At 50.8% G+C, this 69249-nt stretch overlaps 4 protein-coding genes across 7 annotated transcripts in view; 2 read left to right on the forward strand and 2 right to left on the reverse strand.

Annotated features, from left to right (window-relative positions):
* Positions 1-7020: 7020 nt before the first annotated feature.
* Positions 7021-12984, forward strand: LOC142859673 (N-sulfoglucosamine sulfohydrolase-like). 2 transcript variants are annotated; one of them, XM_075989908.1, is made up of 3 exons: positions 7021-7112; positions 9686-9872; positions 12313-12984. In XM_075989908.1, exon 3 carries the CDS (start codon positions 12477-12479, stop codon positions 12870-12872), a length of 396 nt encoding a protein of 131 aa, XP_075846023.1. In that variant the 5' UTR covers positions 7021-7112; positions 9686-9872; positions 12313-12476; the 3' UTR covers positions 12873-12984. The 2 variants fall into 2 exon arrangements, with proteins under 2 accessions (XP_075846023.1, XP_075846024.1); XM_075989909.1 differs by lacking the exon at positions 7021-7112 and adding an exon at positions 7773-7821.
* Positions 12985-14345: 1361 nt separating this feature from the next.
* Positions 14346-40273, reverse strand: Card14 (caspase recruitment domain family member 14). Its single transcript, XM_075989907.1, has 21 exons — positions 40218-40273; positions 38164-38383; positions 34786-34923; positions 33730-34055; positions 32314-32481; positions 30851-30970; positions 30191-30316; positions 29562-29711; positions 28350-28466; positions 25991-26133; positions 25763-25851; positions 23782-23842; positions 23401-23593; positions 20493-20619; positions 19970-20207; positions 19502-19565; positions 18772-18883; positions 17509-17682; positions 16004-16125; positions 15110-15225; positions 14346-14556 (listed from the first exon to the last, which is right to left on the reverse strand). Exons 2-21 carry the CDS (start codon positions 38372-38374, stop codon positions 14349-14351), a joined length of 3003 nt encoding a protein of 1000 aa, XP_075846022.1. The 5' UTR covers positions 38375-38383; positions 40218-40273; the 3' UTR covers positions 14346-14348.
* A 14008-nt stretch (positions 40274-54281) lies between these two features.
* On the forward strand, positions 54282-65237 carry Eif4a3 (eukaryotic translation initiation factor 4A3). Its single transcript, XM_075989912.1, has 12 exons — positions 54282-54534; positions 56962-57034; positions 58474-58540; positions 59098-59160; positions 59943-60075; positions 60237-60317; positions 60649-60790; positions 60994-61132; positions 61599-61714; positions 64600-64707; positions 64786-64913; positions 65013-65237. The coding sequence occupies exons 1-12, from the start codon at positions 54366-54368 to the stop codon at positions 65027-65029; spliced, it is 1236 nt and encodes a 411-aa protein (XP_075846027.1). The 5' UTR covers positions 54282-54365; the 3' UTR covers positions 65030-65237.
* Positions 65238-66247: 1010 nt separating this feature from the next.
* The window catches only part of Gaa (alpha glucosidase), a 17097-nt gene continuing 14095 nt past the window's right edge, over positions 66248-69249 (reverse strand). For all 3 annotated transcript variants that reach the window (XM_075989913.1, XM_075989915.1, XM_075989914.1), the window contains exons 18-20: positions 68915-69079; positions 68287-68439; positions 66248-67992 (exon numbers count right to left, since the gene is read on the reverse strand). In XM_075989913.1, coding sequence (XP_075846028.1) covers positions 67933-67992; positions 68287-68439; positions 68915-69079 — 378 coding nt within the window. In that variant the 3' untranslated portion in view covers positions 66248-67932. The remainder of the gene's footprint in view (positions 67993-68286; positions 68440-68914; positions 69080-69249) is intronic.

Here is a 69249-nt window from a genome sequence, read left to right on the forward strand (position 1 = left end):
CTCTGCTAAGCTATTGGCTGAAACAGCTTTATTCATTAGCTAATAAAAGCAACACATATACAGAAACATCCTGAATCAGAACATCTCTCATGTGGCCCTGGACAGACGTGAGCAAATATCTATTCACCCCAGAAGAGACACTGAGAAAAGACCACAGTAATTACTGCAACATGTCTACCTTAGGGACAGACACATGGGTGCATCACTGAAATACTCAGCCGGGCTTGAGTAACAAGGTATCAAAGCCCTGCACCCCAAGGCTCACAGTTGTCTCTACAAGTGTCTGCTCCCCCAGCAATTGGAGCAAATTATAACCTTGGGGCAAGTCTATAAGCCTTGGGACTCTGTGTGCTTTAAGAGCCCAGTGGGTTTCCCCTGAGCCCCCAGTGCCCTTCAGGAGCCAGTGTTCAGTTAGGAGGGAACAGCTCCACAACAGGTGGATAAAGTGTTGAAGGTCAGGCTGCAGAAGCAGCTGCGCCCAGAGGGGTGCTTGCTCAGTGGGCAGGAGACCCAAGGCCCTGGTTCTATACCAAGCAGGCAGAGAATAACATGTGTATAGCATTCTGCACTTTCTGCTCCCTCAGCTTGCTAAGTCAACCTGGGGCGAGCATTCAGGATCCACACACAACTAGAAAAGGAGCACGAGGCGCTGCACAGCACACTAGTGTTTCATCTGGGCTACAATGGGGGGGGGGGCGGAGCGCAGCCTCTACAGCGGAGTGGGGGACGGGGCGCAGTCCCTACAGTGGAGTGGGGGACGGGGCGCAGTCCCTACAGCGGAGTGGGGGACGGGGCGCAGCCCCTACAGTGGTCCCCTGCTCGGGCTGCTCCTGCTGGGCTTCCTTCCCAGGCAGAGGGACCCAGATCAGTGTTCCTTTCAGTCAGCACCTCAGCCACGACTTCCGCAGAACCCACAGCTGCTGCCCCATCTCCCCTGGCAAGGGTGGCTCCCAAACACCAAATGCTTTCCCCGGCCACTCTAACAAAGCCAGGCTGGCGTACTGGGTACCGGTGCTGGCCCTCCGGCCTGCCACTTGACCTCTCCACCCTGCAGCTTCCGCCTCTGCAAAACGCCTTCTGTTCTGTGGGAAGAGAAGACAGAGCGGGTAAATAAAGCACAGTGCCTGCACTCAGTGAGTCTGGAGGAACCGGGCTTTCTCTCCCCTGGAAACAGCTAACTTTCAAGGTCCTGCCAGTTGTGTTAGAGGAAGCCTTTCCCCAATCACAGACTCAAGTTTGGTCTAACCTCGTCTTTTCTATTTCCCTCGTGAAAGGTATCTTCAGACTACACGACTTAGGTGTACACGTCTGAACTCCCCTGGTGACGGGCAGCCCATGTCACCCCAACCTCAGCTGCTGCCTCACACGCCACCGCACTCCTACCCTGGGACATTTGTGCCTGTTGTTCCCCCTGCCTGCCACACTCGATCCCTCTCCTTTGATGAATTCTGGTCCTCTCACCCCCCACTACCCTCTCTCATCCCTTCCTCCCCAACTGAAACCCGTCTCCCCAACAAGTCTTCTACTTGCCCATGTCTTTTGTGTGTGGCTGCTTGCATGAGAGGGGGTGGGAGGTTATTTACTGAATCACGGGCAACTTAACAGTGGCCATGCCACTGAAGAAAATGACAATCCATGCCCGAGTCCACGGAGGAGTGGGGCAACCTTCAGGTCCCCTAAGTATCACTTCACACAGGCCACCCCACCTCCCGTTCAAAGTCTTCCCGAGTGTATTTACTATTTTCCCGCACACCAGCACAGCACAGTGGCAATACCTTCCCAACTTCTTGTTCCCAGCTTATCGCCAGCATCTACCACAACGCAGAAAGAGCAATGAGGAAGCACTGATCTAAGAAATAAAACAGGGACCGTCTATATCCAAAGGAAGGGCCTTAGATTTGCTCAGGTTCACCAGACCATAACTAAGCACGAAGTCCCAAGCCCAGCCCTTCCAGGTGGCGCCTGCTTACATAGGCTCTTTAACTTGTCTTAAGGGAAACTAACAAAACTGCAGTCCAGAGCCGGAGAGATGATTCAGGAACTAAAGTGTGCACTGCTGTTTCACAGGACCCAAGTTCAAGTCCTAGCACCCATGCCAGGAGGCTCAGTCTCCTGTGACTCCAGCTCCAGGGTTCTAGCTCCTTTGGACTCCGCAGGCACCTGCACTCATGGCAGACTTCCACAAATAAAAATTAATCTGTAGGGGCTGGAGAGATGGCTCAGTGGTTAAGAGCATTGCCTGCTCTTCCAAAGGTCCTGAGTTCAATTCCCAGCAACCACATGGTGGCTCACAACCATCTGTAATAAGGTCTGATACCTTCTTCTGGCCTGCAGGCATACACACAGATAGAATATTGTATACATAACAAATAAATAAATAAATATTAAAAAAAATTAATCTGTAAAAATCTCCAGTCTGCTGAGCTCATATCATGAAAAGGGAGGGACACACATTACATACGGTTCCGTGTCCTGAACCAACAGAATGGGCATTTGGGTGAAAGACTCTGTATCAGACACAGGAAGATTATACCCTCAAGTGCTCATCCCGTGGGGAATTAATGGGGCAGAGGAAGTGAGGTTAGGAATAGAAAAACTACAGTTCTGCACCAAATCGTCAGGCATTAGGCAATTTTGGTTTGTTTTGGATTGACTCCCTGGGGTGGCTACTCTTGGTTTTCATCTTGACTCTATCTGGAATCAACTAAAACCCAGGCAGCTTGGCAGACCTGTGAGGGACTTCCTTGACTGGATTATCCAAGGTCCAGAGACCCACCCTAAATCTGGACCACACCTTCTGGTGACAGCCTACATAAAAGGAAAGAGAAGAAGGAAGCTATTGCGTTTGCTTGCTAACCCTCACTCTCCATGGTCAGTTCTGAATCTCCTTTGTGTATTTTCATTTTATCTGCTCTGTTCCCCTAGAGAACCCTGACTAATTCACACCCTGGTCTGGGTCAGCTATGTATGCCAACTCTGGCACAGGACAGCTTCCCTTGCTGCTCTCAGAGACCCCTGTAAGCTCCGCCCCTTGTGACCTCCTGAGGCCAGGCTCCATCCCTGACTGTTCTGCCCTGACCCCTCCAGAGGAAGAGCCTGAGGACTTCTGAAGGCCAGGCCCCTCCCCAGACTTCTCTAACAACCAGTCCCAGCTCCTCTAGGGGAGAGAGAGAGAGAGAGTGGCCAGGCCCCTCCCCAGACTTCTCTAACAACCATTCCCAGCTCCTCTAGGGGAGAGAGAGAGAATGGCCAGGCCCCTCCCTACAGAAAAATAAAAATCCAACCAATCCCAATATCGCGATAGCCTCTCACGCCCCCAGAAATCCCTTATAACCCCTGTCTTCTGCTCATATCTCTGTTGCTTTTTACTGGAGCAGAGGCAGCTGCCCTCCTGAGTTTTCTTCTCCTCCCAATAAATCTCTTATGCGAGATTAGCTGTATAGTGTGACTCTGTGGTATTCCTTGGCTCCTGAAAGCCCAGGTTACCCCACTGCAAGTGTTATAGTTCTGCTCAGCCGCCCCCTCGCCCGTATGCCTGTCGCTGTGGTTCCCTAAAACAGCGTCAAACACTTGCATTTGGGTGCTCCCTCCCCCATGGGGCAGTCATTCCCCTCAGACCTGTAACACTTACAGTCCGCAAGAGTGTTTTATGTACTTAATTTGTTTTTTCAAGACAGGGTTTCCCTGCGTAGCCCTGGCTGTCCTGGAACTCACTCTGTAAACCAGGCTGGTCTGAACTCAAGAGACCCGCCCCCCTGCCTCTGCCTCCCCAGCGCTGGAATTAAAGGTGTGTGCCACCCTGGCCCGAGAACCTCGCGTTCCTTGATCTTTTAAATTGTTATTTCGGCCTGAGGGCACCTCGCAGCCGACATAGCTGGGGAGAATCTACAGCAAAGGTGTCCCCTCTTCCTTTCCTCTAAAGGTTACAGAGAGGCAGTCTGCTCAGCGAGCTGTGCCCGGGCACCAGTGCGGACCTGATGCAGAGGAACCACAGCCAGAGTGCGGCCAACGCTAGCCTGGAGGCCAGAGGCGCATGTGAGCAGCGACCACGGTAGGGACAGCGGCCTGAGGAGCCTAGACGGCCGGTGCTGCGGCCTGCGTTTCCGGTCCGCACGTCCGGTCGTGGAACGATTTCCTCCTTCATCCTGGCTTGATGGGCAGAAAGGAGATTGGGGTGGACTGGAGGGCGGCCGCCCAGAGGGTCGGGCTGTCCCGAGGGCCCTGAGCTCGTTTCGATGTTTGTGCCCTGCTAGGGAACAAGCCCGGCTGAAGACGCGTGTGGCGGCCCGGGACACGGAGGCCTGGCAGCGGGACCCCACCTTCTCGGGCCTGCAGAGGGTCGGGGGCCTGGACGTGTCCTTCGTAAACGGGGAGAGCTCCCGGGCCTGCACTTCCCTGGTGGTGCTGAGCTACCCAGAGCTCGAGGTAACCGCTCTCATAGGCTGCGCACCCAAGGGGTCTGGATCCTGAGACAGTGATCAGAGCCTGGGTGCAGTTGTGAAAAAGTTTTCTTCTCTTCTCCGCCCCCGCGCTCTGTGGTTTTTAGATTTTTTTTTTCTTTTTTGATGCTAAAAAGCCTACCCAGGACCTTGAACATGCCACGAGATTTGATACACTTTCACTTCATTTATAGAATTTAATGTGTAGGTTGGAATGTATTTCTAAAAGGCAGAAGCTCAGTAAATAGGGTAACTGTGAAGAGTCAATGTACAAAGGGTTGGTGAGATGGTCAGTGGCTAAGAGCGAATACTGTTCCATTTTAAATTTGTATTTATTATATATTCAGTGTTTAGTCTGCATATGCCTTCAGGCCTGAAGAGGGCATCAGATCTTATAGGTGGTTGTGAGCCACCATATAGTTGCTGGGAATTGAACTCAGGACCCCTGAAAGGTCAGCCAGTGCTGTTAACCTCTGAGCCATCTCTCCAGTCCCCTTGAACACTGTTCTTGGGGAGGATCCAGGTTGTTTCCACTCTCACATTCTGCTGCCCCCAAACTCCAGCTCCAGAAGACCTGAACAGACTTCTGGCTCCTGTGGCTCCAGCGGGTTTGTGCTGTACACAAATTCCCACCAGTCCATGCACAGTTACACAAAAAACAAAAATTAAAGGTCCACACCTTTAATCCCAGGGTCTCTGAGTTCAAGGCCAGGCTGTCCTGGAGCTAGTTCCAGTACAGCCAGAACTACACCGAGAAACTGTGTCTTGAAAAACAAACAAAAACCCCCAGAAAACTATTTCTTAAATTATCAACAGTCCTGTGTACAACAGTCAATTCTAAGTCAGGGTGTCCTGGGTTGCTCATCTCGGGCCCACAGCACGCACTACAGGTTGTCCAATCAGGGTTCCCAGCCTTCCTAGGCCTCCTTTTGATCTTGTCTCACACTAGCTCCATTTTTTAAAATTATTTTTGATTTTTTGAGCTGAAACAAATGTTTTCCATTGTTTTTTATCATACAGGATTTTCATTTTGCTTGGTTCATATTCTCCCCCACACAGTACTCCCCATCTTCCCATTTCCGTGTCAAGTGTTGGTGGAATCCGTCCCCTTGTTTGCCTCCCCTCTGTCTTTTGCATGCACATACCACATCGTCCTTCCTGTAGGATACTGATATGTGTGTCCATAGGCTCCCTCCCTCAAGTGTTGTTCCTTGGTCTCCATGGATAAGAGAGCATTATTCGTAAGAAGCAGGTGCCATCCAATCACAGACCTTTGTAAAACTTTCTGGTGGGCATGATGGTGTACACACCTGTAATCCTGGCACTCAGGAGGCTGAGGCAGGAGGAGCAAAAGCTCAAGGCAAACCTGGGCTGCTGAAGAAGCTGTCAAAACAACTGCACAGAGCTTCAATTCCACACCCACGATCTAGCTAATAAAGTTCACATTGCTAATGGGGCCTCGAGGCCTGTTTTGTGCTGTTCCCTGCTTGATGTGACCCTGTTGGTTCACCATCCACCACTGCCCTCAGTCATTCCTAAACACTGTTCCTCATGGCTTTAAATCCCCCAGCAGGGTTCCGATGGCCTTTCATGCCTGCTCTCTGGAGTGATCCTCACCTGGCTGGCTCCAACTTCCTGAAGAGCCCAGTTTAGACAGTACTTACTGTAACGAGCCTTCTTCATCCCACAAGACCAGAGTTGTGTCTTACTGTCCTTCTGCATTCTCTGTCTGATAGACCAGAATGCATCAGGCTAAATAGAGTGTAAACAAGGGTATTTCTCACACTTGTGAAAGCCGTAAGTTCTAGATCAGAGAGTCGAGGAAGACTTCTGGATTCATTAGGCCCTGGTATATGTAAGATACTCAGATCCTGTCTACATAGATCATGTGTGTGCACGCATGAGCAGTCAGCCTGTAGTTCATACACACTCAGCATCTCAGGAAGCCTTGGCCACACCCCAGCCTTATGATATCATAGCCTATGAATAACGAACTGTGTCTGTCTGTAATTCTGTGTGTGCCACCATGAACTTTCTGTAGGGATAAGCCCAGCCCATTAGCGGGCATGTTCGCCTCGGGCTAATGTTTACATATAAATCTGGCGAGCATGGTGAGCCCCGCCGGTCTCTTTTTGTATTTCCTGCTCACCCACTGGATTGCTGGTGTTGTAAGATATCCCTTTATTAAAATTTGCTGTTTCATATTAAGCTACCCTGGTTATTACGCTGATTACAGACTGGCGCCCCACGTTGGGTGCCACTCTGTTGAAATAAGAGATACAGGGCAGCTCCTCTCAGATCCAGATGCGATACAGCCAGCCGCCAGGTCAGACATGCTGAATCTTTCCCGGTAAGCGCACCTAATGGTGCTCCACAGAATATTAGAAATGTGTTAGATCAATATGTAAGAGCTAGCCAATAAGAGGCTGGAACTAATGGGCCAGGCAATGTTTAAAAGAATACAGTTTCCATGTAATTATTTCAGGGCGTAAGCTAGCCAGGCGGGTGGCCGGATGCCAGGGACGCAGCCCTGCTGCTCTTATTTCAACAGCTCTCCCCTAAAATAGCCACAGGGTTCTCCCACAACTGTTGCCAGTGTGCTCCTCATCTGTTGAATACTTTTGTTCCTGTGAATTGACAGGAGGATGGCTCTTCCCATACTGTGTAATTTTGGTGAGTAAAATATGCTTTTTTAGTTAAGTCTTTGTTCCACAAGATGGTGAGAAACTTAGAAGCCTGTTTTCCATCATTAGCTAGCTGACAAGACAGTTGAAGACAAATTAGCCAGACTGGGTGTCCCTGTGAATGGATTGTTAAACTTTCACAGATGATACGCAGGGACAGAATTGCAGGTGTCTGGTCTGTTGAATCAGTCTTGTAGACACAAAAGCAGCCGAAGACTGCTATGCCAGCTTCACTTGCAAGGTCTGGCTGATAACACGGACCAATGACACTCCCTACTCATATTCCTTAAACAATACTTTGTACAAATGTCTAACCTCAATTCATGGTATAAGATTTTAAGAGTCAACTGTTTGTGTTTTAGCTCAGAATATTATATAGGTAACAGGAAAAAGCCATTAACCAAGTCCAGAGAAGAGGATCCCCAGTCATCTCAGGCTGCAGGAGAGTATCACGCAGGTCTTGTGTTACCCATCTTGGACCAGAGCCTCCCCAACGGGGCCTGATGGAGAAAGGTCATTGGTTAAAAAATAAAGAAACTGTTTGGCTGGCCCTCATAGGTTAAAACATAGGTGGGAGGAGTAAACAGAACAGAATGCTGGGAGGAAGAGGAAGTGAGCTCAGAGGCCATGCTCCCTTCTCCCAAGCAGATGCACGTGATGAAGCAAGCCGCCAGGTCAGACATGCTGAATCTTTCCCGGTAAGACCTGTGCTACACAGTTTATTAGAAATGGGTTGATCGGGATATCAGAATTAGCCAGTAAGGGCTAGAGCTAATGGGCCAAGCAGTGTTTAAATGAATACAATTTGTGTGTTGTTATTTTGGGGCATAAGCTAGCGAGGCAGCCGGGGTGCTGGAGACGCAGCCCTACCGCTCCTATTACTACAAAATGGCGCCCAATGTGGGGCAACTGAATCCACTAAAAGCCTGAGAAGGCTTGGGAAAGAGTAAAGAATGTTTTCTTGGTAGCAACAATTTCTCAGGTCTACTCTGCTTGCTAGAGGTAAGCAAGTGCTCTCATCTAAGAGAGGCTTCCTGACTCAGCTTTAGCTGCAAAACACTGCAGCTCATTAAGAGGTCCTGCCACGAAACACTTAAATGGTGTTGATGAAAAGCTGAACACATGCTTTTCGGTTTTCAGCCGTAGCAGGAAAAAAGCTGCGCTGTTTAAAAATGCTGGCTTTCTGGGCTGTCCTGCCAGGGCAAACTCTGACTCTTTTACGCAGGCGGTTCGTGCAGTTTGCAAGCACAGGCTGCTGAAGCTCGCTTGCTGGCAGGGACCTTAAAATGCCATAGAGTTGTGGCAGTAAACATGGCTACAGCCAATACCTCAGCCATGAGGCTGGAAAGCTAAGGAATGGGCTGGATCTAGCTGCCAAAGCCATGGCTTTAATCCCACCCATATTGCTCAGTAATTTAAAGGCTCGTGTGGTCAGAAAAAGAGAGATATACAGTAAAGAGAGATTCAAAGACAAAGAAAATTTCTAAATGGTTTACTGTGTGTTAAAAATATCTGCAGGCTAAAAGTTCTTAAAGTAAAAAAAAAGGAAGAGAGTTGTTGGGTGTGGTAGTACACACCTTTAATCCCAACACTTGGGAGGCAGAGGGAGATTGACCTCTGTGACTTCTAGGTGTGGTAGCACATGCCTTTAATCCCAATGCCTGGGAGGCAGAGACAGGCAGATCTCTAAGAGTTCAAGGACAGCATGGTCTACAGAGTTATTCCAGGTCAAAGATACAGAGAACCTGTCTCAAAAAACAAAAAATAAAAATAAAATAGAGATTAAAATAAAGCACACAAAGATAAAAAAATACACAGAGAATTTTGATACTGTATGCTATTATGCTATGTTTAAATTGTTTAAATGCTGAAAAAAGAGCAACAGCTGCTAAAAGATATTTGTTTATAAATGCTGCTAAACTAATCCAACATAGATATTTTAAAAATGCCTTAACTTCAAAATTTGGATCTAAGGACATGATGCTTTGGAAAGGAGTTTCTTACTTTGTTTTCACAGAGGGTGAGAGTCTGTGGATTGTTTCTATTCCAATATGGTATGATGGACCACGCCCTCCTAAAGGGTTGCTGTGAATACCTTCAGAAAATTGCTTCGCTCAATTGCCAACTGAGATGAAACTAGCACACAGGTTATACCATAAAAGACCTAATTAACAATGCCCCCATTCAACAGAAAGCAGTTTGGAGAAAAAAAACTGCACCCATGTTCCCAAATACAGTTTATAAATGTTTTTTTACATTTAAAGGGTGATATTATATAGGTATGAATAATTTGCATTGATATGGATTTTGCTTTAATGATATAAATTTAAGGTCAATTTTGTTATATGTATATGTATTTCTGCTCTTGATTAAGGTTTTGTGATTGTGTAGTTTATGTAAAAATGTAATGTATATAGGTTGTTAATAGATAATCATAATAGTCAAGTTTGTAGTCATGTTAGTTAAAATTTTCTAGATGTACATAGATATATTTTAGATAGGCATTCTTTATATCTTTCAAAGATTATAAAATATGACATTTTAAATGTTTTAATAACTTAGGGCTTTTCATGACAATGAGACACTCTGCTCCTGGCATCACCAATCTACTTCAAGAGGAAGATGGGCATCGAAGAGGATCCTTATGGAGTTTGATAGATATTTGGGCAAAAAATTGCTCTTGCCTGGACTGATGCATAAACTGGACACAGAGAACCTGCAGAGAGAGGACTGCTAAACTTGCCTAAAGGTGAGATGGTCTTTTGGGGTTCCTGATTCATAAAAGAGTCTGCGAGACATTCTGCAGGACACAACAGATAGTGACTGAACTGCCTTTGAAATGTCCTGCTTCAGAGAAATGTCTGCTGAAAACTATGGGCCTGTAGGCCAAAGATGGATGCCCCAACGGTACAGAGAAACTTTGGGTGACTGTCCAGGCAGCGAGATGTCTTTGTCATTTCTAGAGTTTAAAAGTTGCTTATTTCTTGTTTGCTTAGGTAATATTGTATCTTTCTGGAGTCTTTGATGGAGTTGAAGAATAGTTAGTTATAATTATAGTTTTCCTTAGTTATGATAAAGATAAAATAGATGTAAATATTGTAATTTTTACTTGATAACCATTTTGTTATATGTAATTTTGCTATGTTAAAGTTAAAGCCTTCCTTTTTTTGTTTAAACAGAAAAAGGGGAAATGATGGAGGAAGGTCATTGGTTAAAAAATAAAGAAACTGTTTGGTTGGCCCTCATAGGTTAAAACATAGGTGGGAGGAGTAAACAAACAGAATGCTGGGAGGAAGAGGAAGTGAGCTCAGAGGCCATGCTCCCTTCTCCCAAGCAGACGCACGTGATGAAGCAAGCCGCCAGGTCAGACATGCTGAATCTTTCCTGGTAAGACCTGTGCTACACAGTTTATTAAAAATGGGTTAATCAGGATACCAGAATTATCCAGTAATGGCTAGAGCTAATGGGCCAAGCAGTGTTTAAATGAATACAATTTGTGTGTTGTTATTTTGGGGCATAAGCTAGCGAGGCGGCCTGGGTGCTGGAGACGCAGCCCAGCTGTTCGTATTACTACAGGGGCCCGTAGTCAAGGACCCAGGAAAAGCTCCACTCTTTTCTTTTTGTTTTTTTTTCTTTTTTTTAAAAAGATTTTTTTATTTATTATCTACAGTGTTTTGCCTGCATGCATACCTGCGCCCCATAAGAGGGCACCAGATCTCATTATAGATGGCTATGAGCCATCATGTGGTCACTGGGAATTGAACTCAGGACTTATGGAAGAACAGTCAGTGCTCTTAACCACTGAGCCATCTCTCCAGCCCTCTTTTTGTGGTTTTTTGAGACAGGGTTTCTCTGTGTATCCTTGGCTGTCCTGGAACTATGTAGATCAGGCTGGCCTTGAACTCACAAAGATCTGCCTGCCTCTGCATCCCAAAAGCTGAATTAAAGGTGTCCTGACATGGTTTTGTTAACTGTTCCTCTTGTTGCTGTAAAGAAACAGGTTGTTTTGGTTTGTGGTTTTGGGGAACAGTCTGTCAGGGTGTGGAAGGCGTGTCAACAGGAGCAAGAGCTGCTCACACTGTCCACAGACAGGAAGCAGAGAGCTGCTCACACTGTCCACAGACAGGAAGCAGAGAGCTGCTCACACTGTCCACAGACAGGAAGCAGAGAGCTGCTCACACTGTCCACAGACAGGAAGCAGAGAGCTGCTCACACTGTCCACAGACAGGAAGCAGAGAGCTGCATTCTGCTGTCTGGCTGGCTTCCTCCTCTTCACCACAAATACCTGTGTGTTCACTTTTTGTCAACCCAATAAACTAGAGTCATCGCGGAAGAGGGGATCCCCTTTGAGGCCTGGGAACCAGCCTCCACCCCGACCTGCAGACCTCCTGGGTTTGCCTTATAGGGTGATTCCCTCCAGTGATGCCAGACCAACACAGGGGGAGATCTTGGAGATCCAAGTTTCTCTTAGGCCTCTGACCAAAAGAAGCCAATTTGATCAAGGTGGGGAGTTTGGGAGTTCAGGACCCTGGGCACACACAGACCCCTGGACTCTGCAAGTTATCTCAGGAAACTGTGCTTGGCTGAAGGGTCCAGTTCCCGTGGCCCTCAGTGTCCCAAGCCCTCGCTGGTTTGACCTTCTTATGGTGCTGTGGCCACTCATCTCTATGGGTCCACATTCTCTCCATCAGGGATTCGCAGAATACAAGAGGGCAGACACCAGAGGCACTGGTGCCCATCAGTCTAACTGTAGGGAGGGGAACTGGCACCAGACTCCCTTGGTCTGCTCAAGCCACTAGTTTAAACACTGTATCTCATCTGTAGTAAAATAAAGCTAAATTGTCATTCCCCGAAGACATGGCTCTGTAGCTATATTAGTTACTGTTCTCTTGCTATGATCAAACACCATGGCCAAAGCAACTTACAGATGAGCCCTCCCTACCCAGGGTTCTGACCCATAGGGTTTTAGAAGGGCCCTAGTTCTCAGCAAGCCGGATCCTCTGGTTACACCATTATGGCTCCACAGGCCAGAGGTGACCAATGACAAGAGGTGCAATCCAGTGTTGTTCCTCCCTGCTGGTGATCTGATCACACAGGGTGCCCGTGGGATTTCCAGAGAGGCTGGGGTTCACCCCTTCCGAAGGGCTCTGTGTCCCTCAGGGACCCTACTAAGGGCTATTTCTTTGCAGACCTCACCCCCACCATCCTGGACTGGTTCTCCATTCCATATCCCAGCTATGCCATCTTTGGCTCAAAGACGATCCAGCTCACAGGCCGATCCCTCCTGCCAGCGCTGGAGGCAGAGCCCCTTTGGGCCACTGTCTTCGGCAGCCAGAGCCACCACGAGGTCACCATGTCCTACCCCATGCGCTCGGTACACCACCAGAACTTCCGCCTCATTCACAACCTCAGCTTCAAGATGCCATTTCCCATCGACCAAGACTTCTATGTCTCGCCGACCTTCCAGGACCTCTTGAACCGAACCACAGCTGGCCAGCCCACAGGCTGGTACAAGGATCTACACCATTACTACTACCGGGAACGCTGGGAACTCTACGATGTCAGCCGGGACCCTCGAGAGACACAGAACCTGGCCGCTGACCCACACTTCTCTCAAGTGCTGGAGATGCTGAAAGCCCAGCTGACTAAGTGGCAGTGGGAGACGCATGACCCCTGGGTGTGCGCCCCTGACGGGATCCTGGAGGAAAAGCTCACACCGCAGTGCCGACCTCTTCACAATGAGCTCTGACGGTCCCTGGGGCCGCTGCCAGCCTGCCTCTCCTCAGACGGGAAGGGAGGGAACACCCTTCTGAGGAGGGGCCCCTGGAATGTGGGATGCCACTCCTGCCTCCTGGAGAGGAGCTCAGGCATGCACTCCCGATGTTGTCACCACATCAGGACACTGCTGTCCTCACATCTGCGTGAACTGACCCAGGAGTTCTAGATAAAACTTGGGTGGGCAGAATCCCAAGTTGACCTCCAGATAAAGGGGTAAGGTCTGGGGTTTCAAAGCCCTCTGGTTCTGAAGTCCAGGGATGTTTTCAAGTCCTTCATTCTAATAGGAGCACAGAACTGTGTGCCCTGTGGTCAGTGGGTGAACCACACTGACTGCTGCAATCAGCGTTGGTGGAGAGGAAGCCTTAGGAGGCCCTGGGCTTGCTTTTGCCTCATTCTACCCTCTTCAAGTACCAGCTTGGTCAGAAATCTCACTGGTTCTCAGAAGTGATGAGTTTGATCCTGTGGTCTTTCTGGGCTCAGCTTGTCCTTTCTGAGGGTGACTGAGGACAAGGTGTGACAGTGGTCCCTCTCTTGCCCTTCATTCATACAAAGCCCCAGACTTTCCCTTCCTGCACTTGCCAAGGGTCAGAAGCACAGCCTGCAAACCTAGAAGGACAGGTTCTGTCCCCACCATCCCTCTATTGGGTCTGCCCCCACTGCCCCATCAACTCCATTCTGGGAGATGGGGAGAACCATGGGCCCTTGCATTGAGAAAGCTTTGTACAATAGTACAATAGTTCACAGAACTTTATAATAGCACATTAGATCTTAGACACTGAGACTCAAATATCCTGTCAAAATGACGCATTTATAGCTGGGTGGCAGCTTCACCCAAGCTGGTCATAATGCACTCCAAGAAGGATCAGAGGGTAATGTCAGTTTGAGATTCAGTTCTTCACTCAGGAAGAGTCTACTGGCTCTGTCCCGGACATCTACCAAAGCAACCTGGTGTTTGGGGTGGGCAGGAGGTCATGAGTCAAAGAGCCACTCAGGTCGTCTGCCATGGCAACTTGGTTTGCAGTTGTCTGTGGCAGTGTTTGTCTGTTAACAGTTCTGACGGGTCAGCCATGTCCTCAGTGCTCCGGAGTCTGTGCCCTGCCCTGGGCAGGGATGACTGCTCCAGAGAGCTTGCAGGATCCTTTGACATCGGAAATGTAAAAGGAGGGGACAGTCCCCACAAAGCTATCCTCATCGTCACAGGAGGTTGGGTCACAGGAGGTTGGGGCACTGTCCCTGAGCAGGTCTCGGGAAGGACCCCACACAGCAGAATGATCTTAAGTCCTCCATCAGCCCAGGCCATGCTGTGTGACGGTGGCTGCATCATTTATCCTCTGACAGCTGTGAGCTCGTGAGGTCAGACCCCGACCAGAGAAGGAAGTGGGGTTGTTTGCTGACAGCACCGACAGACACATGGAGGCCATCCACAGTCCCAAGCCAGGTCCGGGCTTCAGCAGGGGCTCTGCTCTGTCCACACCACTCTCTTCTGCTCATCTGCAATGGCCAGGCGCACACAACCGAGCAGACTCTCCGGGTCACTCCAGCTGTCAGGGGCCAGGCTGCTGTACAGACAGGGCACTCTGTCCAGTTCCCCCTCCTCCTGCCGGGCCGCCTCGAGGAACTGCTCCTCCGAGGTGCCAAGCCGCTGCAGGCCCTTCCTGAAAAGCACAGGTGGTCAGCATGAGGACAGCAAGGTAGCCAGCAAAGTGCACAATGAGACTTTTCAGTACAGAGCACTGCCGGGGTCCAGGACAGAGTCTGTTGAGGACTCAGCGTGCATCAAAATGCCATTGGGCATAAGCATGGAGTCCTACCCAGGGAAGCTCATAAAGATGTCGGGACTTGGCTGCAAGTGGCATCCACCAATGGGTGTGTAGAGCACATCACACTTCCTGAGCAAATGGGCAGCAAGATTTGTTTGTCCCCGTCAGATACCAAGTGATGAGGGGGCAGGGGGATCCAGGCACTGTGCGGCTTCATTCTAGTGGGGCAGGGGGATCCAGGCACTGAGCAGCTTCAGTCTAGCTGGGCAGGGGATACACAGGTTCTGAAGCTGGACCTCTGGCCAGAGGCTGTGGGAATACAACTATGGGCTGGGATAGATAGAGCTCTACTGTGTTCCAGAGGCACATGCCAAGTTTTTCCAGAGCTTGGGTGTCTGCTGAGACCCTGCTGCCCAGCACCACTGCCCAGCCCTCAGCAAGCACCCACCTGAGTTTCTTTGCCATCTTCTCATTGACAGAAACATGGATGATGATGGGGAAAATGTCCATCTTGTGCAGGACACAGACACTGTCCAGCCGGACATCCAGCAGGGCATGGGTGCTCTTTGGGAGGGCATAGAAAAGCAAGTTCAGCTCATGGGCCTTGGGTCTGGGAGGAAAGGCATAGAGCTGTGTAGAAGAGACCTGAATAGAGGAGATGAGCTTGGCACCCATCAGGGCACCTGCTGTAGATCTTAAAGGTGATGTCTTTTTTACTTGATCCTGGGAAGATCTGGAATTGCAAGCTTTTGGCACTTAAATAGATTTTGGATGGTGTGCAAACCTTAAGAATTAAACAGTGTGCGGGCTGGAGAGATGGTTCAGCAGTTAAGAGCACTGGCTAATTTTCCAAAGGTCCTGAGTTCAATTCCCAGCACCCACACAGTGGCTCACACCTGCCTGTGACTCTAATTCCGGGGATCTGACATCCTCACATAGATACATATACAAAACACCAATGCACATAAAAAATATCAGACAATGCCAGCTGTCACCCTCCATGGTGTGTGTGTCTCTGTGTGTGTGGGTGTGTGGGTGTTGTGCTTCCTGTTCCTTGTGTAAGTATGAACTTGACAGTTCATTGTGAGCTGTGAAATGTGACAGTCTTATTCCATTATTAACAAACATCTATTAAACATTCCAAATAAGGGAAGTGAGACAAAGGCCCACCCAGTGGTGGTCCAGCATCATCAATGGATGATGAAAACAGGGATGGGTCTTTCCGTGTCCCTCCTATAGAGCATGAAGCTGGGTATCTAGGGCCCCACAAGTGAATCCCCAAATTCCTCCCAAGTCTTGGAAGCCTGCCACCCCCAGAGTAGCTTCTTAACCCTTCCCCTACCGTATTCATGAGGGACTCCACAGCATGACGGGTGACCCAATGGTGGTCCCCTATCGACTCTCCCTCCTGGATGATATCCCCTCTCTGGGCCCAGGTGACATACTCCTCCTGGCTCAAGTACTCTGGTGATGACATTAGATGGGGTGATCATACACTGGGGTCCTGAGGGAGCCCTGCAGAGCCCCACACTGGAGGTCCCCCACCACATTCAGAAAAAGCTTCCCACAGCGGCCTCCTACCAGAAGTCCTGAGCCAGAAGCATGGAATGTATGAACTCTGGGGCAGGTGAGGTTTGGGGGAAGGATAGATGGAGGCAGGCAGACAGACAGATGGGCAATGCTCAGCATCACTTCTTAAGCTCCAGATTTATAGATGGATCTAACTCCTAACACTGAGGATTCCCACCAGCCCCTTAAGTCACTTTTTCCACCCAGCGTGGTCCTGGTCCCAGGGATACTGGGCAGTGTTTTGGGCAATTTTTCATTTTGTGTGTGTGTGTGTGTGTGTGTGTGTGTGTGTGTGTGTGTGTTGTGTCAGTGGTATTGTCAAGCACCCTAGAGTGCCGAGGACAGCTACACAGTAGAGAATTCCAGACAGCCTCAGATGGCCTCTTCTAAGGTGAAGAACCCAATCTGGACCTCCTGGGCAGCTCTCACGGCCCTGCCCTCTTCCTAGCCTATGTCTATCTGTCCAGGCACCCCAGCTATACAAATCTCGAGAGACCCCACCACCACCACTGCAACAGCTGGGAATCCTGGGTCCCCACGGTCCAGGAGTTGAGGCCATCCCCAAACCCTGGCCAAGACTTCAGGACTTTCAAGAAAGGTGTCCAAAGATCAAGCCTCAGTGAGGCTCCCTCTTTAAAAACGGTCAGGGTTTTTATAGAACTGGACATCTGGCCTCCATGCCCCTTGGCCACCGGAGTTGTGACTCCAGCCCAGTGTCCTCTGTGCTCCGGGCCTTTGCACATGCTGGCTGGCCAGCTGGACCACCTCGCTGCCTCTAGCTCCTGCCTCCCTTTCTTCATCCCCTGCTGGCTGGTTCTTCATCAACCCTGCTATGTACATCCTGTTTTCAGTGTGACTGTGTTGAAGGGAGAAATAATGACCCACCCCACTAATGTCCACCAGAACCCAGAACACACCGACTTTCTTTGGAAATAGGGTTCTACGTGAGACAATGCTGGGTGACAATGAACCCTAAGAAGGCCATTTGTAGACACAGACACATAGAAGGAAAAAGACCAGCAATGACCAAAGCCAACATGGGAGTGAGGACCTCCTGCACCCCTAAGGTCCTGGAAGAGCCAGGAAAGACCCACACCTGCAGCCCCCCAGAGACAGCAAGGCTCTGCTGAGACCCTGAGGGCATACATCCAGGGATCTGTGAGACAATCATCACCTCTCAGTGTCCTAGCTTCTGGCCCTCTGTTCTGATAGCATGGAACCTGCTCACCGCTACCCCAGGACCTACAGCTTCTGGCCACTTGACCAAGGAGCACGTACCTGCCGGACACTGCTTAAAGCCTTGGAGGAGGCAGAGCTTTTTGCTCAGGATCTTCCCAACTACTCTGGGCACGAAGATCACAGGCCGGGGCCGGGCAGGTCTGCGGGGGTGCACCAGGGTGTATGGGGCCAGGGTGAAGCAGCTCTCTGCCCAGAAGCACACGCTGGAGCCACCTATGGAGGAGAGGATATGAGCTCTGCCCAGCTGTGTTCCTGCCCCTCTCCCCGGGGAGGGACTGATACTGGACATTCCCTGCTTCAGTGCCGCCAATGCTAACTGTGCACACTGGCACAGCCGGCCGCATGCCAGCACAGCCGGCAGGCTACAGAGCTCGCAGCTCTTCAGGATGAGCCTCTGGGGGTAGCAGGAGCCTGGTTCCTCCGGAAGGAAGGCTGTAGCGGGGCCCTGTCTCTCACCCTGGCCCTCCCTCTGCTCACATCCTTTTCTCCCTTTCCCCACCAAGTCGTCCTGCCTTCCACTCAGCCCTGCTCCTTGGCCACAGGGTTCTCAGCCTGCTCCCCTCTGGACCCTCGGCTTCTCTCCTGGATTAGTTATGTTGCTCCTGTCTTCAACATCTGTCTTATATTTTGTTTTTATTTTATGTGTATGAGTGTTTTACCTGTATGTATGCTGGTTGGTAGCTTTTGTATAGTTTCACTGGGTCAGGTCTCAGAGGGGGGCATGGGTATTTAAAGGACATCAAATATGTTTCTTAGTTGCTGTCTAAAAAGGCATGTAGACATCATGAATCATAAAAAACAGCCCGGGGTGGGGCAGATGTTGGAGAGATGGTTCAGTTGTTAGGAGCATTGGTTGACTCAAGGCCACTCAAGTCCCAAGGGAATCTGATGCCCTCTTCTGGCCTCCAGAGGTACTACATGACATAGTGCATATAAATACTTGCAGGCCAAACATCCATACATAAGAATAAATAAATAAATAAACGAATAACTGGCAGTGGTGGTGCACGCCTTTAATCCCAGCACTCAGGAGGCAAAGGCAGGCCTGTGAGTTCACAGGATCTCTGTGAGTTCGAGACCAGCCTGCTCTACAAAAGCTACAGAGAAACCCTGTTTCAGAAAACCAAATATATATATATATATATATATATATATATATATATATATATCCAAAAAAAAAAAAGAAAAAGAAAAGAAATTAACAAATAACAGCCCCTGGCGTGAGAGACACCACCTTGAGTGTACTGCCCAGGATTGACCCCCATGCCCACATGGTCCCTATGCCAATCGGCTAGGTCTCACCTTCCTCCCTGCCTGAAGGAGGCTGTCCTTGGTCACAGGTCGGAGACAGAAGACTGACTCTGGCTTTGTCCACACTGACAATTCTTACTAACTTCTGCGGTCCTCTGGAAGGCTGTCACAGGAAGAACGGGGAGATAGGAGAGGCACAAGGCTCAGCCATCAACATTGGGCTTGGGGCCTGGCATCCCCTCCCTATCTTGGCAGCCTGCCCCATAAGCAAATCCAGAACAGCTTCTGAACAACCAGGCTGTGCCATGGAAAAACCAGGCTTCCCAAGCCCCACACCAGGGGGTGGGAGGCAGGGGAGGGGCCTCAGGCAACAGGGCTCTGCAGGAAGGGGTGCAAGGGGCAGAGAGAAGAGCAGGCCCCCTCCCGACTTAGCATGGCCATGCTCCAGGCAGGAACGTCCTAGCACCTTTCTCAGGGACAGGTGGGTGCTCAGAGAGAAAGGTGCTCTGTGTCCCAAGAGGACAAGGTGCCCGACCTCAGAGGAAACAAGAACGGGGAGGTAAGTTGGTGACAAGGGACCAGGAGAGTGAGGAAGGGCAGGAGCTGCTTTGAGAGTGGAGACGGGTGTGTTCACATGGCCTCTGAGGGCTTGGTGGTTACCCAGGGTCCAGATACTGCCCCGCTCAGCTCAGTGGTCCACACACCCACATAGGATTCCACGGCATCCACGCCCATCCAGCCCATCCGGGGGTAGGGGCATACTCTTCCACCGGAGCCTCACCTTGCGGGGAGCTGTGCACCGTTGAGTCATGTCCTGGATAAGGGCCAGGAGCTGCTGCTGAGCCCTGGGCAGATGGAGGAAAAGAAGCTCTGGCAGCCTGACTGAGCAGGCCAAGAGTGATGGGTACACAGGCTGGGAACAGGAGTGCTGCACCCCAGGGCTCAGAGACCGGGCCTTTGAAAATGACATGCTAATTTAATTGTCCCACACTGGTCCCTCTCCATGGGAGCTAATGAGCAACCAGGGCACATAACAGAGAGGGTACCCGCCACCCGGAGACCCCCATGTTTACATGTTAACCTTTCCTCCACTCTATTCTCGGGTAGATGCTCTGCTATAGGGCAGGGAAAATTCTGGGAGGTCTATGCTTCCTCCTGGGCAGGAGGGACCTCAGCGTGGAGCTGGGACAAGCAGGTGTTGTCCTTGGAACGTCTGTGGGGACATGGAGAGCCAGTGGCAGCTACTCACTGTGAATAGTTGGGGATGGTACCAGGCTCCAGGTCTTTCATGGTGTAGGGGTTCACGTGATGGGCATGCCAGCAGCTTTGGCCTTGGAACATGGTGTCAGTGACATGCAGGATATCATTGCAGTGTGCGTGTAGCGTTCCCCCTTCCTTCCTCTGCATGGCCAGGTTGACCCGGATGTAGAAAGAATCCCCAGAGGTCACCACTTTGGCATCTAGGTCCTGAATTAGGTTCTTATAACCTGATAAAAGACATCCGTGACTGATGATCCTACACAAGGGAACTTACACGAGGAAGGTTCTAGAACGTGAAAGTGGGAGGAAAAGTCATGAAAGCCACTTTGGTGCTTGGCCCAGCGGGATGGAGAGAAGTTTCCCGTTCACTGGAGCCTGGGGGAGTTAGGGGGAGCCTGGCTGAACTGTCTTGGCTCTTGGTAGCTATGGGCTCTGGAGGTGCAAACAGTCACAGGACTTGGGGTCACAGGAGGGGCCCAGAGAGCTGAGCAAGTGTGGGGCGGTGCCTGTACCTTCAGTGTTGATCTTCACAGTCAGGTAGCAGGAACCGTTCACCCTCCTGAGAAGCCCCACAGCCTGCTCCAGAGTCGTGTGCTCCAGAGTGGCTCTCAGTGATGGCTCCGTCGGCTTATAATCCACCTGAGGGCAAAGCACGACGGTGGACTTCTCACCAAGACAGTGTGGCAGCTGAGATGGGGTGGGAGTGGAGCCACCCCCCCCACCTTGGCCTGTCATGGCCTATCAGAATCCCTTGTCACGAGCTGTGTGTGGGGACAGCGTTGTTACAGCATCGGGCTGCACACGAGTGAAGAATCATCGTCCATGGACAACTTTTTCACTGTTGAGGATAGTCTCTTTGTCATAACCCCTTTCTGCTGTCAAAAATAGATCTCAGGACATTCCAGAACATTCTGGATCATTCTAGACCAGGCTTCTGTATGTTTGGGGCCCAACTCTTCCGTGTCATGGGGCTGTTAGGTGGCATCATGATCCTCACTCATTCAGTGCCAGAGTGCCCCACCCGTACCTCCCCGTCTGTGAGGCCCTGCCTGGTGGGGCTTCCGTGATGCCTCCCTCGTTCATATGGTTAAGTCTAGGGGGATATGTGTTTCTGTGTTACTGTGTGTGTGTATTATGACACGTCTTAGGACTGTCAGTCCAGCGTTGCCCCGGGATGATATGACTGTCTCTCAAATGCCACGGAGGACGTCCACAGCGTGAATGGCTCCTCAACAGCCGTCCGTCTCAGCACTATGCTATCATTGACCCTACATATACGCTTGTAAGGGGGCAGGAGACGACCTGGTATGAGGAGTGCATGGGCTCTTCAGGAATGGGGGGCTTTTGCTTCACTGTGGACACCCTGTTCTAAAGGGAAACGCCCACTCCCACCTTCTCTCATTGGGGCCAACAGGTGAGCCCAGCGATGGGGGTCAAACCCACCTGGCACGTTTGTTGATATTTTTAAAATGCTTAAAGATGGGGGTTGGAAATTCGGCTCAGTGGTTAAGAGCACCTGTTGGTTCTACAGAGGACCCAGGCTCAGTTCCCAGGACCCACATGGCAATTCACAACTGTCTGTGACTCCAGCTCCAAAGGATCTGATGTCCAGTTGTGGCCCCTGCGGGCACCTGTAGTCATGTGCACATTCCCCTCTCACAAGTAATTCATAATTCATACAAGTAATTAAAAGCAGGGGCTGGAGAGACGGCTCAGTGGTTAAGAGCACTGGCTGCTCTTCCAAAGGACGAGATTTGGTGCCAGCACCCACGTGGTAGCTCACAACTGTCTGCAACTCCAGTTTCAGGGCATCCAGTGCCCTCTTCTGCTCCCATGGGTATCAGACATACACGTGATACATTGTCATACATGCCAGCAAAACGCCCATACACATAATAAAAAATAATGTAAAAAATCATTTAAAAGGCTTAAAGTTGAACACTTCGGCTTCAGGGCTGAGGAGACAACTCCGTGGGTAAAGACATTTGCTGTGCACGCCTGACAGCTGAGTTCAACCCTGGGAATCTGTGCAAGCCTGGTGGTAATTTGCAATGTCAACACTCTTACAATGCGATGTGAGGTGGGGGAAAAGGAAGGACCCAGGAGCTTAGAGACTCTTGCACCGGAGAGCCTGGAGTAGGTGCTGTAAGAGGCAGACATAGGATAGAAGATCCAGGTAAGGTGGTTGGTGCATGCCTTTAATTCCAGCACGTGCAGGCAGATCTCTGTGAGTTTGAGGCCGGTCTGGTCTACATAGTGAGTTCCAGGACAGCCAGGGCTACACAGTGAGACCCCGTCTCAAAAACTAACCAACACACACACACACACACATACCATAGACCCTAGAAAGAGGAGGAGAAGAAAGACCCTAGGCATGGCCCCCATGAAGCTACCCATCACCAAAGACTGAAAACCCAAATTCAGTCCCTGGTACCCACATGGTGGAAGGAAAGAACCAATTCTAACAAGCTGCCCTTTGACCTCCACATGTTCTATGACACAGAGACAAATAAATAAACAAATGTGTCTTGTTTGTTTGAGACAGAGTCTCAGTTTGTAGACCAGGCTAGCCTTCCATTCACAGAGATCCACCTGCCTTTGTCCTCCAAGTACTGTGATTAAAGGTGAGAGCCACCACACCCAGCTAAATAAATGTCCCTGGGAAAAGAGAGGGGCTGCATCAAAGCAAGGTGGAAGAAGAGACCGTGACCCCCAAAGTTGTCCTCTGACCTCCACATGTGGTCCGTGCATCTGTGCACTCACACTCATACACACATCACTGACACATATCATACACGCACACATGTGTGCACAAAGCACACACATAACTGAAGAAAATCGTGCTGTTAGACCACATCAAAATCACCCTCCCCCACCTGTGTGTTCACTTAATAAGAATAATTTATGTTTTACATTTAGATGTATATTTGTGCTCTGTCCAGATTTGGACATTTTGCAATGAAGCTCAGTAGTTAAAATGGTGAATTTTATATCATGTACTTATACAAAGTGACAATGAGATCATCACAGTTAAAGAGAGACCACAGTCCAAATTTACCCCACTGGAGAGGCTTCCTCAAGCCTGGCCAATGCTGGGGTGCAGCTCAGGGCTACATCACTTGTGTGACAGCCACAAAGCCCCCGAATTTCACCTCCAGGACAACACCAAGGTTCCTGGTCAGAGTCGACGCAGTCCGGTGGCCTTCTCTAAGTTTCCGGGCTCTGCAGGATCTGAACTGCCAGGCTTGGGAAGGGGGCTGGGTTTCCCTTCCATGACCCTCATCAATAGATGTGGGCAGCACTTTCCGTCAGCCCAGAACAGAACTGAGACCCTGTTAGAGCCAGACCATGTCTCCCGCCAATCACCCCGTACCCTGGCCTGGAAGCCTGGCAGTGGCACATCTTCCCACTCTGGCTCACCATCATGATCTGGGTGCCGGGACGCAAGGCCATCTCATCAGCTGCAGAGCCTGGGGTGACTCGGTGAATGAAGATACCGGTGAGGTTCCCGCCAATGACACCTATTTGTTCCAGCAAGGCATCCCCTTTGAATGCCAGCACTGTGACCTGGCTCAGGATCTTGCGAGCTGGTCTCCGCCTCACGGGGACACTGCTGTGGGCAGACAGGCACAACCTGAGCACAGGGGTCAGAAAATCCCTGGGTTCTGGGAGTCTCTACTCTGGCCCAACCTCTTGGAAGTGCTGTGACCTCCCCATGGTGAGAGGGTGCAGTCACAGTCAGCTCTGTCACATCCAGGCTCTGTTTCTCCAGTCAGTGGGGTTCCCCGACTAGTAGCTCACCTCTCTGAGACATTTAGACTCCGTAAAGACTCCTGCAGGCTGTCCTCTGTCTGGGAGAGATCTGGAAGAAGATAGGAGGCTTGGCTGCCAGCACCTAAGGTCACCAGCTCCTCACCTCTCCCCAAGCTGCAGCCTTAGCCCTCCTGGGGCCTCAGTTACCACCCCCAGCCTAGCTCAGTCCCCTGCTGTGGCCCCTCCTTTGTGCGTTTTGATTTCATCTTCCTAACAGCAGAGTAACTGGTGAGAACTGCAAGCATCTTCTGCAATCCCTGAACAAGTTGCCAACATTTTAAGATAAGAAGGTTTCTAACATCTAGATTTCTGAATTCAATGAAGGATCAAATCTAAGGGTTGGAGAGACGGCTCAGCAGTTAAGAGCACTGACTGCTCTTCCAGAGGACTCCAATTCAATTCCTACCACCACGATGGCAGCTCACAAATCCAGTTCTAGGGGATATGACCCCCTTAAACAGAAATACATACAGGCAAAATACCAATGCACATAAAACAAAAAAAAAATAAAAATTTTTAAATGTAATTAATTTGAAACAGGGTCTCATTATATAGCCCTTGAAATCCTCCAAATTTCTGGGACTGCATTGTGTGTATCTATATCTAGAATGTTCTCTCTGTCTCTCTCTCTCTGTCTCTCTCTCTCTGTCTCTCTCTCTGTGTCTCTGTCTCTGTCTCTCTCTCTCTCTCTCTCTCTCTGTGTGTGTGTGTGTGTGTGTGTGTGTGTGTGTGTGTAAGCCAGCGGTCAGCTTCAGTTGTATTCCTCCATCACTTTCCGTCTTATTTTGTGAGGCAGGTTCTCTCGCTGAACCTGGAGCTCTTCATTTCATTTCAGCCCCACTGGTCAGAGAACTCCCAGATCCCCAGCCTGGGCAGATGGAAGCATGCTGCCATGCCTGGGTTTTACATAGATTCTGGTGATCAGGCCCTCATGCACACACAGTGAACACACTTCACCCTCTGGGCCGTTTTCCCAGCTCAGACACAGCATGCCGATTTGAAGTCAGTGACCTTATTCTGATCTCAGTATCGACTGGAGACCTAACAGGTGTCACCTATTGAGGACCTTAGCCCAGATCACAAGCAAAAAACTATCCGATTATCTTAAAAACCAAATTAAACTGAGGAAACAACCCAGGTGTGCTGGAGTTTGAGCCAGCAATAATGTGTGACCCTGAGACAGCAGCCAGCAAGGGGTCAGATTTCAGGTCACTTGACCCACTGTGCTGAATGCGGGGTACTCGCGCCCTCTGGTGGCTGTGGCGTGAGTTCTGGGTAGGAGTCAAACACCTTTGTGAGAGCCAGGTGTGCCCCCAGGTGTGAGGTGGAAAAGCGAGAACACCATCAGTGAAAGGCTCGTGGACTTCAGGACAAGGGAGCAGCTCAGTCACAGACATAGGGAACTGAGGGGAGTCGAGAGCCTTGGGGACAGCACCCAGGAGAAGGGATGCTCCCATCAGATACAGCCTGGACATCTCTGCACTGTGCCTGCTGTTCACAGGGAGGGCAGGGCACGGTGGAGGCAAACACCTATGTCTGTGGCTATCTGAACACATGTAAGAGGTCACCCTCCTGACCTCTACATGAAAAGTAAGAGCCGGGCGGTGGTGGCGCATGCCTTTAATCCCAGCACTCGGGAGGCAGAGGCAGGCGGATCTCTGTGAGTTCGAGACCAGCCTGGTCTACAAGAGCTAGTTCCAGGACAGGCTCCAAAACCACAGAGAAATCCTGTCTCGAAAAACCAAAAAAAAAAAAAAAAAGAAGAAAAGAAAAGAAAAGTAAGAAGATAACCGCAAAAAAGGCACAGCTGGGCTGTGGAAGCTGACTAACATAGAGGCCAAGGCCAGAGATAAAGTTCTGGTTTCTCTACCATCCCTGGAGAGAGATCCTGGCTCTCCCTCGCCCCTATACAGTTCCGTAGCCCAGGAAAAGAGCGGCGGTAGAGATCCTAGTGTGTGGTGGTGCTCACCTGCTCCATCCAGTATCTCATACTCCAGGTCTGTGTCTGTGTCGTCCCCTGTAGTCCCCGGAAGGCGCACCTCCAGGACTTCTGAGAAGCTGCCAGAAAGCACAGGGAGCTGGCGCACACCCAGGCAGTACGGCCTGCTCCAGCTGAGCCGCTCTTCCAAAGCCCAGATAGTGCGTGTCTGTCTAGCACCCCCTCCAAGCTACACCCTAAACCTGTACCGTGTTCTACCTTAGAGACTCAGGGTCGTCCAGGAAGTCCTCTGCCACCCGCTTGTACAGGGACTGCTGGCTGGGAGGCATGGGGCTGCTGGAGCGGAAGCTGTCCGTCTGCTCACGACTGGATGTGGAAGTCAGGTCCCACCACAGCCGGGACTGGTGGACGGTGGGCAGAGAGGGACAGCACAGAGAAGAAAAGAGAGGGGGACAGTAAGTCATGCTTGTCGCGTGCCTGCTGTAGATATGCTAGATTGTGGTGGCCTTTGTGCATATAAAGCAATGAGACCCAAGGTCGGGGAGTGACGGACTGGCGAGGGGAGAAGCTGAGGCATTGGGTCAGGGTCAGTTCTGAGCAGGCACTGAAAACGGATCCTGACCTTTGCTGAGGAAAGGCACCAGGCCCAGGGTGTGTGTGTGTGTGTGTGTGTGTGTGTGTGTGTGTGTGTGTATGTATGTAGGACAGATGGAAACACAGGTCAGTGAGCAAGTACTCCATACCAGCGTGTGGCAGACTTCCTGGAGGGAGTGAAAAAGAAGCCCAGTAGAGGAGGGCATGGCATAGTCAACATCAGAGCCTGATCTAGGAGCCTGCAGCAGTGGGAACGGAGTGAAAATGGCCACATTCTAGAGCGCGGGGGAGAGCTCGACAGGAGAGCTGATCCCACTCAGGTATTTAAGAGAGGCCATACGAGTGTGAGGGGGGCAAATTAGGAGTTATTACTGAGCCCTGGGGTTCTCATCTTGACCACAACCCCAAGGGAAACACTGCTCTTGGTCTCTGGCAGTGAAGATGAGGAGGAGCTGAGAGTGTGATTTTGACTGGTCCCTGGGGTTCTAGTTGGAATGTAGAAGCTCCCTCCCTGTCCCCAGTTTTCCAAGAAGCCAGAGAGCATGTGCATACAGTCTGCAGATGCAGGGACCATGGAGGACTCTGCTGGGGTCATACAGGAAGGAAGCCTGAAACCTGCCCCAGGCAGTGGCAAGAGGACTCCAGGCTGACCTGCCTCTCATTCCCATTCCAGCCCCTGGCAGCCCACAACAGTGGCACTTCCATGGTACCGTGGGCATCCTGAACTTGAGTGGCCACCGTGAAGAGACCACGTCATCACTTTGCCAAAGGTCAAAAGCAGAACCACAGGTCTCACACTGCAGGGACCAACTGAGCTGGGTGGAATAATGTCTCGTGAAATTCAGGTCCCCCTACAACTTATAAATGTGAACTGATTTGAAAGTAGGATCCGCGGCTGGAGAGATGGCTCAGAGGTTAAGAACATTGACTGCTCTTCCAGAGGTCTTGAGTTCAATTCCATGGTGGCTCACATGGTGGCTCACAACCATCTATGAGATCTGGTGCCCTCTTCTGGCATAAAGGTGTACATGAAGGCAGAACACTGTACATAATAAATAAATAAATCCAGGAGGAGGAGGAGAAGCAAAAGAGGAAGAAGAAGAAGAAGAAGAAGAAGAAGAAGAAGAAGAAGAAGAAGAAGAAGAAGAAGAAGAAGAAGAAGAAGAAGAAGAAGAAGAAGAGATAATGTAGGATCTTCACAGGTGGAATCAAGCTAAGAAGAAGCCAGAGTGGGCTGCAAATCCACCAGTGTCTTTGTTGTGGTTTAAATTTTTGAATGCTCCCCAAAGACTATGTGTTGAAGGCTTGACTGCCAACTTGTGGTGCTATTGAGGAGTTGTTACTTTAGGAGGAGGAGGCCCTACAGAAGGAAGTCAGTTAGTCTTTGGGGGTGTGCCCTTGCAGGAGACATTTCGGGTTCTCTTTCTGTCTTTGTGTCTACATCTGTGTCTCTCTCTCTCTCTCTCTCTCTCTCTCTCTCTCTCTCTCTCTCTCTCTTTTCCTAGCTACTATGAGGTCTCCCCCACCCCATGCTGTGCGGGGAGGTTCTGCCTCACCATAGGCCTGAAGTGATGGGGCTGAACCACTGTGGTTGAAACTTCTGTTGACACTCTCCTCTCAGGAAAGCTGTCTGACACACCCTCTAAGGCAGCGGCTCTCAGCCTCTGAATCGCAACCCCTTTGATAAACCTCCATCTCCAAAAATTACAGTTATGAATTAGGAACAAAAATTATTTAATGGCTGGGGGTCACCACAGGATGAGGAACCACAGCAAGGAAATCTGGAGACATCCACATGATGGTGGTGGGGGTTGGGTGGTTTCCAGCCAGGGATTGTTGAAAAAGCAAAGGTGGAGAGATAGAAAAGGCCATCTGCCAAAACCACACGAGCGTGCTGAGCCTTCTCTGTGGGAATGGGGTTCTTAGTCCCTATGATGTGTCCGGCTGAATGCAGCAGAGGGCGGGGTGGGGGCAAGAGCAGAGGCAGGGGGCAGGGGCAGGGGCCAGGGGCAGGGGCAGGTACCTCAGTGGAGCTGAGGAGGCTGCAGTCGCTGTCATCGGGTGGGCACATGGCATGCATCCTCACAAGCCGCTGCTTCCCCCGGAGACAGAGTTCCCTGCTTCCAGCTTCCTGCTTAGGCTTCCAAAGAGGCCAGATGGTTTCTTAGACCAGGGAACTTTCCCCTTAATTCCACCCCCAAGCAGGTTCCCATCTCAGCTTGTGGGGGACACGCTGGTGCCCCTGTACTTCCAGTAGTTACCCGCCAAGGAGATGAGATCCGCCTGGCTTGGGAAAAGAGCAATGCAGCCTGTCTAGAGAATCTAGAGCATGTACCTTGTGTGCTGTTTTTTGCTAGTTTTAAAAACAATATACTGTATGTATATTGTATGTATATGTATGTATATATCCATATAAATGTGTATGTTTACATGCCACAGAGACATGCTGTGTAATGTGCATATATATCCATACAAAGGTATATATTACATGCTACAGAGACATACTGTGTCTGCCTATATCCATATAAATGTATATATTACATGTATGTATTACATGCTACAAAGAAAATGAGGGTGGATGAAGAAGCAACTAGAGAAGAGGAGAGAATAAAGTTGAACGCCATCCCCAACTCAAAATGCGCAGTTACAGTTTGGAGAGTCGCTCAGTGGTTGGTTAAGAGCACTTGCTGCCCTTGCAGAGGACCCAGGTTCTAGTCTTAGCACAGACATAGCTCACAGCCATCTGTAACTTCAGTTCCAGGGCATTTGGTGCCCTCTTGTGGCCTCCACGGGCTGCTGACTGCACATGGAGCATATCCATATGCTTAGGCATGCACACGTGTCCATAAAAATACACACATGCCTATAAAAATAAAATAAATTTTATATATAGATAGATATAGATATACAGTTAGCATTTTGGCATCTACCCTTCCAGTCTTTTTACATTGTGTGGACTCACACACACATGCATAAAACAAGTATATGTTCACAAATATATGCATATATAGACATACATATGTGTAGATTATATTTACTGTATGTGTGTGCGTGTGTATATGCAGCTGAGTGAACACCTCCTGTGCATCACTGTGACCCTTGCAGCCCACCACCCAGCCTCCCACCACTACCCAGCCTCCCACCACCACCCAGCCTCCCACCACTACCCAGCCTCCCACCACCATCCAGCCTCCCACCACCACCCAGCCTCCCACTCTGGGGGCAGGGCACTCACTCCTCCTGGGGGCTCTGACTGTAGCCTGCGCAGCTGAGTGCGCAGCTCGCAGACCTGTTCTGTCAGCTCGAACACTCTCCTTCGCAGGGCATCCTTCTCCACCAGGCGCTGAGAAATCTCCATCTGGGCCCCATCCCTTGCTGTGTATGCCTGTAGCCCAGACAGACATGTGGGAACAGTTAGGTTAGGGGCTGAGTGATCACAGGCCATCTGATCTGCAAGAGGTGCCCCATACTGAGGGTGCTTATTGTTAACTCATCCAGTGTGCACTCACCAGGGCTCACACTGATTATACAAACCTACTATGTTTTAATAAAACCCATATCTGCGATGGATAGGAACAGGTGGGGGGGGGATGACAGAGAGCCGGTGTCAGTGCCTTACAGGGGAGTGAAGGACCTCCCACGGACCTAGGGAAGAAACCTGGAAGTGCGAGTTGTCTCCCCTGTGCCAGCAGCTCTTGGCCTCACAAACACCCCAGTAGGGGTAAGTGAAGGTGGTGGAGTTTTGGCCTCACCTATACCCCGGTAGGAGACAGTGAAGATGGTGTTTTCCTGAACCCGATGCCAGCAAGTGAGGATACCTGCATCCCCCCACTGCGGGGGATTTCCCCCCAGTGCTTAGGATACCTGGTCACGTTCCTTCTGCAGCTCGGCCACCTGGCCCTGCAGTGTGGTCATCTTTTCTCGGTACAGCTCACAGTCCACCTGGGTCTTCCGGAACTGGAGTAGGGTCTGTTCCTTCTCCTCCCAGTACTGTACATGGGGACATATCCATGGCGTTCATTGGCCCTGAGGCCTTAGGTGGAAAGAGGTGGATAGGGATGTGGGAGAAAAGGAGACGGGCTTGGAGGGGAAGTGAGGTGAATTCACTTTTTCTGCAGGAACAGGTTTAGAGTTCTGTCCACAGAGCGGCAGAGCCAATCATGCTGGATTTAGTCAGCAGTTGTGCGTGCAGGGTGTGTTCAGAGTTGCATGCGGTTTAATGGCCCCAAATACAGAAGGGATTTCCCCTCGCTCACTCTCTCCTACTGCTGCCTTCTTTTCTCTCCATTGTTTAAGTCCTGGGCTCTTGTGGTCCCTAAGCCTTTGACAGGGTCTTGGGGCTCCTCCATTGCTTGCCTGACCATGAGGATTGGGCTATGGTTAGCATTTAGTAAGGACCTGATGGAGGAACAGGTGGGTGTACCAAAAATTATCTAGGCCAAGTGAGTTGAACTGTGTGGGTGACTGAATAAGCCAGTCTCCCCACAATGCGCCTGCCCAAGATGGAGGGCACTGTGGTGTTACCTGCTTCTGCTGCCTCTCTGCGGCCACTGCTCGCTCCCGCAGTGAGTGGATGCGGTCCACCAGCTCTTGCTTGCTCTCCCGGGCCTCATCCAGGCTCTGTTCCAGAATGTCCTTCTCCACCTGGTGCAGAATGAGATCAGCCAACTTCCAAGAGCCCTACTGATGGGTAATTGGAGCCCTCAGGGCTCTGTGTATGTTAGATAGTGTGGCCTTATTAATATAGGTTGTTGTTGGAGGCTAGCTTAGGCTACAGAATGAGTTTAAGGCCCATTAGGTAATATAGTCGCTGGTCCAAAATAAAAAATGAAATGAGGGTTGTGGATACATTTTGGAGTGTGTGTAGGACTCTTGGGCTAATCCCCAGAAACACACACACACACCAGTCATAAGGGAGAACATAGACATTTGGCTGTAACTGGTCAAGGAGACAGAACCCCTCAAGGGACAATTCTAAACAATCTTTCAACCTTCTCCTTCAGCAGTTCTGCAGCCCAGCTTCCAGACAAAGGACAGACCTTTTCACGCTGCACCCTCCAGAGGGGCCTGTGAGTGACACACAGTCCAGCTCAAGCTGCAGTGAGCCATGCCCCATCCCCAAGGGGTATATGTTTAAAGAATTTGTGTATGACTGTTTACCTACAAGCATGTATGTGTACCATGTGAGTGCAACCACCTGCAGAGGCCAGAAGGGGGCGTTAGAATACCTGGAACTGGAATTCCAGATGGCTATAAGTGCCATGTGGGTATTGGGAAGTGAACCTAAGTCATCTGCAAGAACAGCAAGTACTCTTAATTGCTAGCCGTCTTTACAGTAACCCCCTCCCAGTAATTTTGTTTGTTGGTTTGTGTTTCGAGACAGGGTTTCTCTGCGTAGCCCTAGCTGTCCTGGAACTCACTCTGTAGACCAGGCTGCCCTTGAACTTACAGAGCCGCCTGCTGAATGCTGGGATTAAAGGCGTGTGCCGCCACCACCCAGCTCATTCCAGGCTTTCATTACTTTATTTTATTTTAATAAGGTATCATCTGCCTCAGGCTCCTAAGTGCTGGGATTGCAGGTATGCACCCCCACACCTAGCAGAATCTATCTTTTATAAGTGGCCTTTTCTATTGCAAAACAATGTGACCACAGTAAATTAACCCATAGGGTAAGCTAATATAGGGACAATGTTTCTAATGCTGTCACCATCTGGGTGGTTGGCAAGAGGGAGGCAAGAAGGAATGAGCAGGGGGTGGCATAACCTGACCCAGTGGGGCAGACTTATGGTGGGTACTGAGGCAGGAGGCTCATGAGTTCAAGGCCTGCCTACGATATAGAGAAGGGTTTGGCAGGAGCCACTGAGCCTCACTTTGGTGAAACCACCTGTAGGAAGTCGCACAGTCCACAGCCCCCACTGACACTAAGGACCTAGCCTTCCCAGATGGGCAGGAGGCACTGGTCTCCTGAGTGAGGGACTGAGCCTTACCAGGCTGAAGGTCATCGAGCGAAGTTTCTCGTTCTCCTCCTTAAGACGGTTCAGTTCCTCTCCCTCGCACTCCAGGTCGCTGGCCATCCTCAGGGACCTCTCTCGAGATTCCCGTTCACATGAGGACACAAGGCTTGCCCGCTGTAGCTCCTGCTTCACCAGGTAGAGCTGTGTGGGAGGAAGCAGGGGGAGGGGCATAGGGAAGGCTTCTCTATTAAGCATTGACCAGCTGCAGCTTGCCCCCCTCCCTGCTGCTGGTCGCATGTGAAAAGCCCCAGCCCCAAGCTTCGAAAGCACCATTCATGGGTTTACCTCCTGAGCAACCCCAGACCCTCGAGGGAAGAAGGGACATTTAAAAATATAAATATTTGAAGTACACACGAGTGCATGCCTGTGTGCAGGCGTGTGCACAGGAGTGGAGCTGCCAAAGGCGTCAGATCCCCCTGAGCTGGAGTTACACACTGCCCAGTGTGGACCAAAGTGGTTGGGTTCTCTGGGAAAACAGTGTGCACTCTTAAGCTCTGTGATGGTTTGAGTGACAATGTCCTCTGTTGACTCAGGCATTTGAACCCTTGGTCCCCAGGTGGAGGTCAGGAGGAAGGATGTCACTATGGGCAGACTTTGAGAGTATAGCGCCTTCTCCTACTCAGTTTCCTCTTGGCTTCAGTCTGTAGTAGAAGCGATGCTATCTTAGCTTCTTGCTCTGGTCATCTTGCCTCCTGCTGACATCCCTCCCTGCCATGGCAGCAGACTCTTAAACCTCTGGAGCCAGGAGCCCAGGCAAACCCACCCTTCTATAAGCTGCTTTGGCCACAGTGTTTTATCACAGCAACAACGGTAACAGACACAGCCACCCAGCCAGTTTAGCTTTATTTTACTACAGATGAGATACAGTGTTTAAACTAGTGGCTTGAGCAGACCAAGGGAGCCTGGTGCCAGCTCCCCTCCCTACAGTTAGACTGATGGGCACCAGTGCCTCTGGTGTCTGCCCTCTTGTATTCTGCGAATCCCTCTGATGGAGAGAATGTGGACCCATAGAGATGAGTGGCCACACCACCATAAGAAGAAGGTCAAACCAGCGAGGGCTTGGGACACTGAGGGCCACGGGAACTGGACCCTTCAGCCAGACAAAGTTTCCTGAGATAACTTGCAGGGTCCAGGGGTCTGTGTGTGCCAAGGGCCTGAACTCCCAAACTACTCAGCAAGATCAAGCTGGCTTCCTTCTTCTTTTGGTCAGAAGACCAAGAGAAATGTGGATCTCCAAGATCTCCCCCTGTGTTGGTCTGGCATCCCTGGAGGGAAGCACCCTATAAGGCAAACCCAGGAGGTCTGCAAGTCGGAGTGGAGGCTGGTTCCCAGGTGGGATCAAGAGAAAGAGGGGTCCTGCTTGGAATCCCCCCACACTTTGCTGGGTACCTCCTCCTGCAGGCTGTGACAGCGTGTGGCAGCCAGCTCCTTCTCCCGAAGTGCATTGCTGTAGTGCAGGGACAGGCTCAGCATCTCATCCTTCAGTTTCAGGACCTCGTGGAAGTGGGCGCTGACTTCACGCTTCATGCGGCTGTGGTCAAGCTCCAGCTGGCGCAGGCCCTCTGCACGGGCCTCAGCCGAGGCCAGGCGCTCCTTCAGCTGCTGGCATCTCCGAAGCAGCACCTCCTTTTGTGCCTTCTCCTGGGCCAGCTCATCCTGCAGGCTGCCGATGGCCCCAGCCAGGCACTCGGTCAGCTTGGATGTCTCCATGAGACCTGCAGATGGGCGGTCACTCTCTCTGTCACGCTGCCCTTCCTACTCAGCCCCCAGAGTCTTGTTCCCTTAGCCAGACCCTCGCGATCCTACAGGCCTACTTTATTGGTGTCTCTGAAAGCCTCCTGCTTTTTTGGATTCCTTATTTTTCTTTTTGTCTTCATTTCAACTGCGCATCTAGGCTTTCCCACAAGACCTTGCCATTCTCATGGAGCTCCCCTTACGAGCTGTTTGCACTCAAGGCTAGCTATGTCCGTGGGACTCCAAGAAAAACACCGCAGAGACATAAATCTGCCTGATGAACTCTCGAATACGTCTGTCACACCAAACTAGAACACATGGTTTGTTAGTTGAGTTTCCTGAGAGGCCTGTTCTTTTAACACCCAAATCTTTCAACAGGAAAGGCCAGAATCCATCAGCTCCTAAACGGGACCACATGTCCCACTATGCAGGCTAAGCCTTTACTGCATGACTATGCCCACCGACAGAAGCCAAGGGAGACACTAGGCTTCCCCGTAAGCAGCAGAAAGGTCAGCCTTTCACTCCTGGCATGTATGGCTGCCTTCCAGAGTCTCCTCATAGGACAAGGTCACTAAAGATAAGCCTCGAAGCCCCCAAGGCCTAGGGGCTTCTTATTCCCCATCCTATCCCAGTGCCGTGGGCTGTGAGAGTACCAGGACCCCAGACTGGAGGGACGTGCTGTGTGGCAGCCTCATCTGCTCCCTCTCTCACCGCTGAAGGTGCTGAAGTCGATGTCAGGCTGCAGCCCGGTGACCAGGGTGTACACATCAGGGTTGTGGAACTTCAGGCTTTCCAGAAAGGCGATGGCCCCATTCTTCCCTCGGGCCTTCAGCAGATCTAGCAAGTGCCCTTGAGAGAGAGAGAGAGAGAGCCAGCCTGAGCCACCAAAAGGTGTGGACAGCTTTGTCCGTCTGGGGATTGTGGTTCTGTGGGATCCCTGGTGGAGAGGTATGCGGGCCTTCACTGTTCTCACGGGCTCTGTGCACTAACTCCCTTTACTCGTGATCATCAACTCGGAGAAGCAAGATCCATTGTAGTTGGACTCCTACTAGGGACAAGAAAATTCTCTGCTATGAGCTGGGCATAAAGGGACATGTGCAGACACACAGTCTTACCATGCTGAGGGATCCCCCACCCCAGCTCTCTCTCTCTCTCTCTCTCTCTCTCTCTCTCTCTCTCTCTCTCTCTCTCTCTCTCTCTGTGTGTGTGTGTGTGTGTGTGTGTGTGTGTGTGTGTGTGTGTTCAGAAAACAGCAATCTTTTGGAGTTCCCAGGAGTGGCTGCAGGGAGCTCTAGAGCGTCTCAAACACAGGACTTAGACCCTGTTTTTCCTAGCTGGAGTTAGTAACTCGGATCAATCTCTCCTATACTTGGGATCCTTGGACATACATTATGACATCGGTAACCGCCACCTGCCACCTGGCTTCTAGGGTCTGCTTTTGTAGTGAGCATTTTGTCAACAGTAGCGCTTCATCCAACAACTTTCAGCGGGGCAGACACAGGTGAGCAGATGCTAGCAGAACAAATTCCAAAGGCAACTGCAGTGGAATGTCTGGTGCCCCCAAAAGGTATGCCATCCCCCAAAACGACCCGTGAAATAAACTAGAACCAGAGTGGAAGAGGGAACTCCCTTTGAGGGACTGTCCCCATCAGATTGGCCTGTATGCAAGGCTGTGGGACATTTTCTTGATTAATGATGGGTGGAGAAGGACCCAGGGCATTGCCGAGGGTGCCCCCTCTGGGCGGGTGGTCCTGGGGTATAAAAAAGAGCTCTGAGCAAACCATGAGGAGGAAGCCAGTGAGTGCCATTCCTCCATGGCCTCTGCTGAGTTCCTGCCCCAACTTCCTCAATTGTGGGAGCCCACGTCTGACTCAGTTTCCATCTGGAGTCATTTCTGACTTAAAGAAGTCATTTGAGTTTAAGCTTACCTGCTCTGCTTCTTCCAGTAACCTTGAGGGCTGTGACTGACATCTGTGTTAGCCCATAGAAAGAGCACATTTTTCTATTGAGATTTGGGCTGGTGTGTGCCAGCCAGAGGCACTCCATGTTAGAGATGAGAAGCTGCTTAGCTGACCCAGGTAATGCACCTGCTTGAGCTTCCTCCCAAGGTCAGTGCAGGGAGGTGGTCAGCTGACGGTGCTGCTCTTTGTGCAGCCTTTTGCCTGCAGTATAGATCCTGCGTGAGAAGGAAACTCGGGGCTGTTTGGTATTGACCTTCAGTCATCGGTCTATCCTATGCTTCTGTCTTCATTTCTTTTAATGTAACATTTCCTCAGCCTCAGCGCCCCCTCCCAGGGAACCCCAGCTGATCAGACACTCAATGATAGATTGCGGTTGGGAAGTGTAAGCCAAACAAACCCTTTCCTCCCCAAGCTGCTTTTGTTGTGTTTATCACAGCAACAGGAAACCACTAAGATGGTACCTGTGTGTGTCTTTTCCTTTGGACCAAGGATCTTTGTGGATATAATGAAGTGAAAGGTCTCAAGGCAAGGCTGTCCCGGGGCTGGGGTGCAGCTCAGTTGGTAGTGTGTTTGCACAGCATGAGGGCCGGGACACCCCCGTCCTGCTAGTAGAGATAGATGAATTGAAAATTCAAAGTCATCCCGGCTACATGGCAAACTCAAGGATACATGAGACAGTAGCTCAATCAAAAAATGAAATTTAGCCGGGCAATGGTGACACACACCTTTAATCCCAGCACACGGGAGGCAGAGACAGGCGGATCTCTGTGAGTCCGAGGCCAGCCTAGTCTACGTGAACTAGTCCCAGAGAAGTTCTGTCTTGAAAAACCAAATAAATAAATAAATAAATTTAAAAATTAAGAGAAAATGAAGATAAAGTGTGCCATATTCCAAATAGAAGCATGCTTACAGGAGGGAGAAGGAAAGCACAGGAGAGGTCGTGTGAAAGGAGGCAAAGCTGGAGAAATGGCACCGCACGCCCAGAGATTCCTGGAGCCCCTAGAGCGGATGGTACCTCACGCCCAGAGATTCCTGGAGCCCCTAGAGCGGATGGTACCTCACGCCCAGAGATTCCTGGAGCCCCTAGAGCGGATGGTACTGCACGCCCAGAGATTCCTGGAGCCCCTAGAGCGGATGGTACATCATGCCTAGAGATTCCTGGAGCCCCTAGAGCGGATGGTACCTCACGCCCAGAGATTCCTGGAGCCCCTAGAGCAGATGGTACTGCACGCCTAGAGTTCCTGGAGCCCCTAGAGCGGATGGTACCTCACGCCCAGAGATTCCTGGAGCCCCTAGAGCGAATGGTACTGCACGCCCAGAGATTCCTGGAGCCCCTAGAGCAGATGGTACCTCACGCCCAGAGATTCCTGGAGCCCCTAGAGCGGATGGTACTGCACGCCCAGAGATTCCTGGAGCCCTAGAGCAGAAAGGCAAAGAAGAGTCTCCACACAGCCTACAGCGGGATCATGGCCCTGTTCATACAGCATTCGAGTTTCTGGGCTGCAGAACTGAGAGAATGTGTCCCTGTGGGGCTTCTTCCCCTGGGCAGTAGGGGTGGAGGTCAGGGCTTTGTCCGCGTGAAATATCCCAACACTGTCCTTTGAAACAACTCTTTCTTAGCTTTCAGCTGGGACTTTGCTAGGGGACTAAAACAGTGTCCCAAAAGTTCGGAACCTTGGTCCCCCTGATGCTTTTATTGTGGAGGTTGTTTTGAGAGAGGACCTCACTTAGCCTACACTGCCTAGGACTTGTTGATCTAGAACTGAAGGCGGCCTTAAATTTCTGACCCTCCTGCTTCCAGCAGGTGCACACCACAATGCTTGGTTTATGTGGTACTGGGATCTAGCCAGTCCTTGGTGTACGCTGGCAAAGTTTCTACCAACAGATCTACATCCCCCTCCTTTTTGATAGGGTTTCACATGATAGTCCGGACTGGCCTCGAACTTGTAGCAATCCCCCTGCCTCAGTCACTTGAAATGCTGAGGTGACAGGCATGAGCCAGCCCTGGTATTGAGGTCCTCCCCTTCCCACCATTGCTATAGCATCAACCTTGTTGAACTGCTGGGCAGGAAGCCCTCCAGTGTAATCCAGGCAACTTAGGGTGAGGCTAAAACGGCTACGGACTCACCGACTCTCATGGCACTGTTGGTGAAGCGGGCGCTGTGGAGGACCTCCTCTTCGTCCAGCTGGCCCAGCACCTTGGCCTGGCGCAGGTAGGGGGTCAGGCGGCTGGGGCAGATGCTCTGCACGATCTTGCAGCGGTGACTCTCCAGCATGTCCCAGAGCATCTCCTCGTCCAGAGCGGTCAGCGTGGAATCCGTGCGGCACAGTTCTGCCATACCTGGACTCTGAGAGGGCAGGATGGGGTGCAATCATGGACTCTGAGAGAGCGCGATAGGGGTGCAATCGTGGACGCTGAGAGGGCGGGATGGGGTGCAAACATGGACTCTTAGAGAGCGGGATAGGGGTACAATCATGGACTCTAAGAGGGCGGGATAGGGGTGCAATCATGGACCCTGAGCGGGCAGGATAGGGGTGCAATCATGGACTCTTACAGAGCGGGATAGGGGTGCAATCGTGGAGGCTGAGAGGGCGGGATAGGGGTGCAATCGTGGACTCTGAGAGGGCGGGATGGGGTGCAAACATGGACTCTTAGAGAGCGCGATAGGGGTGCAATCGTGGACGCTGAGGGCGGGATAGGGGTGCAATCGTGGACTCTGAGAGGGCGGGATAGGGGTGCAATCGTGGACTCTGAGAGGGCGGGATAGGGGTGCATTCACAGACAGGTGTCATTAAACTACATTTGCCATTTGCTGTTCATAGCCCAGGGACTTCATTAACCCAAGAAGATGGTAATGAAAATCAGGTTTGGGCTGCGTGCATAGCTCAGTGCTATAGTTACTCAGCATTGCTGAGGTGCTGGGTGCAAGGTTCCATCCTCAGTACCACACACACACACACACACACACACACACACACACACGCACGTACACACACCACACACACACATACACACCACACACACATACACACACACGTACACACACCACACACACACACAGACACACACACGTACACACCACACACACACCACACACACATACACACACACGTACACACACACACACACACACACACACTGGGGGGGGGAAAGAAAGGCTGAGGAACTGTCCTGGAGTAAAATTTAGATCTTGGATGCTGTCTAGCAGCTGGTATTGTTGCTGCTCTTCTAAGGGCAGAAAGGGTAAGGTGGGGAACAGGGCTGGGGAGAGCACCCAGCCAGGACAGAATTGCAGGTCAGGAGTCAGGGTGTCAAGAGTTCAAGGTGGCTGCATAAAAGACAGCCTGATCTGATTAAACAAAGCCCACTGACTTTCAGCCTGACCAGGGGAGCTGGAAAGGGCTCCCCACTACATAGCTCCCCAATCTTGAGTCGGTTTACAAAGGCTGCTACTGTGTCTGCTTCTGTGGAAGATCAAGTCACATAGCCCTGTCCACTTGAAGCAGCCGCTCGGGTGATGTGCCTGTGGGTGGACACTGGGCCACTCTAGGCTTTCACATCACACACAGCACTGCAACATCCTTGTGCATCTCTGAGCACTGATGGGAGCCATCGCGGGACCACAAATCCCCGCGGCTTGATTATTTTCATTTGTCTAAATGATCTGGACCAGCTGGTGTTGAGTAGGAAGAGGTTTGAGTTCTGAAGATGCCCAGAAACCATGGCAAGCCAGCCCTTGTGTTTATAAAAACCATAAAGCAATGGCTGGGCCACTCTGTCCCCACGAGCAGCACCCAGTCCACTTGGGATAGCTAATCTTGATCATTGACTTGTCTGTATTTTGATTCATCTAAACACAGTCCTCTTGCATGGCTGTACAAGTGTCTCCAGACAAGTCTGACTAAGGAGTGAAGACTGGCCCTGAACATGGGTGTCACCATGCCTGAGGATTGAGATCCCAGACCGAAGGGAGAGGAGGAAGCCAGCCCAACAGCAGCCGGCAGCTCTCTGCTTCCTCTCTGTGGACAGTGTGAGCAGCTCTTGCTCCTGTTGACACGCCTTCCACACCCTGACAGACTGTTCCCCAAATCACGAACCCAAATAACCTATTTCTTCACAGCAACAAGAGGAACAGATAAACAAAACCATGTCAGGACCCCAGGCTCCAGGAAGTTACTCACCAGAGGTGCCCAGAGTCACTTCTGCAGGGCCTCCTTGCAACTGGCTGGAATCTCCCTCCCTGCTTGGTGAGCTGCCAACGGCTCTTTCTCCACAGGTTATAGTGGGGCTGGGCCGGGCAGGAAGGGCTGTGAAGTTACTTCAGACCATGTGACCTGCTCCAAGACTCAAAGTCTGAGCACCAAAGCCTAAAAGGCAAGTGGGAAGAGAAACAATAAAAGATTGAGTTCATTCCAGAAATTGCTGCAGACGCCTCTGACCCGTGACTTTCTCAGTTCCTTAGAGGAGGCAGGATCTGGATGGAATCTGACTCGGAACTCCAGGACGGCACTAGAAGGAGTTAGCAGGTGTCTTTGCCACCCAGTGTTCACAGACCAGTCAGAGAAGAGCCTCCATGAATACCCTTCCTCAGAACTTCCTCATGCAGAGAGAACTCTGGAGAGCAGGTGGGCAGGCCAGCGCCATCACAAGGAAGAGGGTCACATGGGGATGAGCAGAGAGCACTCAGGAGAGCCACCAGCTCACTCCCGGTTTCCTGCTGACAGCTGACCCTAAGGTGTTCCAAGTCACATCCCCCAAAGGACATGGGAATGTGAGCTTGGTGGAAGCTGGTTTTCACAGATGGAGTTGGTGAGCTTACTAGAGTCATTGGTGTCCTTTCAAGATGGGGGGAGGTGGGGACTTGGGATGCTAAGCCAAACTGCCAGGGATAGTTCTAGCAATACAGAGATTTGGGGTGGTACGGGGAAGACATTCTTGGAGCATCCCTAGACGTGACATCTGTTGTTTGGAGCCACTGCCTGCACCGTACTAGACACACAGGGCTAGGAGGTTTGGAAATGCCCAGGCCTGGGGTGCCTGGCCCTGTGTCAGCATGCCACTCATGGACACATCTCAAGGGGCTCTTTCGGACCCAACATTTGCCTAGTGTTTACGTCCACGTCAGAACAGGACCATCTGTAAACTGCAGAGTCTGGTGGAGGGTGAAAATAAAGCCAGGTTTGGTGGCACCTTTAATATCTGCACTTAGGAGGCAGAGACAGATAGATAGATCTCTGTGAGTTCAAGACCATGCTGGCCTACATAGCATGTTCCAGGTCAGTCATGAGTGACATAGTGAGACCATGTCAAAAAAAAGGTGAAAACACATTACATTAAAAAGAGGAATGGAAGAAGGAAGGAAGGGTGGGAGGGAGAGAGGAAGGGAGGAAGGGAGGGAGGGAGGAAGGAAGGGAGGAAGGAAGGAAGGAAGGAAGGAAGGAAGGAAGGAAGGAAGGAAGGAAGGAAAGAATCCAAGCGGGGGATGCAGCTCAGCTGCAGAGCGTTGGCCTACTGTGCACTCATGTACTAAGCCCTGGGTTCAGTTCCCAACATAACCCAGGTGCGGTGGTACTTCCCTTGATCCCAGCACCCGGGTGGTATAAGAGATGAATAACGTGTTTAAAGTCATTAGCTACGTTGCAAGTTCAAGGCCAACTTGGGCTACATGAGACCTGTCCCAGCTTTAGTTAAAATTTTAATTAAAAAAGAAAATGAGAATTTGTAGATGGTGAGAGCTGAGCAACAAGCCCAGGACAGGGCTGGGAAACACACAGCCCAGTAGCCAGCCCCGACCTGGTCAGCTGGAGGAGTCTCCGGGACGCCGTATCACACCCATGTGCCGTGGGTGTGGAAATTGACTGTGGGGTGTATGCATGTGTTTGTGAAGACACAAAGGCCTCTAAATTTCACATCAGGATGGGTAAATTATGAGGCATGTGAACGATGGTCAGCAAAGCTGCTAATTAAAAAGAAAGGAGCCGTGGCGCACGCCTTTAATCCCAGCACTCGGAAGCAGAGGCAGGAGGATCTTTGTGAGTTCGAGGTCAGCCTGGTCTACAGAGCAAGTTCGGAACAGTCAGGGATGTTACACAGAGAAACCCTGTGGAAGAAGAGAAAGAAGAAGAAAAGAAGAAAAAGAAGAGGAGGAGGAGGGAAGGAAGAAAAGAGAGATAAATAGGTGGATGGATGGATGGATGGATGGATGGATGGAAGGATGATAGAAAGATCTCAGATCTATATTAATCCTGCTCTGGTCTCAAGCCCCTGACATGGTCCAGGAAGAGGGTGTGGCTTGAGGAGCCCCCCTACCTTGATCTGGCCTGTCCCACCAATCTGAAGCCAGAGGATACTGTCTTCAGTGTAGGGACACGGCCCCATTTCTGTTTCCCGTATTCTCCTCCTGCCCTCTTGTCCTCCCCTTCCCCCTCCCCCTTCCCTGCCTCTCTCTTCCTCCACACCCTTCCCCTTCTTTCCCTTCATTAGTCTGTCACTTGACTGTTCGGAGCCCCACCCAAGCCTGGTTCCTCTTGTGCCAGTCCCTGACCTCTGTGTGTCAGCCACTCAGATCCCTTCACTGGATGCCACCTCCCAGGACTACCAGCACCGTGTCTGGGGGTTCCCCTACCCGTTCTTAGATGCCAGGAGCATGGGTGGGCATAGCTACCTCACGTGTCGCTGACGTATACAACACGTGAAACAAGGACAAATGGTGACGGAGACCTGGAAGCCCTCTACCGGGGTCTTGCCGGAACAAACCCCTGATAATTCCGAAACTGTTTTATGGGGTGGGGGCCAATTCAGACGGCTCAGCAGGTAAAGTCCTTTGCCACTGAGGCCGACGACCTGAGTTCAATCCCTGGGACCCACAAGGTGGAAGGAGTGAACCAGCTCCAGGCTGTGCTCCTGTCTCCACACTAGTGTGCTGCCCCCGATAATAAGTAAATAGATAAACAAGAAAGAAATTAAGTGTAAAAGGAAGAAAAATCAGGAAAAGGGAACCAACACAGGGAGAAGCCGGCAGCCCTGAAACCAGCCCAGAGCGCCCAAGTGCCAGCCCAGAGCACCCCAGTGCCAGCCCAGAGCACCCCCGTACCAGCCCAGAGCGCCTTAGTGCCAGCCCAGAGCACCCCTGTGCCAGCCCAGAACTCCCCAGAGCACCCCGTACCAGCCCAGAGCACCCCAGTGCCAGCCCAGAGCGCCCCCGTACCAGCCCAGAGCGCCTTAGTGCCAGCCCAGAGCACCCCAGTGCCAGCCCAGAACACCCCAGAGCACCCCGTACCAGCCCAGAGCGCCTTAGTGCCAGCCCAGAGCACCCCGTACCAGCCCAGAGCGCCTTAATGCCAGCCCAGAGCACCCCAGTGCCAACCCAGAATGTCCCTGGAGAGGGTTGGGTTGCCAGGCTCCTGCTCTATATCCACCCAAAGAGGAGCACGGTGGGTCACATCTACAGAGCACACCCCACGCCTCCCCGCACCTTCTGCAGAGTCACTGCCCAGAGAGACATTGCCTTCTTAGATTTCTGTCTCAGCTCTAAGAGAAGGGGCTCTCCTAATGTGTGCTGGTATTGCAGAGGAGGGAAGCGTGCCAGGGAACAACAGATGTTGGCTCCAGTGGAGGAGGTTCCGGAAACGTCACGAGAAAGGAGATGGCCGTCTAGAACTGCCTTGGTCAGGAAGATGCCACTGTCAGGACAGGATTCTTCCCCTCCCACACAATACAGAGGTGTAGAGTGTGCTTCCCCAGGTCCAGAGATATCCACCTAAGCAAACACGGAGCTTGACCCTGCCCCTCAGCTGCAGAGACAGACATTGTAGGCGCCCCTGAATTGTGACCCTTTCCCTGGCAGGATCAACAGCCCTGCAGTTAAATTGGTACCAAATGACCCCCAAATAAGGGCTCATGGAATATTAATTTATTAGTAGCAAACCACGCTGCGCCATTCGCCCATGCATCATTACATCAGGACTCAGGATGCGAGCAGATCCAACAGCCACACTCCAGCCTGCAGCCAAAACTCGGGTCTGCAGGAGGCTCTGGGGTCCATGGCTAGGGAAAAGGGGATGCTGATGTGTTAGGATTTGTGGAGCCTTCCAGGACTGGGTCCCAGTGGTCACAGGGGCTCTGGGAGCATTAGCTAATCTGATTGTACATGCCTCTTTTTTCCTGATAGGTGATCTACCCTTGAACTGTCCCTGCCACTGTCAGGGCAACTTAGAAAGAAAGTCAGGGCCCTCGAAAGTCTAGTTCTGTCCCAGGCCTCTCGAGCCCCAAAGCTGGTCCAGGATAAAGGTATAAGTGGATTTAACCAAGCAGTCCCTCAAGGCCACTCTGGGTGGCCTGCTATTGATCAGCATATAGTAATTCAAAGAGCCAGAGAATGAGACAGTTTGCCAGGCAGGGGGCATGGCTGCAACCCAGAACTTGAGAGGTAGAAGCTAAAGGAATAGGAATTCTAGGCCAGCCTGGGCTACACAGCAAGTTTATGCCAACCTGGTTACATGAAACCCTGTCACAAAACAAAAATGAAAATGAAACACACACTCAAAAAAAAAAAAAACCCAAATCGGGAAATCATTGCTTGGGTCTGGGGTGCAGTTCAGTGGGAGAGCACTTACTGAGAGTGGGTGAGGCCGATGGTCAGACACACACACACACACACACACACACACACACACACACACACACAGTGGATGAGCTGGGTGTAGTCCCAGATTCTTGGGAAGCCCCATGAGCTTGAGCGTTGGAGACCAGCCTGGGCAGCAGAGCAAGTCTTGATCTCAGAAAACAAACAGAAAGCGGGGCTGTGTTTATAATTCGGTTCCAGGTTAGAGAGTGGTGAGTCCTACTGAGAAAGAAAACCCGCCCCAGATCTGGTACCCTCTCAGGAGCCTGAGCCCAACACTAGAGCAGCCTCCTGCATCCTCCTCCGAGACCCTTCCTTGTCTGCCTTCTCAGACCCCAGGCCTCAGCCCCCTGTTCCGTCTGGTAGGAGAAAACTTCCCCTTCTCTGACACACACTCTCTCACACACACACACACAACACAGCAAACACACAAACACGCACATTATCATTCACACCCCCACATGATCTCTCTCACACGTACACAAGCACAAGTGCGCGCACACACACAAACTCAAGCATACACACACACTCATGTGCACATACACACCACACACACATGAACACACACATTCTCACCCCCCCCACATGATCTCTCACACATACACAAGCACAAGTGTGCACACACACACTCAAGTATACACACACATATACTACTCTCTCTCACACATGTACACATACACACACTCTTTTTCTCATGATCACCTACATGCACACTCATATACTCTCTTACACATGAGCACAATACAAACACATAGACACACATACACACCACACACATACACACTCTTACACATGAGCACAACACAAACACATAGACACACATACACACCACACACATACACACTCTTACACATGAGCGCAACACAAACACATACACACATACACACTCTTACACATGAGCGCAACACAAACACATAGACACATACACACCACACACATACACACTCTTACACATGAGCACAACACAAACACATACACACATACACACTCTTACACATGAGCACACACACAAACACATAGACACATACACACACCACACACATACACACTCTTACACATGAGCACAACACAAACACATAGACACATACACACACCACACACATACACACTCTTACACATGAGCACACACACAAACACAGACAGACATACACACACACACTCTCCACACACACAAACTATACACACACACACACACACACACACACACACACACACACACACACCAGCCTGGAGAGGAGGTTAGAACAGGTTGCTGACGGATGTGGTAACCCCCTCCAAGCACAGAAGGGAGGATGGCCCTTTGTGTCCTTCTGCTCCAATCCAATCTCTCGTCTCGGTCCCATCTGTGGAATCCCCCATTCCCACTGATGACAGGCCTAACTCACTGTACCCCTGCCTCCAGACACCTGCTTTCCGCTTCATCCAACCCAAGTAACCCAGGAGGCATGACTATAAATCCCAGACTCCTTTCACCTGTCCGGACCCTGTGTCTCTGTGATAGAACTCAGCAACCAGAGAATATTCCAGCTCCTTAACCGAGCACGGTGAGACAGGCTAACCAAGCATGGTGAGACAGGCTATTCCCTTCATTTCCCCACAAACCAGGTGCCACCTCCACTCCTACTGAACAGCCTCAGAACAGCCAGGGTCCTGTCCTGACCTGTCCATTGTCCTGACCCGTCCACGGTCCCTCTGGGATGCTGACTGGATCTGGTTCGGACTTCGCAGTAGCCGTTCTTTCCTGTGGCAGCGATGGTCGGAGGCTCAGTCTTAGGCTGGGCTAGGCTGAACAGCAACTGGGAGCAGGTTTGACAGGCACGGTCATCTGGGCTCAGCCCTCAGAAGCAGGGCCTTATATATCCGGCTTACATACACACACACACAGGTGAAGTACCGGCTCATTCCCTCTTCATGCATCTGATTGGCTGATGTGAGAGTCACCGTCGCCTGTTGAGAAATGCCAGGCATCTGGTCCCCCCACCTAAAGCAGTGACCGAGGGTGTGGTGGGGGCCAGGAGAATCCTCCCTCCTCTGTGTGCAGTCAGCCCAGTCCATCAGTCTCTACTCTTGGAAAGAACCTGGGAAGGTGAAGATGACTGGGGGCCTTCCTGGTCCCATGACCAAATACAGGGATCACACGGTGACCCCAACAGGCCCATCAAGGGCCAACACTTCCGAAGTAGACTTAGGCCGTGGCAAAAGCCTTGGGCATCTCTTCCTAGAGTCTGATAACTTTAGCCATGTGGTATTCCTAGATCTACATCCACATCCTTCTCTACTGCACAGCGGCTCCCAGGCCCCACTGCCAGCATTCACACAGCAGGCAGGGACACCCAGTGGGAGCCTTAACTGGGATCCGAGCACGCCCTTTGGTGTGCAGGCTCTCGGGTCCACAGTGCCCAGTCTCCAGCTGCTGATGGCACATACCTCCCGCCTTCTCTGGGCGTGCAGGTTCCTTCCGAGTCTCTGACTCCAGGCTCACTCCCACGCCAACCAGCTTTGGCACCTGCTGCTCCTGCTGCCAAGCACTTCCTCCCCTCAGCTCCTTCGGATGCCACCTAAGGCCCAGCTTCCCACAAAAAGGCCCTTCCAGGCCTTTCGATTTTAACCTGCGGACTTCTCATCTGGGCCCTCCCTTCCCCTAGGCCTGTTTCATTTCTCTCTGTTGGACTCGTCCGCCCCATCTATTTTGCAGTCTGGTTTTCTGCCTCCCCCATGGCATGTGACAATTCTTGTCTTTCTTGTTCTCTGTGCAGCCCCACCCCTAGGACAGTTGCATAAATATTGCCCGAGCAAATGAGTAAACCATGTCAGGCTCCTGGGTTCTGACCAGGGTGGAAGGCTGTTCTCGGTCCCTTGTCTGGGTGGGAGAACCCTAGGAATTTTCATCTGGACAGATGAAAACTGGCCTCCCGGGTCACAGGCTAGTCCCCCTGCTGAGGAGAAGGCCACAGCCACTCTGCCAGGGTCACAGACTCAAGCAGAGTTAAGAGCATCACCATCTCTTGGGCAGGTTGCTGAGCACCCTGGCCCCGGGCTTCTCACATCTCCCCCTAAAATGTCCCTACCATGTGGCAGGAAGGCTCATTCCACCAAGGCCCATGCATAGAAACCTCTAGATAGTTCTAGGTCGTGCAAAGAAACTCTACAATGCCAAGTGAAGGAGGGAGCCCGAGTCTCTGCCCTCAAACACAGAGGCCGGGCGTGATGGTGTGTGTCTGTAGTCCCAGCATTCAGGAGGCTGTGTCAGGAGGAACGTGAGTTCCAGACCAACCTGGGCTGCGGATTGGGGTGGCGTGGGGGGGCTCTCCTGCGTGCACAGAAAGCATGCCTAGCATGGTGGTGCAGCCTGTAATCCTGGTCCTCAGGAGACAGAGGCAGGAGGCCTTTCTAAGTCAAAGGCCATTCTCAGCTTCCTTCTGAGTTCTAGGCCAGCCAGACGTACACAAAGTCCTATCTCAAAATAACAGCAGTGATAGTCTGAAAGAAAGGCAGAAAAGAAAACATTAAAAGAAACACGACCTCTTTAGACTCACAGGGCGCTCCACAGATAAAGCGCAGGATTCTGTCGTCTTCTCCACAGCGCCCTCTGCTGCTTAGCCAGCATCCTCGGGATTGCAACAGGGTGTCTGTCACTCCAGGGACAGCCACCCTCGAGGTGGGTGGGGCTGGCTGAGGGCAGCTGGCGCCTTGACTACATGGCCTATAGTGAGTGCTGTGATCAGTAAGGACAGGGGACAGAAACTGGCCCCAGGACAGCCAGAGGGCAACTCGGAGCAACACTGCATTTATCAGCAGTTACCAGTGATGTTCTGGAGGTCAGGGAGGTTCTGGTAGGCTTTGGAGTAACATTAGCACGAGTGGAGATGGAGGAACTGGACAAGTGGAAGGTCCTGGGAGAGGAAAGATCAGACACATCAGGACGTGCAGACCAGCCGGGCAGGCAGAAGAGCATCCAGGCAGAGTGACACCGAGGACTGAGAGTCACGCCTCTTCTTGCTCACCACTCATGGGCAAGAGGATTCCAGGATTCCTTCCAACACATTATAAACAGTTTCCCAACACTCAGCTGGAGGCCTGAGCAGACAGGGTGCAGTGGCACCTGACTCCTTGCCCCTCACTAGCTGCCAACACAGGGAGTGTGCTACGGCAGGGCAGGGCAGGGCAGGGCAGGAAGCCATTGTTTCCACAGAGCAGGCAGAACAGGTCACTCTCTGCTGTGCCTCTGCACTGCCACCCGAGCTCCACGTGGTGCCTGAGAACCGTCCACCCAATCAGCCAGCTCCCATCTACTGATGGGAATTTTCTTCCTTAAAACTGGTGAAATTCACTGGGCAGTGGTGGCGCACGCCTTTAATCTCAGCACTCAGGAGGCAGAGGCAGGCGGATCTCTGTGAGTTCGAGGCCAGAGTGACTTTCAGGACAGCATTGGCTTTTTTTTTTTTTTTTTTTTTTTGGTTTTTCGAGACAGGGTTTCTCTGTGGTTTTGGAGCCTGTCCTGGAACTAGCTCTTGTAGACCAGGCTGGTCTCGAACTCACAGAGATCCGCCTGCCTCTGCCTCCCGAGTGCTGGGATTAAAGGCGTGCGCCACCACCGCCCGGCCAGCATTGGCTTTTACACAGAGAAACCCTGTTTTGAAACAAAAATAAAACAAACAAACAAAAACGGGTGAAATTCACAGCACGCGAAAGGAGAGGATTGGGGTGGAGGGCTCAGTGGGATCTACAGTGTCCAGATCAGAATTAGATCAGAAAAGTCGGTACTCTGGGTCACGCCACCATGCTAGGCATGCTTTCTGTGCACGCAGGAGAGCTCCCCCGGTTCCAATCCGCAGCCCAGGTTGGTCTGGAACTCACGTTCCTCCTGACACAGCCTCCTGAATGCTGGGACTACAGACACACACCATCACGCCCGGCCTCTGTGTTTGAGGGCAGAGACTCGGGCTCCCTCCTTCACTTGACATTGTAGAGTTTCTTTGCATGTCCTAGAACTATCTAGAGGTTTCTATGCATGGGCCTTGGTGAGATGAGCCTTCCTGCCACAGGGTAGGGACATTTTAGGGGGAGATGTGAGAAGCCTGGGGCCAGGGTGCTCAGCAACCTGCCCAAGAGGTGATGATGCTCTTACCTGTGCTTGAGCCTGCGACCCTGGCAGAGTGGCTGTGGCCTTCTCCTCAGCAGGAGGACTAGCCTGTGACCCGGACACCAGATTTCATCTATACAGATGAAAATTCCTGAGGTCGGAGGCTAGAGTGATGTCTTAGAGGTTAAGAGCACTGGTTGCTCTTCCAGGGGTCTTGAGTTCAATTCTCAGGAATCACATGGTGGCTCACAACCATCTGGGATGAGATCTGGTGCCCTCTTCTGGCCTGTAGGCATACATGCAGACAAAACACTGTATACATAATAAATAAATCTTAAAAAAAGAAAGAAAGAAAGAAAGAATGCCTGGCGTGGTGGTGCATGCCTTTAATCCCAGCACTTGGGAGGTAGAGGCAGGCAGATCTCTATGAGTTCGAGGCCAGCCTGGTCTACAGAGCAAGTTACAGGATAGGCTCCAAAGCTACAGGGAAACCCTGTCTCGAAAATAAATAAATAAAATGAAGAAAGAAAAGAAAGACAATTTCTAAGGTCCTTCCACCCAGACAGGGGACTGAGAAAAGCCTTCCACCGTGATCAGCATCTCCATCAGTGGGAATCAGGAGCCCAAGGAAGCCTTCTTGTCCATCCGGACGACATTCACACGGTTCACATGGCTGTTCTAAGCTGGTTCCACAACATTTTCCTCACCCCTCCACCACAAAGGGAAACCCCACGCCACAGCTCTTGCTGCACCCCTTACTTATTCCTAGCACAAGGCCCCGGGAGTCTCCTATCTCATGACCCAGAAATCTTTGTAACCCTGACAGCCCCACCTAGCCCTGCCAACTATCGGCTCTGTAAACTTCCACCTAAAATTTCCACGGTGTCAGACAACTGCCGCCCCCTCTCTTCAGAGCTTCAGCATCTCCTTCGCCTCTCCCTATGCAGCCAAGCCACCTTTCCAGCTCATGTGTCAGAACTCATCCCTGCCCAGCCCCGCCCCATCCGGAAGGGGCTCTGTGGCAGTCACAGTCTGCGAGACCCTGCTAGCTGTAGCCCTTCTCCCTTCCCTCCAGCTCACTCTGCCTATGCTCCTTCTTTCTGTACCTTCCCTGGCTGTAACTATGAACACCTCAAGTCAGGTGACATTTTCCTCCAGTCACCAAGTGAAACCAGAAACTCAGTAGCTTTTTCTACTTTGTTCTATTTTATTTATTTTTATTTTTATTTTTATTTTTTTTGGTTTTTCGAGACAGGGTTTCTCTGTGGTTTTGGAGCCTGTCCTGGAACTAGCTCTGTAGACCAGGCTGGTCTCGAACTCACAGAGATCCGCCTGCCTCTGCCTCCCGAGTGCTGGGATTAAAGGCGTGCGCCACCACCGCCCGGCTCTATTTTATTTATAACATACCATTATCTTATTTGTTTGTGGGTTTCGTGGGCCTTGCCCTTCTCTGGAATAAACACTCAATGAAGGCAAGTGAGCCCCAGTCCTGGACTGGGAATGGCTCCTGTCCTGCTCGGGTGGAGCAGCTTGCTGTACACCTGCGCCTCTACTGGGTGGTGGTGGGGGAACACTAGAAGGAAGCAATCCTTGGCGACAACTCTATGGGTTTCCTTTGGTCTAGTATGTCAATCTCTGCAGTGACAACAGCTGAGGATGGGGCTGCCTGAGCTTCCCCCACCCCTGGGCAGGAGGAGACTCCCACCTTATCCTTGACTCCAGGAGCTCGAGGGGGTGCCGATGGGCTCCTGTCTCGTTTCCCCCATTGCTCCCAGAGGTGTTTGCTGTGCTCCCGCTCAGCTGGACCGTGTCTGTGTTCTGCCTTCTTTCCCTGGGTGTGAGGAGTGAGCAAGCTGGCAACTGTTTACTTACGTTAAGGAAACCGGGAAGCTAAGTAGATATACCCCTCCCCTCCTTAAATTAAACACAACCCCCAACATGGTAGGTAGGCAATGTGGGGCTAATGAGAAAGTGCGCTAAGGGCAAGAGTGACCAGCCTGACCATCTTTGTCACCTGGAAGCTTCTTCCCTTGAGAGGCCAAGGTGTCCAGGGCTCCGGAGTGCAGGATAAAGCCACTGTAATGGAAACTCTGAGCTTGGCCAGTCTCTCCCTTGCTGTAAACGTAGACTGAGCATAGTTTTCCCGCAGTAGCATAGGTGAGATATTTGCCGGCACCCTCTGCTTGTAATGGTGGCTGAGATGTATAAGAATCACATTAATCCCTCAGCTTAAACACTGAAATCATAGATTGTCAATAGGGCTGTCAGTTATTATTTTAATTAACTAAGCAATTTATTATTTGCTTGCGCATGCCAGTGTGTGTGTGTGTACATGCATGCAGGTCTTTTCAGAGGCCAGAAGAGGGCCTTGGGTCCCCTAGAACTGGCTGTGAGCTGCCTGACACGGGTGCTGAGAACTGAACCTGGGTCCTCTGGATGAGCAGCCAGTGCTCTTAACCACTGAGCCATCTCTCCAGCCCTTACTTAGTAGTTTATTTTTATAAAGACAGTCTCTTCACGTAGTCCAGTCTGGCCTCAAAGTCTGGATGCTCCTGCCTGCACCAAATATTGGGGTCATAAGTATAAGCTACTACCCTAGACTAAACCATTGCTTTTAAGTAGGTAGGTACATATAAAATACAATGTAACCACGGTGATTAGATACAATAACAAGGCAAGTGACAAAGGCATGCTTGACCAGATTGTAGCTGCCTACAACTGTTAAAAGCAAAATGAGGGTCTTCAAATTGTTTGGGTACTATAAGAAATGATAAAGCAGGCTGGGAAGCTGGCTCATGGACTAAGAGAGCTTGCTGTGCAAGCTTGATGACCTAGGTTTGATCTTAGAACCCACATAAAAGGAAAGAAAAACTACAAAGTTGTCCCCTGACCTCCATGCCTACAACGTGGTATGGGCATCCCACTTACATCCAAGAACACACACAAACACACACAGACACAGTAAATTTTTTAAAAAGATATATGAGCAGAGTGGCCCAATAAGAATACAATAATTTTTTTTCTAGTCATTACATTTGATGAAGTAAAAGAAACGGGTGAGATTAAACAGCTTCTTAAACAGTATCCCTAAGCTATTATTAGACTCATTTCAATAGGCAGTATGAATGGAACTTTACATTCTTCTCTTACAATGTCATTAAAATGCATGTGTATTTTACATCAGAGATTGCACAACAACCCCTAGAATCAGGCTTGCAAAAGGGCATGAGAGCATGGAATAAAACCATGAGCTCACATTTTACTTAGTCTCAGATGGGTGGTCAGCTCTGTCCTTAATGTTCTGATATGATATTATTACATATATTATATCGGTTATCTGGTGTACACAAATCCTGACACCAGAGCAGGAGCCAAGCTCTCAAGAGAAGGCGGCAATAACTTGTTTTAACGTGGATATATTGCGACTCACAACTTCTTCAGACTAAACTTACCTAAATGAGTTCCCTTTTAATAGTAGCTTTTAAAGACGTGTGTGTGTGTGTGTGTGTGTGTGTGTGTGTGTGTGTGTGTACATGAGAGTGGTCTTTTTTTTTTTTTTTTTTTTTTGGTTTTTCGAGACAGGGTTTCTCTGTGGTTTTGGAGCCTGTCCTGGAACTAGCTCTTGTAGACCAGGCTGGTCTCGAACTCACAGAGATCCGCCTGCCTCTGCCTCCCGAGTGTTGGGATTAAAGGCGTGCGCCACCACCGCCCGGCATGAGAGTGGTCTTCACCTAAGCCAGGATTGGATCCCCAGGAGCTGGAGACGCCAGCGGGTATGAGTCACATGGCCTGAGTGCTGGAAAGAACTCTGGCTCTCTGGAAAAGGAGTAACTGCTCTTAACAGTTTTGCCATCTTTCTTCAAAAGCAGAAAAAAGAAGCCAAGCGCATATGTTTCCTAGGACTAGGGCTATGGCTCAAATATGGACAGATCCTGGGATCCACCCTCAAAAACAAACAAAACAGAGAAGCCCGGTTGCAAACCAGGACCCTGCAGAATGCTGGGCGTCACGATGCCGGGTCAGAGGCACTGAAGAATTCTCCGATGTCCTGTCTCGAAAAATTAAAAAAAAAAAAAAAAGAATTCTCCGATGGGATGGCGGCTTAAGCGATTCTTGCTCTCCCAGGCAAAAACAACTGTCCGGTCTGAACCCACCTATCTTTTCCCACATCACTGGCAAGGCAGCGAAAGCCAGATTCAGGGCGTCTCGTTGCTGGGGTTGCCATGGCAACATAGGCGGCGCTGGGGAATAAGGGCCGAGCGGACGGGGTTGTGCCATCTTTTTTTATTCCGTGCCCTCAGGGACACCGTAGTGTCCCTCTGCACCTCCCCAGGTCCCCATGTCCCTATCCTGCGAAAGCAGGAGAAACTCAAAAAGCCCTGTTTGCATACACCCCGAGCAGCGCCGTGCATAGTAGCGAATCAAGCCCCGCCTCTTGCCAAATATCGCGAGAATAGGAGCGGCTCCTGCGGAGGCCCCCGCGCTCTCCACTTCCGCCCGACAAGGCTCCTCCACCGCGCTGTGGTGGCGTCACTTCCTCCCGACCGGGCCGGCAGCGCGAGCCTTGCTTCCGGTTCCCGCCGCTGCCGCTCGCGCCCCTCACCTCTCGGTGGACTCGGAATTATGGCGGCCACGGCCACGATGGCGACGTCGGGCTCCGCGCGGAAGCGGCTGCTCAAAGAGGAGGACATGACCAAAGTGGAGTTCGAGACCAGCGAGGAGGTGGACGTGACCCCCACGTTCGACACCATGGGCCTGCGGGAGGACCTACTGCGCGGCATCTACGCCTACGGTGGGTCGCGGGCCTGGCGGCGCGGGGAAGCCGGAGGGCGGGGAGGCTGCGCCGGGCGGAGAGAATGCGAGCCCGCGGCTCCGGGGCCCAGGGCCGGCTTTTCCCCGTCGCTGCAGTAGCGGGTGACCGTGTGTGTCCCTATGAGCGCCCCGAGGCTCTGATGGGAGGATGGGGACTACGGATCCGCTAGGTCCGTGCCTCGCGGAGTTTGTAAACTCTGTTAGGGAAGCGGAAAGTGCGAAGCCAAGGTGCTTCAAGCGGTGGGAGTTGGTGGGGAAAAGCGACGCGAGCTACCGGTAGAGGGATAGACTGGTAGGGGCAGTTAAGAGGGAGCTCCCGGAGACGCACAGGGTCCCCAGGGCTGCGAGGGCAGCTGGTCCCGGCTCCTGGATGCCGTTGGCCCCTGTGGGCCAGGAACAGAAGGAAACCCCTTGTCATGAGATGATTCGTTCCTAAATACAGCGGGAAGCCACTGCATCCTAGAGCAAAAGCTCCAGGGTCGGGCGTACAGTTTGAAAGTTTCTTTTGGTGTCTGGATTTGGAGTGGAGCGAGTAGTGGAGGCGGGGTGAGGTCCGGACCTGGGAAGAGCTGTGCGCTAAGATCTGCTGGTGGCTTTCCAGTGATGTCGCTGGTATCTGCGTAGGTAGGAGCATTTGAGAGAGGCTGAGCGCTGTCATTTTCCTAGTTTTTCAAAGTTTTTTTGTTTGTTTGTTTTTGTTTTGTTTTTCGAGACAGGGTTTCTCTGTAGCTTTTGGAGCCTTTCCTGGTGGCCTCAAACTCAGAGATCCGCCTGCCTCTGCCTCCGGAGTGCTGGAAGCTGGGATTAAAAGTGTGTGACACCAAGCTTGGCGTGCTTTTTTTTTTTTTTTTGCTTAGCCCTAGCTGAACTGGGGCTCACTTTGTAGACTAGGGAAGGTGGGTCTTTCCGCTTTGAGTGGTGCCCACTTTGGTTTTTAGTTGATTCCAGATATAGTCAAATTGACAACCAAGAATAACAATCACAAATCCTTTGAGCTGTGAATCTGTACTAGCTATATTTTTTAAAAGTATAAAAATGAAGTACAAGGCCGGGCGGTGGTGGCGCACGCCTTTAATCCCAGCAGTCGGGAGGCAGAGACAGGTGGATCTCTGTGAGTTCGAGGCCAGCCTGGTCTACAAGAGCTAGTTCCAGGACAGGAACCAAAAGCTACAGAGAAACCCTGTCTCGAAAAATCAAAAAAAAAAAAGTACAGCTTTTCTGCGTAAGTTCTGTGCTTACTTGGAAAACATTTATTTTTTTCTTTTTTGGTGTTTGTTGTTTTGTTTTGGCGGTGGGGGGGATTTCCTGACAGGGTTTCTCTGTGTAGCCCTGGCTGTCCTTTAACTTGCTTTGTACACCAGGCTGGTCTCTAACTCAGAGATCTGCCTGCCTCTGCCTTCTGAGTGCTGGGAAAGGCATGCTCTACCACAGCCCGACTGTCTCTCTCTCTTTTTTTTTATTCTTATATTTATTTATTATGTATACAGTATTCTGTGTGTATGTCTGCAGGCCAGAAGAGGGCACCAGACCTCATTACAGATGGTTGTGAGCCACCATGTGGTTGCTGGGAATTGAACTCAGGACCTTTGGAAGAACCGGCAATGCTCTTAACCACTGAGCCATCTCTCCCCCGACTGTCTCCTTTTTGTTTTGTTTTGAGCTATGTCTCTACATAGCTCTGGCTGTCCTGGGGACTGACAATGTAGAAAGTTGGCCTGGAATTAACAGATCCTCCTGCCTCTGCCTCCTGAGTACTGGGATTAAGGAATAGAAAGTTGGCCTGGAATTAACAGATCCTCCTGCCTCTGCCTCCTGAGTACTGGGATTAAGGAAGTGCATGACCATCCCCAGTCTATCTAGGGTGGTGCCTAGAAAATGGGGCTATATCCAGGTGAGAGAGCAGTGTGGGTATTCCCACATCATGCCTGTGCAGGTCCAGTGCCCTGAGATGACAAGCAGTGGGTTTGAGTGCTTGCTGGTAGGAAGGGCAGCAACTACAATGCTTCTTTTTAATTCTCTTTTTTCTGAGACAGGGTTTCTCTGTGTAGCCCTAGCTGTTCTGGAACTTGCTCTGTAGACCAGGTTTGTCTTGAACTCAAAGAAATCTGCCTGCCTCTGCCTCCCGAGTGCTGGGATTAGGGTGTGTGCTACCATGGATTTATGGTTTTATTGCAAAGAGGGTTTCTTGTGTTTTAGGCTGGCCTTGAACTCCTGATGCTATTCCAAGTGTTGGTATTGTAGATACTGTCTTCATAGGTAATCTCCCAGGCTAGTCTGTAAAGATGTGGGTTCTCCTGGGAGCCTGGAGTTGGCAGTAAGAATCACATGTGTATCCCGGGAGCTTGTGCTATGTGGCATTGGCGCTGTCACAGTGTGGGAACTAAGTCTTTCCCCTTTGTGTTCACAGGTTTTGAGAAGCCTTCAGCAATCCAGCAGCGCGCTATCAAGCAGATAATTAAGGGGAGAGATGTCATAGCACAGTAAGTGGGTGCCGAGAGCCAGCTGGTGTTGATGGAGAGAGGTCGCTTTGTTCCTGCCGCCTGGCTAGCTTATACCTGAAATAATCACACAGAACTGTATTAATTAAAACACTGCTTGGCCTTTAGCTCTAGCCTCCTATTGGCTAACTCTCACATCTTGATTTAATGCATTTCTATTAATCTGTGTTCACCACGAGGTCATGGCTTACCAGGAAAGATTTAGCATGTCTGACCTGGCGTCTTCATGGCTGTTCTCTCTCTGTTTTCTTCCTCCCAGAATTCAGTTCAGTCTCCCCACCTACCTAAGTTCTGCCCTATCACCAGGCCCAAAGCAGTTTCTTTATTAACCAATGAAAGCAACACAAATACAGAAGGACCTCCTACACCAAGCTGGGGTCAGTGACACTGGTGAGGGCTGAGGGAAGCTGAGTCTGCTTCGGCATCTCTGCACTCTGCACAAACCCACCTCCGACTCGGCATTTACTCTTTTTTCTCATCTAGAAAAGGGTTCCGCCGGGCAATGGTTGCGTATTCCTTTAATCCCAGCACTCGGGAGGCAGAAACAGGCAGATCTCTGAGTTCAAGGCCAGCCTGGTCTGCAGAGCAAGGTCCAGTATAGCCAGAGCTGTTACACAGAGAAACACTGTCTTGAAAAACCAAACAAGAAAAAGATTCCTTTAAGTCAAATTGCTGTCATGTGTATTTTGGGGTGGTGCTTGGTACTGTGGGTCATATCCAGGTCATTGTACACAGCACACAACAGCGCCACTACCGACGCATATCTGAAGCCCTGAATGTAGATTTATGTAAGATACTCTTTTAATAGCTTTATTTTTTATTTCCCTCCCCTCCACATGCTGGGTACTGAATCCAGGGCCTTCTTCATTACTGAACTATACTCTAAACTGTTATTTGCCTTAATTTTCAAAAGACAAAAAATGTTTTAAGTTACACTCCAAAATGTTAGGTGCCGTTTGCACTAAGGGAAGAGACCTTTTCTGCCCTCTGAAGTTCTTCCGTCCCCGGTGCACAAGCCATGTCACTATTTTCATCTGTAGCAGTTTAACATCGTATCTCGGGCTGTGATGGCTTGCTCAGTTCCCAAGTTTGCTTCTTAGTCCCCACACTGACACAGACTGACACGCCTGTGACTCCAGCGTCAGGGGACCCAGCACCCTCTTCTGGGCTCTGAAAGCACCCTCACCCATGTGGCATTTAGTCACACAGAAATATAGATAAAAATTGAAAGTTGTGTCCTTGTACTTGGGTCTTATCTTTGTAGTTATAATGCTGTGGTTAAAGGTGGGGACATCTAGAAAGAAGCTGCCCCAGTGTGCAGCCAGGGCTTTGGAACACTGCTGAGGAGAGGTCGCCAGAGCAAGGACAGGGTCGTTGGTGCCCTTTTCGTCTGATAACTGCTCTTGTGCTTTCTCACACAGGTCTCAGTCTGGCACCGGTAAGACGGCCACCTTCAGCATTTCCGTCCTCCAGTGTTTGGATATCCAGGTGAGCTGCCGCTCACAGCAGACTCTCCTTAATCCCAGGAGATGTCTCTGCTCTGCCAATGCTGTGTGTACAGAATACTGTTTTTAGGTAGGGTGTGGTTGTATTTCTTTAATCCCAGCAGATAGGAGGAGCTCTGAGTTTAAAGGCCAGCTCTTAATAGCAAATTTCAGGCCAGCCAAGGATACAAAGTAAGATCCTGACTCAAAAAGAGGACATTCTGATCTGCATAGGAGAGCCCTGGTGTATGGCGCTCTTGCTGGACTTTGCAATTTAGTGTCTCCTCAAACCTATCAGGAAAGAGCAGCAAGGCTAATGGGAGCTGGTGTCCTTAGCCCAAGTGCTTGTTAGCAAGGAGTATGAACAATACTGAGACCGGAAATCCCGGCTTAGTGTGATAAACTGGACTTGGACAAAAACCAGATTCTCACTCATATGCGAAATCTAGAGTTTCTGTTTAAAAGGTGGGCATGAAAGCAGAGCGGGGACTATTTGTAAGAGACCGGAGGGGAGGGGCACTCTTCTGTCCAGTCTCATGGTTTTCTTCTTTTATTCATCAGGTTCGAGAAACCCAGGCTTTGATCTTGGCTCCAACAAGAGAGTTAGCGGTACAGATTCAGAAGGTGAGGCATTAAAGATGGTGGTGTCGGGCTGGGAGGGGGCTCTCCTGGCGTGTGCAAGGCCACGTAGCAGAAAGATCAGTCTTGTGTTTGCAGGTGTCTGAGAACGGACTGTTGCCCTGACGCTTGTTTTCTCTTCCTGTGTTTGCCCGGGCCCCCGGGACGGCAGAGTGGGTGCGGGAGCGCGCTGCTCACGCCTGAGTTTGACCCCCAGAATCATGTTGCCCTCCAGCCTGCAGACTGTTTGATAATAGTGCTCTCCTTCTTCCCTGTTGGTTTTCACGGCACCAAAAGATGGAACCCAGAGTTCTGTGCTTGCTAGGCAGCCTACAGTTCTTTGTATGAATCTGGTGGTTTTTATCATTGCTTCTGCTCGTTTGGTGTGTTCGTGATCTTAGAAGTGGTCTGGAAATGTACCGTGGTGGTGGTGAACTCACCTATAACCATAAGGCCCTGGAGTCAGTCCCCAGCACTAGGGTGGGGAGACAGTTTTCCAACAGGAAAATGAATTCCATTTCAATCAAATGATGATTTTTTTTTATCTTGAGGGGTACATAGTGCAATGTTAGTATGATGGGATTATGGACTGTAATGTTTCCTGTATTTGGTGTACACCACTTCAGTAATAAGAAACCATCAAAATGAATCTCCTTTTGGCAGAGAAAAGAAATCTTGTAGTTTTATCATTATGAATAAATTATAGTTGGTTATTTCAAATTAGAGTGGAAATGACAGTTTAGATGTATCTGACCTTGTGCCTTGTGTGTAAACCTGTTTTGCTTCAGGGTTTGCTGGCTCTGGGGGACTACATGAATGTACAGTGCCACGCCTGCATTGGGGGCACCAATGTTGGGGAGGACATCCGGAAGCTGGACTATGGGCAGCATGTTGTGGCAGGCACCCCGGGACGTGTCTTTGGTGAGCACCTCTGTTGAGAACGGGGCTGTGGGTGGGATCTGTGCAGTGTGCTCAAGGTCGTGGCGGTTCATTCGTGTGCACCCGGTGGTGTGTACAGGGACCAGTGCAAATAGCTCCTTTCTTAGAGCCAAGTGTGATTCTTTCAAAATCTAATTACACAGATATGATTCGCCGTAGAAGTTTAAGGACACGGGCCATCAAGATGTTGGTTTTGGATGAGGCTGATGAAATGTTGAACAAAGGTAAGGGGACCAGAATTTTCTACTGACATTGTCGAGTCTTACGTCTTCACAGTGAGGTCTCTGTTTCCTAGAGATGTGACAGTCCTTGCTTTCTGGAGAAGCGGTGTGTCTTGGGAGGTTTGGGACCTGAAGTTCCTGTTGTAATGTTTTTGTGGTTAAGGTCTATGGTTAAAGTCTTCTTATCTCCTCTTGACTGCACACTGCTTGCTTCAGCACACATTGCCGTGTGGCTTTGAGGTGCAGCTTATTGGTCAAGTTAGGGTATTCGCCTTTGAACTTGCTCTGACCAGTGACAGCTGTAAAGCCATAGCTGAGCTCATCTTTGTCCCAGGTTTCAAGGAGCAGATCTACGATGTGTACAGGTACCTGCCGCCAGCCACACAGGTGGTTCTCATCAGTGCCACATTGCCTCATGAGATCCTGGAGATGACCAACAAGTTTATGACCGACCCTATCCGCATCTTGGTGAAGCGGTAAGGACACATGCCCTCATTCCCTTTTCCATTTCTAAGTCTGAGCTCAGTGGGTGTTCTCTATTCTGAGGAATGGGAAAGGTTCAGGCAAGTTCAGGATCCAGCCCTTTGTGGTAGGGGAGATAAGGGCTGGGTACTCTTAGGTGGCCTTGTCCCTCAGGTCCTGGTTTGAAGAGTGACATGAGCATTTGTCTGTCCGCCAGTGATGAATTGACTCTGGAAGGCATCAAGCAGTTCTTCGTGGCGGTGGAAAGAGAGGAGTGGAAGTTTGACACTCTGTGTGACCTCTACGACACGCTGACCATCACCCAGGCTGTCATCTTCTGCAACACCAAGAGGAAGGTGTGCCACCTCACTCTGTAGGGACCGCAGGCTGGATCTGCCAACGGCAGCAGGGTGTAGCTCAACTCTGGGTTCCTGTGCTAATGCAGCTATAGACAGTATGATAAGACAGAAACCGTGAGACTAGGCCAAGTGCGAGGGCTGCTGGGGAAGCTGAGGCAGGAAAATTTCCGGAGTCCAGGAACCATAACAAGACCCATCTTTTAAGGTGTAAAAATAGGTACTGACATTGTGTTTTTCTGTAATAATTTTGATGTCTTTGGTTTAAGCTCAGGTTTAGGCTCAGTAGGTTGAAGCGATGGCCTGTGGGTAGTCCGTGGTAGTGTTCCCCTAAAGAATTCTCAGGCGTGCCCATCCCTGCGGAGGGTGGGTGAGCTCCCTGTGCAGTTGTCTGTGCGTGTCTGCTGCTGAGGGCTGCCATTTTGTAGGTAGCTGGGTGAATGAGCACATTCTTGTCTGATTGTAGGTTGACTGGCTGACAGAGAAGATGAGAGAAGCGAACTTCACTGTGTCGTCCATGCACGGGGACATGCCCCAGAAGGAGCGTGAGTCCATCATGAAGGAGTTCCGGTCAGGTGCCAGGTAGGCCTTTGGCAGCTTTGGCTCCTGTGGAAGGACAGATGGGAATGTCCTCGGGGCTTTCATGTTGTTTCCTGCTCCAGGTGTGGGAAATGATGGCGCTCTCTGAGTGGATGCTGCCCTGTGGGGGCTGTTGGCTTAGTGGGGGACCGGCGGGAACCCTTGTGTGTTGTTCTCTGTTCTCTGGTGACCAGGTGTTGGGTCTGTCAGTGCTCAGAGAGCAGACCTGTGAGTGAGCTTGTGCCTTTGATTCAGGTCTGCTTTGTGATCCTTTGGGTCATGTCTGTGGCTGTGTGTGTGTCTTCGAGCAGGATATTCCAGCTAGACTTGAGCTGATAGTCCCCAGCTTGTCAGCAGCCTTCCCTCTGGCATTCAGTTCTCTCTGTCATCCTTTGTGTTCTTTTTTATTATTGTTTATTGTCCCTGTGTGTGTAGGGTAGCATGTGTTGTTAAAGTGTGTACAGAGGTCAGGAACTAGTTTGTGGAAGTCAGTTTTCTCTTTTCACCATGTCAGTTCCAAGGATTGAACTCAGGTTGTTGGGCTTGGCAGCAAGCTCCTTTACTAACTAAATAAATTACTGAGCACTGGAGGCATTGGCATCTGTCCTCGGCTCATATAGGGATGTACAAGTCCCGCTTTGGGATCCTGAAGCCTGTGCCGGCCTTTCCCTCCGCATTTCTGGAGTGGACCTTTTATCTTGTTTTTGTATTTCTTGTTTCTTTGAAACAAGTTGGGGTTGGGTTTGGTTTTGGTTTGTCACTGGTGTGACAATTGTTGCCTCCCCTCTCTGGTGTTTGTTTGGTTTTCAGATTTTGCGGCAGGCTCTGTGTTGACAGAAGTTTTCTGTCCTGCCCGGTCCCGCAGCTCTTCAGTCCCAACGAAACGCACAGAGGTCTTACATTAATCATAAACTGGTTGGCCTATTAGCTCAGGCTTCTTATTAACTCTTTCTTACATCTTAAATTAGCCCATAATTCTTGCCCTTGTTAGCCTTGTGGCTTGGTACGTTTATCAGTGAGCTGTTCTCATCTTGCTTCCTTTGCATCTGGGTGACGACTGCAGACTGAGCTTTCCTGTTCTTGTTGCCCCTCCTATACTTCCTGCCTGGCTACTGGCCAATCATCGTTTTATTAAAACAACACACTCTAAATGACAAGGTATAGACCATTGTCCCACAGCAGCTCTGTCTATGCAGTTCAGGCTGGCATTGAACTTGGGACCCCTGCTTCATTTCTTGAGTATAGGACTTCAGCCAGTCACTGTTTGAAGTTGGCCGTTTAGAGTATACTCGTCTAAATTAATCAGCTTGTAAGTGAATTTTCCCTCTTGTTCCTTTTTTCTTTTTTAATTTTTTGAACTTTTCTTTCTCTTTGAAGGTTGTATTTTTTCTTTTCTATTTTTTTTTTAAAGTTATGTCATTTAGTAGCTACCTTGGAGATGATACCATACTTTTGTTTGTTTGCTTGTGGGTTTTTTTGTTGTTGTTTTTCGAGACAGGGTTTCTCTGTGTAACAGTCCCGGCTGTCCTGAAACTAGTTCTGTATACCAGGCTGGTTTCGAACATGCAGACATCTACCTGCCTCTGCTTCCCAAGTGCTGGGATTAAAGGTGTGCCCCGCCACTGCCCGATGACCATCTCTATTCTTTTTTTTTTTTTTTATGTATACAATATTCTGTCTGTGTGTACATCTGCAGGCCAGAAGAGGGCACCAGGTCTCATTACAGATGGTTGTGAGCCACCATGTGGTTGCTGGGACTTGAACTCAGGACCTTTGGAAGAGCAGGCAATGCTCTTAACCACTGAGCCATCTCTCCAGCCCCCATCTCTATTCTAATATCTGTTATTGATAGCTACTTTCCCTGTCTTTCCAGACAGTACACTAGCATTCATGCATGTTAAAACATGTGCTTGTGTGTACACATGTGCACACACACAACACATGGAATTCTGTGGTTTTAGCTGAGAGATTAATGTACCTTTTAATCCACAGTGGCATTTTGCTTTATATGATAGATTTGTTTGTTTGTTTGTTTTTTCGAGACAGGGTTTCTCTGTAGCTTTTTGGAGCCTGCACTGGAACTCGCTCTGTAGACTAAGCTAGAGCCTCTGCCTCCCGAGTGCCTGGCAGGATACAGTTTATTTAGATTTGGACGTATTGTCATCTCTTTCCTCACCTCTGTCCTGTTGTCCTCTGTACACTATCTAGTCTCTGGCCTTTCCCTTACTGTGCAGTGGAAACAGGAGTCCATCTTCTTTCTAGTAACCCTGTCAGTAGGTGAGGCATCAGTGGGTTCTTTTTTTGTTTTGTTTTGTTTTTTTTTGTTTTTCGAGACAGGGTTTCTCTGTGGCTTTGGAGCCTGTCCTGGAACTAGCTCTGTAGACCAGGCTGGTCTTGAACTCATAGAGATCCGCCTGCCTCTGCCTCCCGAGTGCTGGGATTAAAGGCGTGCGCCACCACCACCTGACGATCAGTGGGTTCTTAATAACAGCCAACAGTTAGTATGGCGCTGCCTCAGTAATGTGGTCTTTATGTAAGTGTTTGTGTCCTTGCACAGCTGTCATGTCGGTTAGGATCAAACATGTTTCAGGTGCGCTAGCATGTATGCCTGGCCTCTGGGGGGCAGGTGGCACCACTTGGGCAGAGTAACCGCTGTGGTATGGGTTGAGCTTAAGATTTAAAAATGTCATCAGTAGGTTCCTGTTCATAATAGAATTTTTGCTAAGCAAAAGTCATATTTTCCTGGAGGGGCTGGACCCACGTTTTAAGTAATTGTAGCAGGTTTTCCGGTGACCTGTGGGTGATGTGATTGCTCAGGGCCCTTGGCCAGAGCTTAAAACTGCCAGAGGCCACTCCGCTCTCAACATTTCTGACTTTTCTTTGTGCAGCCGAGTGCTCATCTCTACAGATGTCTGGGCTCGGGGCCTGGATGTCCCTCAGGTGTCCCTCATCATTAACTACGACCTGCCCAACAACAGAGAACTGTACATTCACAGGTGTGTGCTCCTTCCTTTGCTCAAGACTGTTGGCCTTCATCCATGTGGCTGTTTACTAACACCTATTTTATTCTAAAGAATCGGGAGATCGGGGCGATACGGCCGCAAAGGTGTGGCCATCAATTTTGTGAAGAATGATGACATCCGCATCCTCAGGGACATAGAACAGTACTACTCCACCCAGATAGACGAGATGCCCATGAATGGCAAGTTGCTGGTTCTTCTGGGGGCTGTGGGAGGGGCTTTCTTACTAGGAATTGGGAGGTGACGCGTGGCATTGTTAACGCACCTTTCTTCTCCTTCAGTGGCTGACCTGATCTGAAGCTGGTGCTCGTGCGTCAAGGGCCTGGATATGGCTCCTATTGTGAGCTCCTCCTTGGAAACGGGAAGCCTCTATTTAATGGGGTTTAAATGAACTGTCTTCTCACAGCCCCGCAGGAAGACCCTTGGGCGCTGCCATCTTTTCTAACCCACATGTAAATAATCCAATGCTTTGAGCCTTTTACATTAAACATGGAAATTTTCCCATGAACCTGAGTGTGGATTTCTTGTTGTGTCACCAGCTTTCCTGGTCTGGCCATTTCTCTCCCTAACTCCACATTATGTACAGAATCCACCTTGAGACGTCTAAGAGTCAGACGAGAAAACCCATAGTAGAAGCGAAAGGGAAATAGTGACTTCAGATTTGCAAGTGTTTCTTTAAGATGATAGCAAAAGATCTGGCACGGACTTGTTGGGGTGGACCTCTTCAGATGGTACCTGCATAGAAGAGTGAAGCCCAGGCTGGGAGGCAGCGGGAGGCGTGGCCTCTTGGAGCTCCTGGTGGTTAAGTTGTGGGTGCTAGAGTAGTCACGTGACCCGGTGAACCGGACCCTGCTGATGTGTCTTCGCTCAGCCAGGTCACCTGTGGTTACCTACCCTCTCACATGACTGCATGTACTCAAGACAGCCCCGGCTAACAGCAGGGTCTGCGGAGACCAAGACCACAGCAGCCTTGGAGCCTTGATGAGGGGTGACTGCAGATGATGGGACAACTCCCTTAAATTGTAGCCGAGTCTGCCAGCAGCCCACATCTGTACGTGGCAATCTTGATTTGTGCTATTTGAAACCACCTGCACCACGGTGTGCTGGTTGCAGAAACGCACGTTGTATAAGGTTAGACTGGCCAGCTCGAAAGCAGGGGAAGATTGCTGGAGAAGACATGGGTGAGAATCACGGTGGGTCCTGCCACACGCTCTCCACACTTGCTAAAGTCAGGCCGGTGCCGGCTAGGCGTGTGTCGTTCCCTTCCTCCCTCCCTAGTCCATGTGCTTCCTGTCCTGAAACTGCAGGTGTGATTGATGGAGGGCTAAAGGGAACTGGTCTGTGTGGGATCTGCCGACAGGACAGGGAGCACCACAGCAAAAACCATTCCTCCCACATCACCCTCTGGGTTTGTCCACCACGTGGACTGGAAGAGTTGTGTCAGACTTCACAGTACTATGTCCCGGTGCTGTGTGAGCAAACCCCGCCCCCACAAAGCAGCAGTGATAGACAGCTCTACCAAGTCTAGCTCAGCGCAGCAGCAAGTTTATTGGGGTTACTGACAGAAGACTTGAAGGCAGCCGCATTACATAGAAGCCACCCAGCATGCAGAGAGCGATATCCCTGGACTACAGACTGGAAGCCAACTCAGCAGCTTGGACGGTTTCCTATCCGCTACACAGCTTTTGGGGAGGCCCTGTGAACCTTGTGTTTCAGGAATTTCTGGAACCTTAATGAACTTCCCTCTAGGAAGTAATGTTGGAATGAGACGATAGGAAACCACACAACAGTCAAGGACAGTCCACACCACATGGATGGGTCAGATGCTGAATGACAGACGAACTCATACAACGTTCTAGAAGATACATAAACTCCACCTTTTGACGGCTTCGCTGACAGGTTAAGATTTATCGCTCGTCTCAAGCTGCCCTCTGTAGCCAAGGAAAAGGGGCCACTGACATTAACTCATACAGCAGCTGGGAGGGGAAAGGAGGCCGTGCAGAGGCCCCTGGCTGCCTTCCCCATCAGAAAGGGCCAGGTGGCAGAGGCCCAGGCTTTGTACATCTCTGTCTTAGAAGGATTGCTGAAGCTACCTTAGCCAAGCACTGCCCATGTCTCGCTGTGAATATACAGTGTGGGCCACTGAGCAGACCTTAGGTCTCAGCCAATGGGACTAGCCCCACTTGTCACCTCTACCCTGTCCCTCCAAGAAAAGCTCATCCACGACGCAGGACAGGCTAAGTAGCCACGGTGTGCTAAAAAGGGCCAACAGCCACTTGGGTGAGGGCTGGCAGGAATCCAGGGGCAACATGCCTGTGCATTTGGGTTGCAGGAGCTGCCTGGTGGGAGGCACTGGTTCCCTTTGCTGCGCTCCCCTAATGCTTTCTACACTTGGGGACCCTGCCTTCGCCTGTCAGCCCCTCCATGTGGTAGAAAAAACACCTTCCAATCATAGGCAGAGAGGCTCATCGCCACCAGAGTCCATCAGGTGCCTCTGCTTTCTAGAACCCCAAGGCAGAGAGGAGGGATGGGGCAGAATCTGTGGCAATTACTGCCCTTCTCTCCCATCCCCTGCTGGGAGCCAAGTGCCTAGAGGCTCCCAGCTGGCAGTGACGCAGCTAGAAGAGACTCCAGAGTCCCCACACTTTTGGTTCTTGTATTTCTGGAGATAAAAGTAGGCTGGGCTGCTGACCCCTTAGCCCATCAACCCTGGTGACAAATTTGGCACAAGTGTCACATATGAGTTCATGACAGACAAGCCTTTCCTCGCTGACCAGCCAGCCTTGCTCACTCAGGCAGGAGTGCTAGGATAGCAGACAGGCAAACCTGAGGTTATGGGATGGAGGGTGGTTGGGGATGTGGAGACATGAGGGTCACATGAAGACATGAGGTGATGTGAGGGCTGGTTCCAAATGTCCCTTTTTATTTAAATAAGTGCACTTCACAGTAAGTTTCTCAAGCTCTGTGAGCCCAGTGACATCACCAACTCTGTCTCTCGGTGGGGTCCCAGTGCTGATGTTGGCGTAGGTAAAACATCCCCATGCCGTACTTCACATTATCTAGTGCCAGGGACGGACAGCTGGGACAGACAGGTTAGCAAGCCTCACTCCTTTCCTAACACGGTACCTCACAGGCAGCAGCAGCAACACGGCGGGAAAAACACACAGGACTCAGATCCTCAGTAAACACAGGTGTGGTCTCCTAGGACCAATTAATCTGAAACTGTTCTCCCATGAGCAGTGAGACGGGGATAGCCAGGGTCTGGAAGACAGAAAAGAGGTTGAGCTCCAAGTGGTTCCCACCCACAGCCATGCCCCCCTCTCCACCACGGACAGGGACCAGCACCTCAGAATTAGCACCTGATTCCACTGGGAACAAGCTTTTGTCTAGCAGCCCAGCCTCCATCACCTCCGCACTCCAAGGCAGAAATGGCGAGGGGTCTCCCAAAAGCGTGTCTCAGGATAGCTGAACCACAAGAGTCCCTGGGGTCCTTAGCACCCCTTCTCCCATGCCCACCAGGGCATAGAAACCCCAGGCTCCAGCCTGCGCTCTTACCTTGCTGTCAGGGCTGTAGGTGAAATTAGAGACAGGGACACCATTGGAAAGGACTTGTGTAGGGGCTGTGGTCACTCCCAAGATGGCCACCTCCTTCAGCTGTAGGTCAGTCCCCGCCTTGGTCATGTGCACTAACTCATTCACAATGGTATTCTGGTAATGGGGAGAGAAAACAATGTGTCAGACTGTGTTGCGGGAGGTACTCCCGCTTCTCCAACCTATAGCTGCTGAGATACCAGCCCATTGGGGCGTGGTCTCTCTCCCTTTAAAAAAGCAGCCACTTCCCTCTCCTCTCTCTCTTCACTTCCTGCTCCGCCGGCAACTAGACTCCCTTCCTGGTTGCGCAGAGGGCTGGGACGGTGATCTGTAAGTTTTTTCCCCTTTAAATAAATACCACCCTATTAATCATAATTCCAAACTGGTGTGGAATTGTTTGTGACTTCCGCCTTCAAGACTGTGAGAGTGAGCCCACCACCAGAACAGGAACTCACAGGCCAGCCTCCTGTGTGCCGACATGAGGGACATGCTGACCCAGGGATGGTGGCCACTGGGTTCTCTGGCCCAGACCCTCCCTCCATCAGATCAGGACAACCCACCCCCATGTTTCTACCTGTCAGCCATTACTTACATTCTTGGCCAAGAAGGTGATCAGTGCATAGGCCCCCTGCTCCAGAACCCCAAGGCTCTCCCCATCGTCCCAGTACAGCTCTCCGCGGGCCTCGCCGCTTGCTGTTAAAGCCACAACCAGGGCCATGGGCTGCTTTCGGGATTCCGTAGTTGTGAGGCTGGGACCCTGGGAAGAGGGTGTGCAAATGTCACACCTTGGACCCTGGGGACTCCCAGGACATCTATGATGACTACCTTGGCCAGGTGTTGAACCCAGGATGTCAGGCGACTACCCTGGCCAAGTCCTGTCGGTGCCTCCATAAAGCTTTATATACTGCCAGGGCTTTATACTGTGCC

The sequence above is a fragment of the Microtus pennsylvanicus genome, chromosome 11 (genome assembly GCF_037038515.1).
Source record: "Microtus pennsylvanicus isolate mMicPen1 chromosome 11, mMicPen1.hap1, whole genome shotgun sequence".
Taxonomy (NCBI): domain Eukaryota; kingdom Metazoa; phylum Chordata; class Mammalia; order Rodentia; family Cricetidae; genus Microtus; species Microtus pennsylvanicus.

Bases quoted from the DNA above. Each gene is read 5' to 3' on its own strand.
- LOC142859673 (XM_075989908.1), top strand. From the start codon at position 12,477: ATGTCCTACCCCATGCGCTCGGTACACCACCAGAACTTCCGCCTCATT.
- Eif4a3 (XM_075989912.1), top strand. From the start codon at position 54,366: ATGGCGGCCACGGCCACGATGGCGACGTCGGGCTCCGCGCGGAAGCGG. The intron at 58,541-59,097 runs GTGAGCTGCCGC...TTTATTCATCAG, and splicing joins TCCAGTGTTTGGATATCCAG to GTTCGAGAAACCCAGGCTTT. The intron at 60,076-60,236 runs GTGAGCACCTCT...CTAATTACACAG, and splicing joins CACCCCGGGACGTGTCTTTG to ATATGATTCGCCGTAGAAGT.
- Card14 (XM_075989907.1), bottom strand. From the start codon at position 38,374: ATGGCAGAACTGTGCCGCACGGATTCCACGCTGACCGCTCTGGACGAG. The intron at 30,971-32,313 runs GTAAGGCTCAGT...ATTCTGCACCAG, and splicing joins GCTCGATGACCTTCAGCCTG to GTGGAGAAGGACATTCTGGA. The intron at 20,208-20,492 runs GTACAGGCACCG...GTCTTTTATCAG, and splicing joins TGTGAAGATCAACACTGAAG to GTTATAAGAACCTAATTCAG.